The 72,089-nt window shown below is 34.5% G+C and overlaps 3 protein-coding genes and 1 pseudogene across 7 annotated transcripts in view; 1 reads left to right on the top strand and 3 right to left on the bottom strand.

Annotated features, from left to right (window-relative positions):
* The window catches only part of LOC132278883 (probable serine/threonine-protein kinase PBL17), a 7,589-nt gene extending 64 nt beyond the window's left edge, over positions 1-7,525 (bottom strand). Inside the window, exons 1-6 of the mRNA XM_059780784.1 lie at positions 7,118-7,525; positions 5,447-5,793; positions 3,724-3,859; positions 2,370-2,506; positions 1,732-1,855; positions 1-658 (exon numbers count right to left, since the gene is read on the bottom strand). The exon at positions 1-658 is cut by the window's left edge and continues 64 nt beyond it. Of these exons, the coding sequence (XP_059636767.1) occupies positions 117-658; positions 1,732-1,855; positions 2,370-2,506; positions 3,724-3,859; positions 5,447-5,793; positions 7,118-7,193 (1,362 nt within the window). The 5' untranslated portion in view covers positions 7,194-7,525 and the 3' untranslated portion in view covers positions 1-116. The remainder of the gene's footprint in view (positions 659-1,731; positions 1,856-2,369; positions 2,507-3,723; positions 3,860-5,446; positions 5,794-7,117) is intronic.
* An 8,732-nt stretch (positions 7,526-16,257) lies between these two features.
* LOC132278880 (prefoldin subunit 1) lies at positions 16,258-24,656 on the top strand. Of its 2 annotated transcripts, XM_059780779.1 has the most exons (7): positions 16,258-16,426; positions 16,624-16,677; positions 19,307-19,412; positions 19,603-19,609; positions 19,756-19,840; positions 20,512-20,651; positions 24,453-24,656. In XM_059780779.1, exons 1-6 carry the CDS (start codon positions 16,403-16,405, stop codon positions 20,623-20,625), a joined length of 390 nt encoding a protein of 129 aa, XP_059636762.1. In that variant the 5' UTR covers positions 16,258-16,402; the 3' UTR covers positions 20,626-20,651; positions 24,453-24,656. The 2 variants fall into 2 exon arrangements, with proteins under 2 accessions (XP_059636762.1, XP_059636761.1); XM_059780778.1 differs by lacking the exon at positions 24,453-24,656 and having other exon boundaries at positions 20,512-20,821.
* On the bottom strand, positions 21,391-29,704 carry LOC132278879 (lupeol synthase-like). Of its 4 annotated transcripts, none has more exons than XM_059780774.1 (19): positions 29,489-29,704; positions 28,960-29,164; positions 26,346-26,531; positions 25,706-25,795; positions 25,437-25,634; positions 25,208-25,292; positions 24,920-25,086; positions 24,649-24,837; positions 24,441-24,554; positions 23,999-24,118; positions 23,790-23,912; positions 23,585-23,683; positions 23,364-23,420; positions 23,188-23,234; positions 22,961-23,104; positions 22,677-22,854; positions 22,391-22,471; positions 22,054-22,137; positions 21,391-21,834 (listed from the first exon to the last, which is right to left on the bottom strand). In XM_059780774.1, the coding sequence occupies exons 2-19, from the start codon at positions 29,155-29,157 to the stop codon at positions 21,715-21,717; spliced, it is 2,280 nt and encodes a 759-aa protein (XP_059636757.1). In that variant the 5' UTR covers positions 29,158-29,164; positions 29,489-29,704; the 3' UTR covers positions 21,391-21,714. The 4 variants fall into 4 exon arrangements, with proteins under 4 accessions (XP_059636757.1, XP_059636756.1, XP_059636758.1 ...); XM_059780773.1 differs by having other exon boundaries at positions 29,498-29,704; XM_059780775.1 differs by having other exon boundaries at positions 21,391-21,822; positions 29,498-29,703.
* Positions 29,705-52,026: 22,322 nt separating this feature from the next.
* LOC132280471 (small nucleolar RNA R71) lies at positions 52,027-52,125 on the bottom strand (annotated as a pseudogene).
* Positions 52,126-72,089: the final 19,964 nt, after the last annotated feature.

Below are 72,089 nucleotides of genomic sequence, written 5' to 3'. Positions count from 1 at the left end.
AGAAAGAGTTCTCCCAAGGGGGAAAACAATTAGATATAACAAATATACTACTAATACAGAGAGTAGTTGACAGATCTCATACAAGTTCACTTTCCATTCACATTTGATGTCTGAGCTCAACTTGTAGTAGAAGCTGATCTCTCAATGGGCTCGATCGGAGAAGGGCTATAGAAATGGCACTCCTTTGGAAGCTCACTCTTGCTCCTTCGAGGAGCCTCACCTTCTCTTGCAGTGTCACTTGTAATCCGGCATCTCTTCTTCTCTGTTCGTGTTTCAGGTATGCCCTTGGGGACTTCGAAAAGGGTTACACTACCAGCTCCATTCCTAAGCATTACCTCTTCTCGGCTATCCTCGTGACTCGGAAGAGTCTCGAGTATTTCGACCACCTGGCTCATAACAGGCCTCCCTTTTGGATTTTGGCTGAGGCATTGGTATGCTAAATTAGCCACCTTTATGGCAGTTTTCGATGAGTACTGCCCTTCCATTCTAGGGTCTAAAATCCTCATAAGCTTCTTACTATGGTTCAGGAGTGGGCGAGCCCACTCGACCAAGTTATGCTCTCGGCTGGGCCTACTCTTGTCCATTGCTCTCCTTCCAACTAGCATCTCAAGTAACACCACCCCAAAACCATAAACATCACTTCTAGCAGTTAAATGCCCTGACCAGATAAAAAACAATGATAATAATTCAGTTGTCAACAATCACTAATTACAGTTATAATACTTATTACATATAAACAACTCAAACAATTGCCTGAAAATTAATATACAAGAAAAACTACATGTCATTGTTGTATGAGGATATTAGCAGTACAAAAACTACATGCCACTTTTGTATGACTTGATATTAGCAGTACAAAGGTTGTTATTCCTTCCATGATATTTCTTACGGTTGGGATGAAAAAACATATAGTTTGAACATTAAAACATTTTAACTTCAATCAGATATTAACAACTAGCTCAAGCTAAAGAGAATTTTGAGAAAGATACAATAATAGAGAGAATGGTACAGAGGGAAAGGGGACAGAAAAAATGGAATTCTGATGCTGTTATGCAAAGAAGATAGAGCAGAGAGGATAAAAATTCTAGCGTTCTCATTCCTCTTTGGAGATGACTTGGTTAGTTAAATAATAATAAAAAAACTATTCTCAACTTTTCACACAACCAAACAACAGGCTAACAGATTATTTTTCTTCATTAATATTAATATTATTATTATTATTATTTTATCATGAGAAGATATTTTTATAAAACCCACTACTTGTTGTGGTGGTTAAAACTCAGGCTGCCAAGCATGAAAACACTTGTTCAAATATGAGGGCAGCCACTTTGTACAAGGAGTGCCAAATGCTAGGTCTAAACCCACTCCACCCCTCTCAACACCCTCGATTAATAGATGGACATTATGTATGGCCCTTAATTGTTTTATTTTTTCAATTTTTTAATTTAATTTAATTATTATTATTTATAATTTTCAGTCCACACTCCTCAAGAGCCAACAATGATATAAGCCCCTGCATGCTAATTGAAAAACTCAAAAATGAAGTTACAAAAGCATATTGCATAAAACAGTCATTTGTGTTACAACTGTGAAAATAACACATTTATGAGTTTGAAACTATATATTGTTTCTTTCTTTACTAAGTAAAGGTAAGCAAAGAATGTAGCTATGTCAAGTACTGATATTTTCAATATCATTTAATCAATTTCAATTTACTACCACATGACGCACCAGTCATTACATACTCGGGAGCGGCATATCCATAAGTGCCCATAACTCGTGTTGATACATGGGTCTGGTCTCCCATAGGCCCATCCTTTGCAAGCCCAAAGTCAGAAAGCTTTGCATTAAATTCCTGCAGGTAATTACTCATACTCTCAGCATTACAACGAAACAAATTCCCAAGATATCATTCAATTCATGAAAGCTTCAACATCAATAACATTTTCAGAAAGAAGACATTCATTATCTGTTGGTAAAACATTTCCAATAGAAGGTACTACAGAGCCCGTCTTGTGTCAAGTAAGTATCTTCCATCTTCTCAAGACTGTTCTCTAAACAATTTTATGGTTCAAGGGTCTAGTAGTACAAGGAAACTAAGTAGCTATCGAAGGGAACAAAATCGGCATCTTTTTGCTCTGAAGGGGAAAAAACTTTTACCACATTCATAATTTTTTTTTTTTTGATAAGTGGGAAAAAACTTTTAGCACATTCATAATTTTTTTTTTTTTTGATAAGTGGGAAAAAACTTTTAGCACATTCATAATTAGCTCTCCAAATCTCATAGAATCTTAAAATTACTCCTTAAAAAGAAAAGAAAAAATGATGTACTAGAAAGGTCTAAAATATGACATTGGGAGACAACTAACCGCATCCAGCAAGATGTTTGATGTCTTGAAATCTCGATATATGATTGGTCTTTCAGCACCATGAAGAAAAGCTAGCCCTTTCGCAACATTCAAAGCAATCTTCATTCTTTTTGACCAAGTTAGTGTGACACACACTCCTACCAACACAGAGTATAAATAGGATGAATAGTATAAAAGAATTTATTTTATTTTACCAGATAAATTAGTCTGAGTGGCCTAAATTGTTTAGAAAAGTAAGCACTTCAGTATTTCCAGCATAAAAAATTATTTTTTTTTGCAAGTTTCTTTCTTTTCTTTCCTTTTTTGCTATTGAATGACGTATATAGGGGCAGCAAAAACTTTACTTGCAAAAAACACATTATCTTACTCTTTAATATAAAGAGTTATTTACTTGGTTCCTCTTGTCTCCAACAAAGTCATATCCCCAATAAACTTCATTCCAATGGGCTACCTTGGAACAAGTGTTACTCAGTTCATGTGATTTGGAGTTCAAAATTTTTTTGGTGGTCATATTCACTAAAAAAGAGTAATTCTTAAAATTATTTTAGGGAAAAGAGAGAGAGAGAGAGAGAGAGAGAGAGAGAGAGAAAAAGTTCTGTTAAAAAATTGGGTGGATGTTATTCCCACCATTTTTATCCAATAAAAGGGAAGCAGATTTAACAGCACGGTGTTGCACAGTTAGAACCATCCTCACACTATGTCCATTTCCCTTTTTTCTTTAGGGGGATATTTTTCAGAGAAAAAGAGGGCTTCAACTCAAAAAACTTAGCAGGCATAACGATGATGACTAACTAACAAATGTCAAGAGGGGGTCAAAATGAGGAAGATTAATTAAATTTCCACATTTCAAAATGTAGTACTTCTTTAATATATTTTTTTTGATAAGTAGTAGTACTTCTTTAATATTTCATGAATTGAACTATAAATGATGATAAAGTTTTAAGTTTCACAGGGATTGATTCTTATAAAATTGAATTTCCTTGGCAATCCATGTAGCTTAATTATTTCATTAAGTACTTCCTATTAAAAATATTTCCTAAGGTTTGCTGGAGTTGCTGTTCGGGAGCACTTCTACCCTTCTGTAGTGTTCTTCAAGGAAGTTGTGGGGTGGGAAGGGTGTATATCTTGTTGGATGCTGGCTTTTTTTGTATTTTCTCTTTTATAAACAGGTGCCTTTGTGTTTATGTTCTTTCCTAGCGTGAAAGATTATCATCATTTTTTTGTATTCCTCTCTACTTTAATCAACAAAATCAGTTCAATTCTTGATAAAAGTAAGATCTGCTTGGAGTTGCTTGACACTAAAAACCATTCTTTTATCAAGTCATGTAGCTTCAAAATAGTATTAGAAACTCACTGCGAAAGAGGTGCTTATCCAAGCTCCCAGAAGCCATATATTCATAAACCAACAGCCGATGATCATCCTCACAGCAGTACCCAATGAGCTTCACGAGATTGGGGTGATGGAGCTGCCCTAAATAATTTACTTCTGCCTGCAAACAAACAATGCAATAGTAAATACAAACAACAAAGTGCCCTCTTTTCTTATTTCTCCAAGTGCATAGAAAACAAGCTGAATTGGTACTGTATTTTTACAGCAATGTCCATGTAGCACAGCCAACTGACCACTTTATTTATTTATTCTTTTAGTTGGTAAATGAATTTTACTATATACCAAAAACTTGAGTATTATTTACACAACTTAAAACGGAGATCCAAGGGGGTCGTCTCAAGCAACATGCAAACAATAACAGCTAAATGAATTCCTTGTAGAAATTTGTACAAGCAAATACTCCAACTAACTACTACTGAAACAAAAATTGGTACTGACATGTATTAGTAAGTTCACAGCTGGATATTCCTTGCTCTAGATAGATCTCCATCGTAATTGTGTCTGCTATGACTTTCAAGCTAGATAACTTCATAGTGTTCTCTAGTATAACCTCAGTACCTGTTCTTTTATATTCTCTAATTCCTCCTTTTATATATGTCACAAACCATGCTTGTAATATACATACGTAGCATATGCTTAAATAATGTCTGCAAAGGTTAATTTCCTAATAAAACCCCAAGACTCTTTCTCATGGCATTTTATGCTATTCCATTCAACTTCATTCCCCATGACAACTTGTTTTTGTTAATGAAGCATAAAACTAGACTTCGATTCCTAGTAAGGTGGCTTTCTTCAAGTGGTTTTCTAGAATTGAAGTAGGGCTTGGATAGAAAAATCTTAACCATATCTACGATTAGGTTTAGACATGGGTTGAATTGACGACAAACTAAACCAACCTGAACTCAAATATTAACCTGACTTTTATATGTTAATAATTTAAATTTTAAATATATTATTTATATTTTATAAAACTTATAAAAACTTTTCTTTTCAATGTATTCTTTATTTTTTACTTTAAATCTTGCTTTATTGTATTAAATCCGTTGGAAAATAAATTTTATGAGAATTTGTTCACATTATTATTATTATCATTCTTTTTTGGTTAGCTCGTTCACAATTTTTTATATATTTCGTTCAGTTGTTTGGATTTTTTATGTGTAAGAGTAACCAAACCCGAGACTAACTGAAGTTAGTACAATTTTAAGCCTGATTTTTCTAACCCAAGCTCAATCTGAGTGTAAAATTTGACTGTTTTGGGCTTTGGTTGAAGGTTTTGAACCTTGGCTTAAGTCTAAGTTGATCCCACAACCAGTCCAACTTGCCCAAGTTGCAACCCCGTTTTTCAGGGAAAAACAGAGAACGGATAGTTGGATAGAGATAAGGTCACTTTAGAAACCCCAATAAACTCAATGGTGTTAGGAGATTGAACGTTCAAAGCAGTTTTATTAACTCTTAAGTAGCTGAATTGCCTTTATAAACCATCTTTTTCCAATCTAGTATGTGATCAAATATCATAAGGATTTATCATTACTCTACAATGCACCACCTAGATATTTCTACTACCTTGTGCATTAATAAATTCTCGATCCTAACAATCTTTCATGCCTATAGTTAGTGAAAATGTAAAATATCATTTAAGAAGATAATGAATAAACTGTAAGAAACACAGATACGTCGAGGCAAATACCAGCCATTCTCTGTCACCTTGGAACCCTTCGGGATTGAGCTCCTTAATGGCAACTCTTGTGGTCTTGTAACCTGGCCTCACACTCTCGTCTATAACTCCTTTATAGACCATCCCAAACCCACCGTCACCAAGAACTTGATCAGGCCGAAAGTGCTTTGTGGCCAGCGTCATTTCTTCATACGTAAAGATATCAACATTACTATATCCAGATTTTTGGCGGAGATCCCTCACATTTTTGGGGATCACCAAGATGCTGCTTGCACTTTTAATCCCATGTGACTCTGGTGTATCTAATTTTTCTGGGAATGTAGAATTTGCTTTTGTAGGAGATGTTGCAGCCGCATTGCCTATATGAACTCAAATTTTCAAAAATAATAGAGGTCAGTAATGAATTCTAATATCATTTAGCTAAAGTATCTTAAAAACACGGGTGCATTCAATTTGTTTTTTTGTTTGTAGCCTTCAAACTGAAATTCTTGTATATTTATCATCTGGTTTATTAGTTTAATCAATTGTGTTGGAATGTACGGATCTCAAAACTGATTATATACTAATTTTAAACTTATTAGTTAAAGGATTTAAATATAAGAAAGCGAAGAAATGTCGAAAAGAATGCAAAGGTAGCAAGGACGTAATTTCTAGAGAACAAATGTCAAAGGAAGGGAATTGAATTGGAGTTAAAAATGGTAACATAACTATAGAGGCATGGTGAACTAATGAAAAAGTAAAATTGAGTGGCTAACAAACTTGTTCAATGAAAATCTAAAAGAATGCATAATGCCAAATGAGAGGAGGAAAAGGACAATAGTACCAATTTACAATAATACAGGGGATAAACAAATATAAAATATTATAGTATTACTAGAGGAATTAATTATCAGTCATAACATGAAAGTTTGTACAAAAGATCAATAATACAAAAGAATGAAGAGACAGATAGTAATATAACTAGTAGAATTGAATCAGGGTGGACAAAACAGAAACATGCTGGTGACAGTTTATGCGATAAAACTATAACAAATAAGTTAAAAGGGAAATTCAATAAAAAGAATTATTAGGCCGACTATTTTATATGGAACAGAGTGTTGGTTTTTTAAAACATACGCAAGAACAATGCATTTATAATAAATTATTTTAAAAAGTTAAATATAATAAGTGAGATGACTTGTAATAGAAAATAATGAAAAAAGGTAATTCATGTGGCTGACTACTCATATGAAATTCTTAAAAACACTCTCTCCTAAAAAATCAGGGTAATTCATGGATTAAAATTTTTCAAAACTTTGTTTAACAATCTCAATTTATTTAGGCTTTATCATTTATAGAAAAGGCAATTGAATGGTGTATAATTATGAATTGATAGAAATTAATTCTTTTAAACAAAATTTCAAACAATGAAGATGCTTTTTTATTTAGCCATAATCTCCAACAAATTTTCCAATTGAACAACATTGTTAATTTATCTTAACTAGAGTTCCCAAATTTCCTTTATATATAAAGGCAATTGAGATAAACCATAACAATACCTATGTACTAGTATTTTGTCCGTCTAAGATTCAAAAATCATAAACACATTAAAGTAGGAGCCACATTCAGAATCCATCACCCATAAGTGTAAACATATAGCAAAACACACACACACCCACACACACAAAGAAACAGAAGAAATACCTGGCTTGTTGTCTACTGGTTTGTGGTAATGGAGTTTTTGTTCCTTTTCTTCTCCACAACTGAAACAAGTACCCATGAATCTGATTTCCGGACAAGATTTGCATTTCTATATCACCATCATTTCATTTTCTTTTTCCTTTTCTACAAAATCACACACCTTCCGAGTTCGCTCACACTTGGTGATGGGTCATTGCCAAATCGTTGTTTTCTGATCAATCGGTCTCGTAATCGATCTGGGTCGGTCAAAATCTCAAATGGGTAGTCGGAAATGAAGCGGATTTTCCCAGATTCCAATCTGAGTCGACAGAAAACTCGTTCTTTTAGACAAGTTTGTATTCCACTACGGTGAAAAGACATAGATAGAACGACACTGTAACAGCGAATGTTACCAACTTACAAAAAGTAGAGAGAGAGAGAGAGAGAGAGAGAGAGAGAGAGAGGAGGTTTCTTATTTTGTTTTGTCCTACATGGATTTTGTCATAGTTGGTTGGTAGGGGCGAACTTTCTGACCAAATTGCCATTCCGAATGTATTTTATTACTGAAATGCCATTATCCCATTTTCAACTCTGATCCACGCGGTGTTTTTTTGGGTTTCTTTCTTTTCTTTTCTTTTTTCTTGCTAAGTAATGTCCACACGTTTTGTTATCAACTTGATTTGACAAAATTGAAAATTTTTAGAGTTTGAATTTAAGTATTTAAAATTTTAAGATAGATTTGTCATTTAAAAAATAATTTATAATAATTTATAAATTTGAAAAGTGCTTTTAAAGAACTATGTAAGACAATTCTAAATATTAATTTTCAAAAAATTGAACTAAATAGAATTATAGAATGTTTGTATAATTTTTTATTTTTTGTTATTTATTTATTTATTTTTAGTAAAGAACCAAATAGGGCCTTGATTTCCTTTAAGAATAAACGTGTTTAGTTCAATAAAAAAATTTAAACGCTCTAATAAAAAATTTAATATATCAGCTAATGATTGCAGTTTGACATGCATGAGTTTTGAAGGGGAATATATGGTATACAAATATTGGTGGAAAAAAAGAAAAAGCCAATAATGTTATAGTGGGGTAGGGCAAACTGACCAACTTGCAGAACCATCCCAATTTAATTTGGTAGCTTATTTTTCCTTCAGTGTTGGTAAGAAAAATTTTCAGTTTTTTCAAAATTGAATAAAAGGTGTTTGATGGACTCTCCCGGCGGGTCTAGAAAATTATATGAGGGGAACGGTCTTAAACAACAACAATATGTGTTGGGATGTCATTAGAATTTTGGGTGGCGGTATGCTTAACAATTTTTTCAAAAACAGTAGGTATATTTTAAAAATTTTCATAAGATTTAAGTAATTTTGTAAATAGAAAAAATTCAATGGGACGGGTATGGGCTACCCCATTAAGCCCTTCATGGGCCGTGCACGGATGGAGCATGTTACATGTCCTCCGTGTGGGGAGGAATAGGAAACCATTTGTAATAATACGATTTTTCTATCATACTACTGGTTTGGTCAAGAGCCTTTGTCATTTGGGACTGCAGTTTCCAAGTGATTGTAACTAGTAACACATTTGTTGGTCATATAGGATCTCGAACTAAAATTTAACAATTGTAAACGATTTCATGTTTTAAGGATTAGAATCGGACCGAATCTTGAAAAAAATAAATCTATACCGAACAATATAATTTGGTCCAATTCAATTTACTCATTCAACCGATTTTTTGTGCACTCTGCCTGTTGTTAAATTTGTACAGGACTTGTAGAACATGTAAGTCACTCCCTGGGTTGCACTAAACGATGGAATGGGTCAATGGTCAGGGTCAACTAATCGAACACTCAACGACATAATGGGTCAATGGTTAGGGTCAACTAGTGGAACTAGGGAGGGGTTAGCCGATCATTCAATACGATAGGGACGTGGGCAGTCTAGCAATGGGCGCGAATCACCTGTTGTGACTTTCCCATGCTGTTTTTTAAAGTGAGCGGTAAGTGGCCTTAGTTTGGTTACATTTTACTTCACTTAACAGACATTAAGAGTGTGTTTGGCAGTTGCACCAAGTAACATTTCACCACCATTTATAAGTACCATCACAGAAGTCTAAAAATAATATCACATAGTCTAAAAAGTAACATCATCACCATTTAAATAGTGATATTACCCTATTACAAATGGTGATGTTACTTTTTAGATTATGTGATATTACTTTTAGACTTCTGTGATGTTACTTATAAATGGTGGTAAAATGTTACTTATAAATAGTGGTGCAATTGCTACTTAAATGTGGTGATGTTATTTTTCAGATTGTGTGATGTAAATGGCGGTGAAATGTTACTTATAAATAGTGATGTTATTTGAAATTAAAAATGATGATGTTTCTTTTTACAAATGGTGATGTTACTTTTTAAATTTTGTGACGTTAGTTATAAATGGTGGTGAAATGTTGTGGTGTAATTGGCCAAACACGACCTTAGTGTCTGTTAGCTGAAGAATGATGTGGGCAAATATAGATCACTTAAAAATTACAACAAAAAATCACATAGGAATTGCACAACAAGTGATTCACGCCCGTCTAGCAATAGTGATGACTGGCGAATCATGACCGAATTCCTTACCAAGAGATAGACGGGAGAAGGGTTCACATGAAAAGGGGAACTAGCCCAAGTGATGATGGAGAAAGCAGCAGACTCAGAATAGGAAAAAGGAGAGTCCGATGTCATTGACCTCAGGCTGCTTAGCAGGGCTTTTAAACCCAAGATGTGGTGATATGGAGTTAAGGCCGTAAATGGATTAAAGATAAGGCATGTTTGGAACATAATTGGATAAGTAGGGACGGTTCAAACCTTAAGTGAGTTAGGCGAACGCCTAAGGCCCAGCCAATAAAGGACCCTAAAATATTATAATTGCCTAATATATGATATATTGTAATTATTTTTTTATTAAACACTAATTTTAAAAAAATTATCTCCTAAAATAGCTTTTCTTTTTTTGTTTACTCTTTCCTTATCATCATTCACGCCTTTTCATTAAACTTTAACTAATAGAGAAATTATTTATCTCCTAAAATATCTCATTAATATTTTTTTTGTTTGTTTATCTTGTACACGTTTTCTTTTTTATACCTTTTTTTTTGTTTTTCTTACACCAGCACTATATATATTTAATATTTTTTCGGTAAGTTGTACCACAATAAATATTTAGTCGTTGTATGGGGAAGTAAATAAACTTCTCATAGTCTCTTTTCTAGATTTTATTTTATTTTTCTTATTCCTAATCCTCATGTTCATAGAAAACAAACACTTTAATTGAAATATTATATTATATTAAAAGATTAGATTATTTTCCAAATGCATGCATTGCTTACATAATATTATTGAAAATACTTGTAACTGTTGCGGTAGCAGAAAGAAGTTTTTTGAAATTAAAGTTGAAAAAATCATATCTAGGATTAACTATGTCATAAGAAAGATTAAATGGATTGGTTATATTATCTATTGAAAAATAAATTTTAACCACACTTGAATATAAGAATTTAATTAGTAAATTTGCATCTCAAAAAGCAAGAAGGATGATTCTTAATTAATTATTATTTAATAATTAATATATTACATATTATGATATGAAAATGCTACTTTTTATTTTTCACCTAAGGTCCCGAGTTACATCGAGCCGCCCCTGTCGATAAGAGTAATAATATATGATCCGATTCGATTGATAACCCGATGAATTATTTATACGTAAATTCATATCTCATTGCGTCATTAAAAGGATATTCGATCCATGACCCGAAAAATTAATATTTTTGTTTTGCAAAAAATAAAAAATCATATCAAGAGAGATTAACAAATAATTAAGGAAAAAAAAGATAGAAGCTAAAGGATAAAAATAGAATATAAACCAAAAAAAAGCATGTATTTGACTTTTATTAAAGAAAAATACAATAAAATCGTTTTACTAAGAAGAACAAAAAAATGATAACATTATTTAATAATATGTAAATGTTATACATTATAGGATTATATAATATATTTATACTATATTATATATTATATTATATTGAATCAGATTATTATGGATTTGGATTGACCATAATTTCTATTTGGTTTGTTTAGTTAATGAACTATTGAATTTGAACCAAGGGCGGATCCATAAATTGTCAATGGGGTGTGCTAAAATTAAACATAAATTTAATAACATAATTTATTAAGCAAATTTTTTTTATTAGGGCTTGTTTGGCTTGGGCCTTTATTTTAGTATTGTGACTTAACTGACTTAGGTTTTGTTTGGATGGGCTAATACTAATAATAATTTTTTTTTTTTTTTTCTTTTTTCTTTAGGTTGGGTTAAAATTACGCATAGTAATAATTTTATTTTATTTTATTATTATTTTTTTTTGGTGGGCTGGAGCCCAGCACTAGGTATGCCATTGATTTGAACTAGTAACGAAATATCATATTGAATATTTCAATTCATATTCTATTTATTAATTCGGATTCGGAATAGTAACAAATTAGTTTCAACCTGTATTCTATTTATTGATTCGAATTTGGATCAAAATACAATCATTGAAAGGTCTAATCTGAAATGCAAAATTTGGCTACAAGTAAGGATTTTTCCTCCTTTTCTACTGAATGCATTGGTGTCTTGAAGAAGAAAAAAAACACCAAATTACGAGTGTCAAGCCTTATTTATGGAATTTCATTCATCCATTTTCCCAGTCAATCAAAATTTACTGAAGAAAGGATTGTCAATGGAAAAAAAATAAAAAATAAAAAATAAAAATAAAAATAAAATTACCTAACATGTTATCACTTGAATATATTTTTTGATATAATATTGACATTTCATTTTTTTTTTCAGGTGTATTTTTTAATAATTCAAATTATAAAATTTCTCCTAAAAGAGTGAACTATAAAAAATAATTTTTGAAATAATGATAAAATTATGGAAAATGATAGAACACCCGAAAAATATTCCCGAAATAATCACCTAATCGTGAGGTGGTTTGGCCACGTCAGACTATTAAGAAAAAGAAAAATTCATATTTGAACACCCAGTTTTTTAGATATAAACTAAGATTCCATCCTTCAAAAAAGCTTCTAAATAATTTGGAGATCTTGTCAGTCTATCACTTTCACTTTCTCTAACTTTGTAGGTTTGGGATTCCATTTGATAGGCCACAAAGATTTATACAAAACATTATCAAAACTATATAATAAAATATTTTTTTTAAAAAAAAAAAAAAAAAAACTCTCAATTTCTTTGATTCTACCATCACCATGTCGGTTTCATGTTTTGCCCTAATTCTTGATTTCAAAAATTGTGAAAGAGAGGATCGATTGAATAGCTATTGGAAAAGAAAACTCGTTACAAAGCCTAGAGTCCTGGATCGATGTTATTGTGAAAATATGTTTTGTTATTTAACTTTTTAAATTTGTAAGAACTTATCTATTTACCCTATAAAAGTGTATTATATTTGTATTTTTTATATACACTTTTTTGTAATAATAATATATACTTTTCAAATAACTACTAGCACCTCTTCTAAAAGTCACAATTTATTATTTATATACAATTAAATTATTAAATTTATTTTAATAAATAAATGTGACTTTTCAAATAACTACTAACACCTATTCTAAAAGTCATCTTTCAACTGCACTTTGTATTTTTTATATACATTTTTTTGTAATAATAATATATACTTTTCAAATAACTGTTAACACCTCTTTTAAAAGTCACAGTTTATTATTTATATACAATTAAATCATTTAATTTATTTTAATAAATAAATGTGACTTTTCAAATAACTACTAACACCTCTTTTAAAAGTCACATTTTAACTACACTAACACTTCTTCTAAAAGTCACATTTTAACTGCAAACATTTTTTTATCACCCTATATCTCACTCCAGTCTATTTCTTTCTATCTCTCTTTAAAAAACATTTCTTCACAAAAAGTTTGTTAGAGGTTTCTTCTTCCACAAACAATTTCAACAGCTTTGAGAGGAGACTTGTCTTTTGGTTCATGTACATCAAATTGCAACTCAAAATCCTTTCAATTTTTTTATTTATTTATTTAAAAAAACGGTACGCTTTAATTTGATTTGAAGAACAACTTATATAGTTTATCTTTCTATCTAATCATATATATATTTATATTGTTTCATACATAATTAGTACACGAGGAGTAATTATATTTTATATGTTCTCCTAATAGTTCAGGTCTGGAATTCTTTTATTACGATGTGAAAGAAATATGCATGAATATTAAATTTATTTTTTTCAGGAAAATTACATGGATAAAATATATGAAATATTGTATTTTATATGCAATATACATGTATAAGTATATATAGATAACTGACACGTATAATCATTAATTGAAATGTTAGTTGGTTATTATAAAATTCTTTCACGAATGAATCATTATATATACAATACATAATTAGTAAATGAGGAGTTTTTATATTTTATATGTTAAAGTGTAGTCAATTTTGATTTTTATACCCTATAAAAGTGTTTTTGATTTATAATATTTATATACATTTTAAATGATAGTGGAAGACTTGGTAAATGTTCTTTTGTGAAAGTGACAATCTTTGAGCCTTTCAACTCTCCAACAGGCAGAAGTTTCTTACTCTTTATTACTTTAAAATGCTTTTACTGATATTTTATTGGACTGTTATTATTTATAATACTTTATTTGTACTATTTATATTCTGTTATAACTAAGTGTTTTGGTCTAACTACATCCTGATCATGTTTAAATATTAAAAAATTCCCATTCTCTGCGTATAAAACGTGTTTACTGTTCTTTGTTGCTTTTATGTCTAATTTTGTGTTCATTTCCTATTTAATTTTTTAAGAAATATTGTTCTTTAATATACGTTTGCCTAATTCTCTCCAAAGTATTTATGATTCTGTTATATACTTTGTTTATATTTGGAAGTCTGTTCCATGAAGATTTTTGGAAGTATTGAGAAATTGCAATGTAAAAAATAATAAAAAAAAATACTAAGAAATTAAGAAATTCTCTAGAGTTACATTTAGAATAAAACGGCATTTAGTTCAACCAGTTTAATATATACTTTATCTGTAATATGTGTATTACATATACATATATATGTGTATATATATATATTATTGGAAACCAATTTCTATTTATTTATATTGATTTTTTTTTTTAAAAAAAAAGGAAAAAAAAAGAATGGATATGATCTTCAATTGAAAAAAAATTATTTCATCCCAATACATCATATTCTTCAAATAAAAACTCCCGTTAATTTCACTTCCTTAATCATTTATAATACTGAAAGTCACAATTTTTTTTAGCATCATAAACTAAAACTCTTCTTAATTGTGAAATCTTTTTCTTTTTCACTCTTTTTCTTTAGCGTTAAGAAAAAATGTGATTGATTAAATTTAAAATTTTATCATGCATCAAGCAGTGTAAAAGTTATTTTCTAAATTCTTTCGTATGTAGAGAAGTTTTACAATCCTTGACTAAAAGTCAATCTCTATAAATAATAAATTATTAATATTAAATAATAAATTAATAAATAAATGTCTAAATAAAAAATTAAAAGTTGTGTTTATTCAACCGCATTGGAATAAAAAGCTCATAACATTCTTGTATATAAAGTTATTCAATTTTACTAAAATTGATATTATTAAACATCTTTTAAAGAAACCAGACGATGGTTGAAAGTTATAAATTTTATTTATAAATAAATCTCTCCCGCCAAATTTTAGCTATCTCTGAATTTTTGGTATGTATTAATTCCATGTATTGAAATCTATTCATATGAAAAAGTATGAATTTCAATTTATTTAGAGTGTTGGAAGAATTTATTGGATAAAAATGAAAGTGTCATGAAAGTGAGAGTGAAATACGTAAATGTTATACTCCTTTTCTGAATTTAGAAATTGGAGAGACACGCTTATAAGTGTTATATAGAGTGAAATAGGTAAGTGTTATAATCCTTTTCTGAATTTAGAAATGTTTACGGTGCTTAGAGAGACACACTTTTAACAGCAAACACTTGTAGAAAAATTAGATTGTTCATAATTATAGATTTTATTTATGAATATATCATAATACTTACTCTATATCATAATAATTATGTGTGAACAACTTTAAGGTCTCTATATAATATGCTATAATGTATATTATATTCTATTCAGTCGTACATAACAAAAAAATAAATAAAAAATCGATATAAGATGTGCAACATATAATTATTTAATTTTTATTGAATGTTTTTAAATCTATTTATAAAAAAATGTAATGTGTTATATGCAGTATTTATAAACATATTGTTATATTTTAATACATTATATGATTTGATATAATAAATCTCTTGTACAATTGATTCAATAGTCCTTTTCATTGCTTTGCAAAATAAAATTATATTCTTTAATTGTTTGACAATAAATAGCACAAGAATACTAGGGTTTGCATAAGGTTTTAAATAAAGAGACTTTGAAGATGATGAAAGTTTTATTTATCTTTGAGATTAATAGTTAAATAGTTATTTAGATAATGAATGATAACTAAAAGTTTTGAATTTATTTTGCTCTAAATTCATAAATATATAAACCAAATTAATTTAACACTTTTATCTATAAGTTACTTTAATTCCATTTTAGATTTTATTTCTCTATTTAATTTTCAAATTATTTTTACATATTATCTAAGCTATTTTACTATTTTAAAATATTGTTAAGTTCAATCACGTGCATCGCACGTGGTTCTATCTAGTATGTATATATATGTCAGATTTGTGTATTTAACCACCATATCTTCACATCATTGCCTTTCTCTATCCACGATCATTGAGCAAGCTTTTATTCTTTTATTTTTTCTTTCAGTTTATGCTAAAAATTATAGAAGAGGTTTATTCTCTAAGTCTTACCTTTTAAAGAGTCTGACGTGACCAAGTCACGTCATGGTTCGATAATTATTTCGGGGATAAGATTCGGATGCTGTATCACTACTCTAAAATTATTTCTACTCATTCTTCATATTTTTTATCTTACTTTTCTTATATTCTATTTTTAAGCGTTGAGTGATTTTTTTTTTTATGCGTGAGCTGGACTATACAAGCCCTAGCCTTAAAAAGAAGTCAAGCCCACCCCAAGTAACCAAACTATTGACAAACGAGACGGGCTTTTTTCCAGTCCAACCGAACATTTTTACCACTGATATTACATTCTCGCTCACGCATCAGAACTCAATTAGGGTTTCAAACTCTACGATTCGCTTTGAGAATTGAATACGAAGAGAAATGGCAGATGAAGCAAACAGAAATGTATGTAAAAATTATAAAGTCAAGGAGGGTTTGATCACCATAGTTTACTCTTTTTCACTCTTCCAATTTCAAAATTTTCGGATTTTATTATACATATGTATGTGTGTGTGTCTGTGTATATGTATAACATGGAGCTAGTTTGTAAATATTTGACTTAAGATCCTTTTTATTTGAATTGAATTGAATTGAATCTGCAGGCGTTTCTCGAACTTCAAGGTCGCATGATTGAGATTACTGCAAACTTGAAGCAGGTTAGGCTCTTTACATTTGTGTACGTGTGTGTCAATATACAGACATTAATATACATAAATTGGTGCTGATGCTGTATTCTTCTTGTTAATGATCCAGCGAAATATTTACACGAACTAATGAATTATTTGTGCCTTTCAAGCTCTTGTGGAAGTGGTCTCTTTTTGATTTCAGGCTAATACTACTTATAAGTTGTTCTTTGGAAAGGAAAATAAAAATTTAATAAATAATAAAGTGCTTGAAGTTAGATTATGATTCTTTGTTGCTGGACTTGAATAGGGTCATGTGCTACTTGACTAAAATTATATAAAATGCAGGGGTGGACCGAATTATTTTTGCTTTTTGGGCCAATTAATAGTATGAATCTTAAAACATTTTGAAGTGTAATATATATATATATATAAAATTCACAATATAAAATTTGGAAAGTAGATCTAATGAGACTAATTATATTAAAGTACTCCATAAGTCACTAAGAGCATAAAATGAGAAAATTAATAAGGATAGGGTTTATTTTTGGAATTTTGAACCTTCCTTCAAGAAGTGAACTTCCAAAAGTAAGACCTAAATGGACTCAAATTGATATTGTTTATAAATTTGAAGGGTCACATGTTAAATCTTTTTAGTACTTTAGACTCACCATTTAGAAGAGACAGATTTTCCAAAAAATTTGGGGGGGCATGGTCCCATGGCCTCCCCATAGTTCTGTTCCTGGTAAAAGGATAAGGCTTCTCAACTAGAATATTTATGAGGTTGTCATTGTGTTGATTTAGGTCTGGTTGCAAGTGGATTTAGTGCAGAAAATGAAGAAAACCATAAGAAAGTAGGAGGAGAAGAAGACAGGTATTATACCTAGAATCTTGTAGCAATTACATATGGGGTTAAGAGTTACAATTTTATAATCCCAAAAGCTTTTCAAATGCTTTTGAAAATTCCTTTGAACTAATTTCTATTGAATTGAAAGTATTGCATGATAATCCATAGAGGAAAAAGGATAAATCTTGTCAACTGGAACTTTTGAGGTTGTAAATGGTGCTGAATTAGGTTGAGGTGCAAGTGGATTTTGTGCAGAAATGAAGGAAAACCATAAGAAAGCAGGAGGAGGAGTAGAAGATGGGTATTATACCTGGATTCTCATAGGAGTTACATATGGGGTTAGAGTTACATTGCATAACCTCAGAAGGTTTTCAAAAGATGAAAAGATTATGAAAATTCTTTGAACCATCCATTGAATTGTAAATATTGCATGGTAATACATAGATTTCTAGGTAATCCCAACTCTAATAGAATGTGTGCTCCTTACGTAGAAACTAAAGAACTTGGACTACGATAATCTATATAAATTTTCTAAAGTCCATGAATAAAGACCCCATAAATGATAAACATAACCCAGAAAGATACCCTCTGGCTTGCAGCCCACGTTTCCTCACTGAAAAATGCTACGTATTACAATACTTTTTACTCCTAAAAGTTATTAAAATGTAATCAAAATTATACAACATGAAATTAACCTAAACAAAGGATTTTTTTTTTTTCCTATTTGAAACTCACCCACTTTGCCCCTGTGGAAACTTGAATCCTTGACGTTCTACTTTGTGAGGAAGTCTCACTAGGTTACAACCCTTGGTAAAAATTAGTCTCGACTAAAACTGTATCTTGATTACAAGAGGTCCCAACCAAAGAAGTCCTCAACTTGAAATTTAAGTAAGTTCTAATATTTTTGCCGTCCTTCAATTTGCTCATTCTTGAACTTTTATGGACTGTTTTATTGTTAGCTCTATGTTGGAATAACTCATATTGATAGAGTTTGGCTTGGGTTACATACATGTCTTGGCTACAGTCTAGGAATTATTTTTATTTTAACTTGTCATTCTTTTCCCCCGTGGTGATGGTTGGCTGCATAACGGCAGTTAACCCCTCCAAATTATGCTCAAGGCGATTCAATCACAGGTCTCCGTTGTGGCTGATAAGGGTTTTATCCTTAAGCTAGCTTGCACTTTCACACTGGTAATGTTTTAAAAAAAGAGATCTAGAGAGTGAGATGCTGTGTGTCTAAATGGACTGAAGAAACCTTTCATTCATTTCCTTGTGGTTATAGAGCCGCGGAGCTCAGTTTTTTCCATTCTTGGGATACTTTTGGTTTTCTGCGCCTTGGTGGCTGCAGTATTTCACAATTTTTTATTCTTTGCAGCAATAATTTTGAATGACGTGATCTTATATTTCTATGTGCACACACCTGATCATGAGATAGACGTTTAGATGGAAGTTATATCTAAAATATGTACTAGAAATTTTGGATGAGACAATCATTTCTCTGATGGAATACCAGTGTTACCGGCTGCTTTTGAGTGAAGATGTGCTATACTGTTATCTACCATTTTCTGGTTGTTAGCTGGGAAAAATTATATAATTCTTAGATAAGTGGGGTTCCATGACTTCATTGTCTTTGTAATTGATTCTGATTTGCAGCTTTGGAGTGACATTTATATTTTTCCCCTTGGTTTTGTATGTTAATTTTTATGTTGCTAATTTTATTTCTGGATTTGAAAGGATTTTACTTTAAGATATCTTTCTATTTTATTACACGAAGAAGGGGATTTTAAATAGTAACAGTGAATTACTTGCTTTCAGGTTCAGACCCAGATGCGAAACAAAGAAGGAGAAAAGAAACGTGCTTATTTAACCTTGGAGGAACTGCGGCAATTGTCTGATGATACAAATACATACAAATCTATAGGTATGGAATCAAAGTCAAATGCAGCTACTGCTTTTGTCTTCTGTACTGATGTGGCCTCAATTTCTTTGAGAATCACTGGAATCCCTATCATTCACTAAATTAGTGTCCACATGTTTCGTCTTTTCTTATAAAAGTACTACAGTTAATGACCATTTACTGATTTAACATCCATGTCTCTCTTGTTTTGTAGGGAGAACGTGAGTTTATGCACACCCAATTATATGAATATATGCAGGAGTGGACATGATATACTTTGATGACTTGTTTTCTTGTTTTTCTCCCCTTATTATTGCCTTAAGTTTTTATTTATTGCTGTATTTATTTTTTAATACATTGTGACCAGGTTTGTTTTAGAGCCCAAGTCAGTTTTAGTGGATGAACAGGAACAAAAGTTGAAGGATAGTGAAACTGCAATTGCCTCCTTGCAGGTTTTTTTCCTTTTCCTGCCTTCATCACACATGCAAATGGAAATTATTACATGTTGTCCCACCTGTGTGATATACATACATATATGTAGGAAGATTTATAATTTTGTTTTATCTTTTTGTTTCTGAGCTTGGAGATCAGCGTCACAACTAACAACACTTGTCAATTAGATCCATCAATTTGATTTAGTAGGTTGTCTTTTAAATATTCTTTTCATATGTAAGCATGCCTTATTTATTTTTTTTTGGGGAGGGGCAGGACTTTCGGTCTCATAGTTAATGTTACTTTTGGGGATTCCAATTTTGAAGCCTATGGAAGAACTCCATCATGAGTTATTTGCTACCACCTGGCACCTACTCTCAAAATGAATATCTCCGTTGAGGATTTCAACGTTTTGAGGGGTCATGCACTCAATGAATGTTTCCCCTTGAAATTTTATAACTATAAAGTTTAAAGATTAACATTGTTAATTTAGAAAAGTTTTCAAAATTTTATAGGGCATAGTTGTTATTTGAAAACAGTTTTCAAGAACTTCGAAAACAAAAAAATGAGATTTGAGCTAAATTTGTCACCTAACTGGCTTAAATTAGTAACCTGTTGTCAAATGTCAGTAAATTTAACTTTCTATACTGGGTATTTGGTAACATGAGGTTTGTTGTTGGGCATTGGACAGACCTCAAGGGAGTACTTGGAGAAGCAGCTGGTTGAAGTGGAGAACAACCTCAGGGAGCTGTTGCAACAAGATCCCGGTCTTGCTCGTCAGATTATGTCTATGACTGTAATGTAAAACTTGCGCAGCTGTGCTTCCTCAAAGTATGTGTTCTGTCTTCTCATTCTTCCTTTTTACATGTAAACCAGAAACAAGAAATCCGTCATTAATTTTGCTTGTACATTTGGTTTGCTTTGTCGGATTCCACTGTAATATTTGCTTTACAAATCCTGTGTTGAAATTTGTTACTCATGCAGGCAGTTACTCCTTGATAGGTTGATACTGTTAGGTTGCGTGAATGGAATAGAATAAGATTATGCAAGTGATGTTTTCGCCTAAGAATCAATTGATGCGAAATTTTCATTTGGAAGCTTGTTAGAAATATAATAGACATGTATGCCTATTACCTACTCTCTTAGGGAGTACAGAGAAGATAACAATGTGGGGGTAAATATATGACAAAGGAAAAGTTCTTTTTTCAAAAAAAAAAAAAAAAAAGAAATGTTTTTTTTTTTTTAATTATTATTTTATATTTTTTATCAAATGTGATTACCGTCCTGTCTCACATTTAGAGAAACATGGATTTAGTGTTTGTCCTAATTTTAAATTTCAAAACTAACCGTATAAAATATAAAAGGAGATGCATACTCTAATCAACATCACTTTTAGACATGAATACTTATTTTTTAATAATATATTTTTATTTAATGAAAACTTGATTGGTCCCCAAACATGGCGAACAATATGTTTTTGAGATTATGTATAATTTAGTCTCTCTCTCTCTCTCTCTCACACACACACACACACACACACACACACACAAAATTGGACTTGCGAGTAGGCTTTTCCTAGGGATATATTATACTTTGATTCAAATAATACATTACGTACATGTAGTTTTGGTTTCTATGCCCTCTCATACTTCAAACACTAATGGAGAGAAATGTTGAACAAGACACTGGGAAAAAGCTTATGAACTGTTTTACAAGTTGCTAACGGCATATATATTCAAGCACACACACACACACATATATAATATGTAACATAGTAGTGTCTGCAATCTGCATACATCACACAGATAACAGTTGCATATGGGTATAGCCCTCCTCTTTGAAGGTTTATTCTTTAAGTGGTTGTCCCTAGCCTTCGGCCTTGACATTTAGAGCTTCATGCGTATACGCGACGCCGATATTCACCAAGAGCCCATATAGGGAATATATTTCTGTAGGATGAGTAATTCAGAGTACAGTTCTTCATGAACACTCCAGTTATTTCCTGCAGCCAACACTGTTTGGATTAATATATACATGTCATGCTCCTCACTGCTCAAGTCTTGCGTGTAAAATGCATGCAAGAGAAAGTAGAAACATTCAACATTTTAATTTATTTTATAGACATTCATACTATATATATAGATATATTTCTTCTTTTTCTTTTTCTTGCCATAATAAGCTTTATGGTCATTTTAATTATAAAAAAAAAAAAATTGAAATTTGTAGTATATACCTGTTGAGGAAAATCCCCGTCTTCCATTTGTGAATTAATCAGTAGCCTCATTCCGCGATCTATGGGTGTTGGATCAATCTCAGCCTAATGTGATGAAATCATTTAGAATTAGGATGTTTTTTTTTGGTCATAACATAATGAATAAAAAGGTCTTGTTTGGCTATATTTTCTGGGAATAAACTGGTTTCTTACAGAGTTAAAAAGAATGGTGCAGTTTCTTAAAACACTTTTATATAGTTTTATGAAGTATTTTAAAGAACAGAACCTAACAGTGATAGTAAAGCTCTTTTTTCTATATTTCCTCTTATAATTATCAGATTAACTTTATCATACTAACCTGTCCAGCATCTATGAGGGATAATAGAGCCCATGCTGTCTGTACCAAAGTTGACCTGTTGCCTTCTAGATTTGTATACACCTATTTCAGATAACAATGATGTGTTTATATGGGGAAAAAAATTGAGACATTAAGATTTAATGCTACAATTTATCTCCTTTCTCAATCAAAATTGAGGGCAGCTTTTGCTATTCAGATTTGCAAAATCTGTCCCCTTTTCACCATTAATGATAAAGTCAGAAAACCAAAAAAAAAAAGGAAGAAGAAGGTGATGTTATGTTTATACCTTGTTTGAGCTTGAAAGATAACTCTCTCCCCATCCACCATCTGGTAGCTGCTTTGATAGCAAGAATTGACATGTCTTACGCAGCGTGGGACTGTTATGGTAGTTCTTCCCACAAGCTGCAAGCCCCTCCACTGCAAACCATGTACCATAAGTGTAGCAAATTCCCCAACAACCATACCTGTTAAAATGTTCAAAGTTCATCAACTGAATGTTGATTTTCTTTCCATCCTCAATGCTAATATCGTCCAACAACAAGAAATACATTTGTTTGATGAAAAACTTACCATGAACCATCTGGATTTTGTGTCTCTTCTATATATTGTATAGCTCTTGAAATGCAGCTTTCTATTTCCTTTGTTCGGTGTCCAGGGTGCAACTTTTTGAAGAGTGCCAAGCCCTGAATTGCTGATGCAGTGCATTCCACATACCTAAAATAACACAGCCATAATTGTCAAGTAGGAAAAGGAACTAGTAGTAGTGCGAAAAAAGTTTTGTGATTAAGAAATCATACTCTCTCTCAATGAGAACATCCTCAAAAAACTCTGTGGGGTTGAACTTCTGGAATAAGTACACAAAAAATTGTCAAACTTTACTCTGTATTGGATGCACAAAACACTATAGGATCTTGAAGTTAGCATCCCTTAGAAATTGATCCAAAGTGGCCATAGCTTATAAAAGAAGTTATACCTCTAACCAGCGAAACGCTCTTTGGGGTTCCCAAGCTGGAAAACCACCATTGCTACTCTGCATTTATTTTAAAATAGAAGAGAATCTTTAAGAACAGTGAACTATGCTACCAGAACTTGGAAAAAGGTACAGAAATCCAAAGTGTATCATCATGATTAGCAAGCAACACAACTTTTGGGGTTACATTTGTTTAAGCAAGAACCTATTAGGATAATCCTTACTTGCAGGGAAAGAATGACATTCACGGCGTCATATAAACACTCTGTTTGTATTTTTTCCCCAACGAGTTCTGGTGGCATTTGTGAGAAAAGAAGTGAAGCCTGCAAAAGAAAAGGCATTGCCAAAAACCAGAAACGTCGCTATAGCACAAACCTTGAAAATGTGCTACTCTCTATTTATTTGATTGATCTGGTATTTTGGAATCACCTTTAGCCCTTCTGCTGTGCAATCTGAGACTTGCCAGCCATGGTCTTGCATTGAGAATGTCCATGCCCCTTTAGAAATGTGTCGATACATTTTAGTGAAGTTGTCAGAAGGGTTGTCGCGAACCTGTAAAATACGTTGCCTTGATTATTTTGGTGTTTTGCTAGATTGGTTGGTGCAATATTAGGGTTTGTATGGCACTAAGATCAAACCTGTGACGCCTTTACAAAGTCGTGTGCTTTCCTAAGTGTAGGTCCATACTCTTCAGTAAGTTTACTTGAGATAATTGCTTGAACAGCAAAAGCTGTATCCCACATCTGACAGCCAAAGCTCTGCATGAAATCAATTTATTATTTACTACATTTCATCAGAAAAATTGACATTGGATTTGAATAAACTATGAAATTTATTTATTTATTTGATTGTTGTGCGTGTTGATGCCATTGGTATAACAAATACTTGGCTGAAGCCCTACAAAAATCATTCCTATTATAATAATGATGAAGTAATTACTAGCCCAAGATTTGTAATAAGTTCATGGATGCTTTGCAGCTTAGTTTTTCTTAATTATTTCCTTTAGATTTTAATAAGTTCATGCTTGTGTTTGTGTGTGTGATAGATTTCAAAATAACTTTTTTAGACTAGTTCTGTGACCTGCATTTTCAGGCCATCCTCTGCTAGCCAAAAATAATCAGGAATTCGGGCTAGATGGCGCTTGTATGCTTCTGAATTTGGATCTTCCACCCAGCAGGCAATTAGACATAACACCTGTGAGACAAGTGATTAGTTAACATTTCAACATTTCCTTGTGCAAACTTTACTTAGAAATATCATGCAGTTTAAATGCTATATATAAACTTGCCTTTTCTACACATCCAATGCAAAGGTATCTACTATTCTTGTCCTCATAATGTACATGTTCCATTGCAAGTTTCAGAGCCTTCTCTCTTAATTTAGAAAAAGGCCAACGCGTCAGAATAGGTTCAGCAAAATGTTGAAGAAATCCCCATAGCATATCTTGTACCAGAGGATGTGGGTAGTAGAGATCCTCCTAAAAGAAAATAGATGAACATATATACTTCAGTAACCTTCATGGATGCTTTAATTTTGGAAACAAAATTTCCATGACGAACCTTTGCACATGTGTTTCGAGCTTTATTCCAATTTATCTCATGGTAAGGTTCAGTATAGAGTTCTTGTCTTAGAGATTTGACTAATCCGGTGATCTTGCCAACAAACCTCTTTCCATATAAATACGACATAGGCATGTACACCAAGCGACAATAGCACAACATTTTGCCTGCATTGCACACAATGAAGGTACTGAATTTTGATGCATGCACTATGGTCTATGCTGACTTTTGAAACTCGCATACTTAAAGTAGATATGATATTTGTTATGAGACGAATTAGGTCAAAACCTGGATGAATGGGAGAGATTGTTGGTAGCAGCCAGAACTCTGGAGGCATAGGGTTGCAGCCTTCCCATTCATACACTCCAAGTACCTGCACCAGATGAGATATGCGAGCATTGATCATTAGATCAAGTATGGAATTGCTTTAGAAACAATGTATGGATTCATTGGATTAAACTTTTGGTGCATCCAAATTTTGTAGTGGTGCTCTAAACTGAGATCCAAATGGTCTCACCGTAAGCCAAAACTTTCCCCAAGATGGAATTCCCACTGCACCGCCATGGTCAAGGATCCATTTGCGTGCTCTAGCCATGGCCCTGTCCTCACCATCTTCTAGTCCTTCTCCAAGTAGCCTCAATGTAATGTAGCTAAGGGATGAACCAAATATGCTGCTGTGTCCCTCTATGTGTATGCCCCAACCTCCATCCTCGTTCTGCCCAAAAATCCAACAGAAAATTGTAGCTTAGTAGATCCATGAATCCTATTTGTGATATATATATATACCTGATGATTGTATAGGTAGCGAATGATCTCCTTCTGGTGTTCTGGTGATAGAATAGCATTTAGAGCTCCTGTGACATACAAAGCTATGACCTGCATATTGTAACATTTATAACAACTGTTGTCATTCTTTTGCATCATACCCAAAAATTTTTGTTTCCAATTTTATTTTCATGACCAATAAGTTTTGCAGTCTTACCTCCTATACATAGTAATTTAAAGTTAAATCCCAAGAGCACTAGTTGCTAACTCAGGTAATCTAAGAATTTCAAATTAATAACTGTTAGTATTTGATATTTAGTCAAAGCCCTTTTACAATATGTGATGATATGAACGATGAGTAATGATAGGGAGTTGTTGACTAATTTTATGTGAGTAGGGACAACTGAGTAGGGGTGATGTTATGATGAGGTCATAAATATTAATGACATCATGATACACACACATATATTGATTTGGCAATGGTTAGTGGGGGTTAGAGAGTTAGAGGTTAAAGGGGAAGGAAAATGATGCTAGTGAGTTTCGAACATGGGCCGAAGGCCCCCAAACAATACATGCCCACTCATATAAATCACTCGAAGTTTTTTTTAATTTTTAGACTCCAAATCATTTATGGATGATAGGTAGAATGAACATGATTTACCAGAGGAGGTAGAAAAAACAAAGGGCCAGCAGATTCAGCAGGCCAGTGGCCATCATGGGCCTGGATGGTTGAATAGTAGCTGATAGCCCTCTTCAGTGTAGTTGTCACAGCTTCCTCTGTTATAACCTCCGTTTCTCTCAATTTTATTGCTTCTGGAATGGGCCCACATGGGTTCTCCATTGTAAGCTGCAGGTTTTGCACATCTAATAGTGAAAAATATGGCAAAATCCCCCAAAAAAAAAAAAAAAAAATGAGGGGATAAAAAAATATACTAAAAATAAAAAGAATTCTGTAACATGCCATATTCTTTGTTATATTATGATCAATCTGTTTTACAAAAATAAATGAATTGTTCAATATTTGGAGTCAGAATAAGGGAAATGAGTAGTTATCAACGTATGATCTTAGGATTCAACTCAATTTTCTTATTTCAAATTTTCTTTTTAACTCAAATCCTTTTCATTTTCATTTCGTAAGGACAGGTATGGCCTATGAGGTTTTATCATTTCTCCAATGGTTGAATGAAATACAAGATGTTTTATACAAATCTTTCAGTTGAAAGGGTTTTTTATTTTTTATTTTTTTGTTTTTTTTTTATTTTTAAGTTTAAGGCATATTGAAAGGCTAGAGCTAAGATTGAATGTTGCTGTATGGACAAAAGGAGGAAAAAAGGGAAGGGTAAAAAAATAAAAAAGAAAAAAGAAAAATAAAATAAAAAGAAAAAGGTCATCAACAAAGAATGGTCACCATTCTTCATATCATTTTCACAACCACCAACATGAATTGAAAAGTGGGACACATTGATGTAAGTTGTTGAAAATGAGGCTCAACTACTAAATTTGGGACGTAACTAAGGTAAGGAACAATCCATAGGACTTGTGAGTAATTTTCTTCTTTGGCGCTAGTTATTATTATTATTATTATATATTTTTAAGTACAAAGTGACATAAAATATTATTGAAATCAACAGGAGCATTTGATTTAACAATATATTAGGTTGTGTTTCGAATGATTTATTATTATTATTATCTTATGAGGCTTTTACGCACAATTTTAATTTGTCCACATGTTTTTAATTAAGGGGACTAACACTATCCTGAATTTTAATGGAACAAAGATCAAGAATCTTTGCAATCAAGTTACTTGCAACTATATGCTATTTTCACATGAACCAAAAAAAAAAAAAAATTAGGTGATAATTTTTCATAAATTTTAAAAACTTTTTTTGTTTCAGAAATTCTAAAAATTGTTTGGAAATAATAATGCTGAAAGGACGTATTGTTTACAAATAAATGCAATGTTTTACTTAGGATTAGATGGAAATAGCAAGAAAATAAAAGAAATGAAAAATGAAAAGAAAATTAATTTATTTGGCTATGATGAAAATTTATTTAAAAAAATTATAGGAAAATATCATATTATAGTTTGAATACTGAAGTTACCCTTATTTTATAAAAATAAAAAAAAGAAAGAATTAGTAATAAATTATATTTAAAAAATAATAAAGTTTTCAATTAATTTAGACTACTATTATTCATATATGATAAAAACAACTAGAAATGGAAGTCAAGTTAATTAAAACTTTATTAATGATAGAAAATATTATTGTCTACAAATATAGATGAAGTTGTTGGGTAAGATAACATCAATGAAAGATAACATCAATGAAGTTGCTGGGTAAAATAAGAATATTAAATAAAAAGACGATAATTTCATGAAAAATAAATTTTTCCATGTGCAGGAAACGTTTCGGAGAAAATAAAAAATTACAAGAATCTTAATTTTTTAGAAATTTTCATTTTCTATTTAACCAAACTACAAAAAAATTTTAAAATTTTCTATTTTTTTTTTTTTTTCCAGTTAATTCTATCTACCCAAACAGGGCTTATGACTCCTGCAAGTGAAAGCTGAGTTGGGTCCCAGGCATGTCCCACTCTTCTTCTTCCTCTTTTTATTTTATTTTATTATTTTATTATTATTATGTGATAAATCAGACTTGTACGTCTTTTTCAATGTGCAAAAATACACTTCCAGTTGGTAAGCATTGAAATTTGCTTTGTACCCAATGGAAGGATCCAGAGACCGGAAGATGGCAAAAGGTGGAAACGTGAAAACCAATGACATACGTATAATACTTTCATTCTATATCTAATTTAATATACTCAAATTATTTAATATATATCATTGCGATGGACCTATTTTACGACATTTTCCATATTCTCATGTCATCTTTGATAGAACTGTCACTAACATATAAGTATAAATAGTAAAATATTAAATTCTCCAATTAAGTAATTAATTAGTCTAGAGACTTTAATTAGTAAACTTATTTTAAAATAAGTTATTATAATAATAATAATACAGTTAAAATGACAAATCTTGTGATACCTTAGGCAAAGGAAACAAACACCATACTTGTGGCATTCACACCCTTAACACCCATATATTTACGGGAACTGTTGATATATGCATATACATATGTACTTATGTAGGAATACTACTCGATCAAATATATAGCAAGCTCATATATATCTATATATATATATATACTACTCGATCAAATATATACCAAGCTCATGTATATATATATATATATATAGTAGCATATACGTACTTGCATTCTCATTAATAAATCAGCGCTTTGTTTGATTCGAAATCTGTTCTTGTTGAAGTCGTGACGAGCCCTCTCAACCTCCGCTCGTTGTTGAGGTGTTCCGGCTTCGGGATCGAATTCCCAGTACTGTCTTCCAACGTGGTTGTTGGTGGTGGTGAGCCATGCTCCATCACCTTCGGCAATCTTCAATTTCCACATCCTCAATCTGTAATAACAAACACACACACATATATATAGATTATTTTGTCAAATATATATATATATATATACATATACACTGTTGTGAACTAATTTAACAAGAAAAGAGAGAGAGATTTTGTTGGGCTAAAATGAAGTTTGTATTTAAGGAAAATCTAGATGATGAAAATAAGCTAGCCCATAATATATATTGTAGAAATATAATGACTTTTGAAGTGGTAAGAAGATATATATATATATATATATATATATATATATATATATATATATCTCATGTATTCAACTGCGAAACACATTTATGCTAAAGAAATTGGATAAGTGATGGAAGAACCTGACTTACACAGATCAAGCAAGAGAAGCCTCTCTCTCTCTCTTTCTCTTGATTTCCAGAGATTAAGCAAAACCAGTCTCTCTCTCTCTCTACCTTGAAGATTTGTGTGTGTGTCTATATATATGTGTGCGTGCGTTCTAGTTCTCACTGTTGAGAATTTTAAAGCTGGCACAAGATACAACACTCATAAGGTGCAATATTTGGGAGAGGAAGTCTACTCTTTATATAGAAACGTAGAGAGAGAGATGTTCTAAAAGAGTTTTTATGACTGCGCACTGGTTGGGCGTGTAAATTAATACTACTGAGCTGCTTCTAGAATAAATGACATAATTAATCCCGTGTAGTTGTGAATTGTATGTGTATTATTGTGTTATTCGATCCATGACATAATTTTTTTTGTATAATTACATCGATCTGATCTAGGCATAAACAATTTCTTATAGTAATTAATCAATGAATCAGTGCGTTAAAAATGAAACTGGAGAAAATTGAGTTTGTATTTTGAAGTTTCAGTTGATTTCAAATTTAATTTAATATACAATTTGATGTGCTTCGACTTTAAAGTCTTAGTGCTCGTGAATAAACTTTTAACTTTATTGTCACAGACTTAGGCTTGCGTGACGTAACCACTCGCCGAATGTGCATTCTAAAGGAGCTAGTTAGGCAGCTAACAAATTTTTGATTTAAACTTCCAACTAAGAACAATTTTTTTTTTTTGGTTCCCATGTTAATTTGGGTAAATTTTTTCTTAACATCCATTCTAGTTGTCACTTCGATTTTAGCAAAAAATTTTAATTTTTTTTTTAGCAATTGGTGATTTCTTGTTATCAAACATTGTTGACTTTAGAAATACAATAGTGATTAATTTGGTGTGTGACAAAAGTTAAATATTGCTTTGATAATGACGTTAACCTTTCTTGCTGCATGAATGTTGCAAAGCTGCACTCCATACCCATCGTAGAATGCTTTTATTAAGAAATATAGTGATTAATTGGTGATTTCTTGTTATCAAACAGTGTTGACTTTAGAAATATACAACTATGTGCAATAGTGACTAATTTGGTGTGTGACAAAAGTTAAATACTGCTTTGATAATGGGGTTAACCTTTCTTGCTACATGAATGTTGAAAAGCTGCAATCCATACCCATCGTAGAATGCTTTTATTAACTTCCAACTAACGTTTTGATTGCAAATGAGCTCATAAATGGATATCATAAAGCCTCTCATCCGTCATGTTGTGCACTCAAAATTGATTTGAAAAAGGCTTTTTGATTGGCAGTTTATTTTGAACACTCTTCACTTGTTTGGTTTCTCCAATCTATTTGTGCATTGGATTGAGCAAAGTATCTCTACCTCCTCTTACTCCATATCACTTAATGGAGAATTATTTGGATTCTTTAAGGATAAGAAAGGTATCAGACAAGGGATCCAATATCTTCGTTGTTGTTTGTTCTGGCAATGGAAGTCCTTTATTTGGCCCTTAGCAAGAATATTTCTCAGAATCCAGTCTTCAAATATCACTGGAGATGTAGTAAACTAGACATTACACATCTAGCATTTGCAAATGATATCCTCTTATTTTCATATGGAAACCTTGCATTTGTGTAGATATTGTTTGCAGCTTTGAATAGATTTCTGAGTGTTTATAGGCTCTCAATAAACTCAAGTTTTCTTTGCTGGGGTGGATGCACACACTAGGGCAAGTATCATCTCACTCCTTCAGTTTTGGAGAAGACTTCTCAAAATGAGGGGAATAGCAAGGGGTTTAATTAGGCATAAGGTTGGTTTAGGGGTTTGCACAAGCTTATGGTCGGATTATTGGCTTCCAAATGGACCTATCTTTGCTCAGGTAGGCCTTACTGAAATGGAAATTCTTTAACTGGATTATCAAGTCAAAGTTGATAACCTAATTTCCAATTCTCAATGGGCAATCCCATCATCCCTTCAACATATTCCATTCTTCCAATCCCAATCTTTTCTATCACAGCTCTATAGCATTGCAGCTCCTACATCAGTGCCAGACATGATACAGTGGTTGCCAAGTGCTCCAATGGACTACTCACACAGGCTTATTATGGAATATTACACCCCTCCATCACTGTTATTTGAATGGCATCATCTCATTTGGTTTAAGCACCATATTCCAAAACGTGGGCATATTACTTGGTTGGCACTCAAAAACAAACTCTATACATTGGATTCAAAACCTATGAGGTACAAACACAACACTAATGCCTGCTATCTTTGTCTAGCTAACTGGGGGTTACTGGACCACTTTTCTTTTAGGGGATATAGTTGTGTCATATAGGAGTTTATACAACATGCTGCAGGTTTTTACATTATGCCTAGTAGTTGGAGTGACCTCATTGATTGGTGTTCTAACTATTGGACTCAAGGTAATTTCATCACACACAAGTTGCTCCTATCGGCTGTAATTTACTTCATTTGGCAGGAAAGAAATGTAAGGGCCTTTAGGAACAGGTTTTCTCCTCCACACCTGTAATACCCCTAATTTTAAAAGGATAGTCTCGGTATTTATTTATATGTTTTAATTACACTTTTAATTGTTTAATTGATTATTTAACTAATTGCTTATGTGTTTAATTGAATTGAGTGTTACTTGATTAATTGACTATTTGTTAAGGTGTTATTTGTATTATTTGTTTATTATATTGTGTGCTTAAATGATGTGTTTGATTAATTGTAATTAATTGTAGATTAAATGTTTTATTTTATTTTATTTTATGGTTGTGGTTAGTAATAATGGACCAACCAATTAGGTACTATAGACTACTTGGATAGGAGGTTTAATGGGTATGGATAATTATCCATGGATAGTTGTATGTGTGTGTGTGTATATATATATATATACATATATAAAAGGAAAGTAATTTATTAATTACTTTTATGGTATCTTTAGTATTAACAATTAATCTGATGTGCATATTTTATATATTTATATAATAATGATATACATAGATTTTATACATATCATGTTTTAAGTTACCTTTTAATATTATGGTAATTTAAGTGTTATTAAATAATCTGTTAATAAATAATCTGATGTATATATTTTATTTATTTAATAAGGATATACATAGATTATATACGTAATATATTTTAAGTTACCTTTTCAATATTTTAATTTTTATTTTCTTTATTAAGTTGACTTAGATTGGGAAAAATAATAGGGTTATTATTTAGCCTATAAATATATAATTATAGGTTGTAAAAGGGGGTTAAAATATATCACGTAATATATTTTAGAGAGAGAGAGTTAGAAGGGAGGAAGATGAAGGAAGGAGGAGAAGAATCTTTAGAGAAGAAGATCAAGAAAGAAGAAGTTTAACTTTCGATCCGAAAGTTTAAAGCAAGTTCTTCTTCTATCTCTTTCCCTTTGATTCGTGTTTCTATACATGCCTAGGAAATTCCAAGATGCTTAAATATTAAAATTGAATAATTTTGCATGCTTGAATTGGTTTAGTACAGTGGGTTTTATGTGTTTACATATACATTCATGATTTAAATTTGATGTATGATTTGGTATTTAAGTTGGATCTATACATGTTAAATTATCTAAAATAAATTAATATGGACGTATGAGACTTAGATTGATGCCTTAGAACCCTTAACAATGAAGAACAGTCATACAATTGGATTTCTGGGTAAATTCGCGTAACAGTGCTCGAGCCTTGGAGGCAAAGCTCGAGCCTTGGATGTAAAACTCGAGCCTTAAAAGAAAAGCTCGAGCTATTGATGTAAAGCTTGAGCCATGGACCGAAAGCTTGAGCTATTGATATAAAGCTCGAACAATGGATAGAAAGCTCGAACTGTCAGGATAAAAGCTTGAGCTTTACATGAAATTTTTTCGTAAACAGCGTTAAATTGATCTTAGTTGATTTTGAAGGGTCCTGAACATTAAATAAGGACTACGTATGAGTTTAAATAATTTTAAATAGACTTGATCATAACGATGTATGTTATTTGAATGTTTTAAACAAATGAATGGATTTAATCTTTTAAACTGTTCTAGTAATTGAGTTTAAATATTCAGCATGAATTGAAATTGGAGAATGCTTACTTGACTGTAAATAAATATCAGCATGTTTAAGATCCAGTTTGTGTAGAATACATGATGTAGGAAGCTTAAAGAAATTTATAAGTTATTCTTATTTTGTGATAGCATGATATTCTATTATTATGTTAAATTTTTGGATTAGTTGATGTATTATTTTATTTGTTACATCGATTATTGGATTGTGTGGATGTAGTGCACCAATATGGTATAGTGGCACTCTAGGGACGGATTAACTTATCAGTTAAGTCCTACCTATTTTGTATAAGGGAATGGATTAACTAAAATGTTAAGTCTTCCTTATATTCAAGTCAGCTGAGCAAGTTAAATGACTTATAGAGGATTACTTGTAGAGGATTACTTTATACTGGATAGGATGGTTACTAGATTATATATATATAATTATGGTGCCATGATATGAGTTTGAGTTTCAGGATCAGTGGTTAGGGCGTGTATATTGCCAGTGATGTATAGTTAGATATAGTGTAGTTGTGTACCCTGGTAGGTTTAGGTACTCATGCCCATTATATGTGCGTTTTGCATGTTGCATACTATTCAGGTTGAGGCAACCTTATAGTCTAGTAAGGTTCCTTTAGTGTGTATTTATATATATATATGTACGGACTACTAGTTATTGTTGGATTGACTAGGATGTATACGTGTATCGGATCTTTGCTTGGATTGTAGTAGAGCAGAACTTATTTGTGGGCCTGACCCACCATTATTTTTCAGTTCAGGTGAAAAGGATTGTTCGTGCTGAGCAGTGATCAGTCTACTTCACTCTTCCGAGTCTACTTAGGAGATTCATTTATGTTTCATCTTTTAGATGTAAACAATCTTTATGGTTACTTATTTAGTTGTGATTTTCTAGGAGTCCACACAGTATGAATTCCCGAGTTATATTGGAGGATTAGTTATATTAGAAGAGTTTATTAATTAATGAAAATTTATTCTGAGGAATTATTGGATTATCATTTTAGTCTCTTTTCAGCATTTTATTTATTCTTATTGATCATATTTGTATTCTGTGTTTGATTATTTCCGATTTGTTTTTGATATCCTCGAGTATTTGGGCGTGGGCCTGGCCAACCCGCATTTGAAAATCTGGGGGTATCACAATTGGTATTAGAGAACTCCAGGTTCAAGTGTCCTTAGAAGTGTCTTTCATTATAGGACTTTCGCGTTGCGTCTCTTAAAACTTAGAGCCCATATTAGGATTCGTTGTACTCTATTTACGGTTCGTTAGGAGGAGCTGATGTCAATTATATTCCGTAGTTGCGGAATGGTTGACATTACGAAAATGATAGTGTTTAAGGTGAAAGCGATAAAGACCTAAAGGAGTAAAGGAGTATGTTATCGATTTTTTTGCCAGAAGACAGAATTTGAGATCGAAGGTTTAGCTCCGGGTTGACGTTACTTTAAAAGTATAAGCCAATGAAAGATTTAGGTGTATGTGATAGGTCACCACATATCGGGGCCAACACGACTTTAGTTAATCTCAAAAAGGAGATAAACGAGGAGTAGGAGCCCGAAGAGGATCCTAATGGAGGAGATTTCAGCGTATCCAAGAAAGAAGGTACTAAATCTTGAAAATGGATGATCGCACGAGGGTAATCTTATATGTTGGTAGTATAGCGAATGATATTAGTAGAATTGGGGTTGATCAATCTATAAAACTTTCTTATCATCTCTAAAAGAGATATATAAGAAGTACTCTTCAGGAGTTTAGGGATTTGATGGAGTTCTTATTAGAACGAAATGTATGATTTTGTATCACGTTCAGGAGAGTGTGGGGATTATGTTATGACATTCTAATTCGCTTTATAAAGCCAAGTTAGACTGTTTACATTCCGCGTATAGGGAGGGTGAGGGTTAAGCCCTTGGTATTTGCTTAAGCAAACATTTGTTGTTTTTAAGCTATGTTTAAAGGATATGTTTTGAGGTTAGATGATTACCTGCAAAACTATAAAAGGAAATTGTGAAATAATCTGGTAAGGTTGATTTCAAAGGAGACTTTCTTTTCTAGAAAGAACGATGTCCTAAGTAGGAGTATATTTTGTGCTATTGTGTTTGTCATACGTGTTTTATTTTCGTTGATTATTCTGGTTAATGGTATATAGTTTAGTTCGGAACATAAGTATGTGATCAGCTAATTATTGTTTTTAATAACATGGAGTAATAACGCTATTTACGCTAGATTTGTGAGTATGCGGTCGTAGGATTTGGTAGATACACATAAACCTAGCCAATCTATTTGACCTGAACATGCGTAATTATGGTATGCTATTTGGGATGGGATAGTTAAACTATCACTACGAGTTAAATAATTTAGAATGATTAGTTTAATATAGTTTACCCTAGGTATGGATTTGTATCATATTACAATGCCATGATAATGGTGGTTGTTAATATTTCGGTATGCGTGAGGTGGTGGTAAATAAAGATCACTGTAACGCCATGATGATTTATCAGAGGTGTCGGATTTGCTGAACATCTTCTTGGAAATTCTAGAAGTTGTTACCAAGTCGGAAGGAGGATTTAGTACTAGTTTAGGTACTGATTGGAATGACACCGAGTGAGGATAGTAGGCTGTATAAATCTTCATCAGTCTATTCTTAATCGAGAATTTATTCAATACAGTGTGTCATTAGGAGGAGTTGCCGGTGTTCCACATGGAGGAGGAAACCAAGTCTCTTCATTTACATAAATAATATGGAGTTTTTTTTTGTCACAATTTTGCAACAATTAGCTGTTACTAGGAAATTGATGACTTATTTGGAGGATGGAGATATTTCATATTCTTTTGAAGTTAGACAAAGATGTCGGATTGACATTAACTTGTCTTAAAGAAGCAGGGTGTGTCAAAGACAAGATTGTGAGACCAAATACCTATATCAAGAAGAGGTGCACGGTATGTATGGAAATGTCGTAGTTAGTTAAATTTTGTTGTGTTGACTTTCTTTATCGGTAAGTCTACCACAGATTAATAATGCATGGATTCAGTTGCAGAGTTCGCTTTTGAAAATGCTCCAATTTAAACAATGGGTACAGATGAAAGCTGGTGGTACCGGACTAATGGTACGTTCTACAGACAAATTGGATGGAGGATGCAAGGACTGAGTTTCACAACTCTTAGTTCTTTATTCATCCTGGTGGAAACATGATGCTTCACGGTATGAAGCATATGTTTGGAGGATAGGCAGAAAGAGGGACATAATGATTTTGTTTCCCAGTGTAATATTTATTAGATAGTTGAGATGGACCATCAGGGATCACCGGACCTTTTGCAGCCATTTCCTATACTGAAATGGAAATGAGAGAGTATTTTACGGATTTAGTTGAGGGATTGCTGATTTTACACACGGGTCAGGATTCTGGATGGGATATTGGTTGACTGATGAATTAGGTCAGCTTAATTCTTGTATACTTCGAACTGGTAGGACTTCAGTTCATACGAATAAAACGGATCACGAGATGGTTTAGGTGGATTACAGTTGTGATTCACACTTTGCATCAAGTTCCGTCTGTTGGAAGCGAAGATGGAAATGGATGCTCTTAACAAACGATAGAATATTTAAATCTTTCGATTAGTTGTTGAGTTATCAGATGAATTTATAGCATGTGCAATAATAACACTTGCTATTACGAAGGTAGTTGAGAAGGTCAATTTTGAATATCGGAGCTGACCCTGGAGATGGTGTAACCTTACTCAAATGGAGTTTAAAGTTGATCATCGGATATCATATGTAACGACCCAAAAAGATACGAAAATAATAATAATAAAATATATAAAATTTTGGCATGACCTCCGCAGAAAAAGTCCTTCTACAACTTGTTGAAATACATAAAAATGCAATGGCCTCACTGGGCCTTAAAACTAACCTATTCTATCCCAACGCACAATAAAATTATTATATTACATTCCCAAAATGATTACATTCATATAAAAAGTCCCGTTTCTCCATCTCATCCAAACAAGGAACGCACTTTTATTACATCAAGTTACAGTTCATAAATGTAGCTAAAATTTAAAAGTTCATAACTTACAACATTATACCAATTAAACTAAAATTTTACAAAATAGTTAAGATTACATTTACAAAATATTAGAGTTCTAATACAAAAGTTAGCAAAATAAAATAGGTCTCCAATCTCGTCTAAACTTATGGTGGATCGTCATCCGCCACTTCTTTTCTGTGTCCTGAAAAATGTTAAAAAATAATGGGGTGAGTATAAGCTCAGTAAGAAGTGTTTCAGACACACTTCTTATATCCCCGTGAATCCCACACAAAGAATAGATAAAAAGGGACGGGGTCACACCATGGGAAAATACATAATCTCAATCACAACAAACATAGTATAAATGACATTCAATCACAAATTTTCCACATGTACCATGAAGTGCAATGTCATGCCTATGCCACTCCCCGTTTCTGAAACAATTCCGTTTCAATAACCAAACCGTTAGTGTAATCCAACCCAAGACACCTCCAAGGCGTCACGAAAGGAAGGTTGGTTAACTATCCATGAACACAAGGCACCTCCAAGGCGTTGCATCCAGCCTAGTTAACTCAACTACATTCCCTTCTAGACTACACCAACATCATGGACCACTAGGTGCCTCCTAGGCGTCCGGTTTTCGCAACACTTTTAGAAAATATTTTCCTCAAAACAATTTTGTTTGTTTTTGAAACATTTTCCCCCCTTTCTCTTTCCCAATAAATGCATGAATGCTTCATGCTTCAATTTATCAACCCAATCATAAACTTTCACACATACTATATAAGGCATGGATTCAACTTCATGTAAGCATATTTAATCTCCATAAAACAACTTACAAGTGGTCACATATATTTCATGCTTATCATTTAAACAAATTTTACACAAACATATACCAATTGAGCATATAAGACATTAATTTAAGCTAGAAAATTCACAAAGATATAAGAATCATGCATTAGAATATACCTACCTCAAATTGTAGAAAAACCCTCAAAATAGGTCTCAAAACTCGAAATCCTAGGGGAGGCCAAAACTAAAATTGCTTGTACTCACACGCAGATCTCGCCATACTCTCTGTTTTACCGCAAACGGTTCCCAAAAACTCCAAGAAATGAGAGATTAATCAAGATTTGAAGCTTAAAATGAAAAAAAAAAAAAGAAAAATGAAAGGAAAATGAGGAAGAAATAGATTCAGCCGGGGAGAGAGAATGAGAGGCACAAAATGTGATCTCCTGACCACAAAAGAATTAGTGGGAAGTGGGTCCCACCACAAAAATTAAAATCCCACATTTTCTTTTTCTTTTTAATTATTTTGCCACCATACAATTATATATATATTCCAATTATATCATGGCCACAAAATTTAGCACTTAAACAATTTACTTAGGCACAAAATAATAATGCATGGTATGTAAATGACCCGAGACACAACTCCCGTACACAACAACTTTGGTAACGAGTCCCACTCGATATTGTCCAGTCCAGAAAACGAAAAAATGTAAAAAAGACAACCATTGCATTTCTAGGAGTCCTGAACTCAAAGAAATGCCCCAATCAATTCTCGGACACACCCGACACATCCTACGGTGTCCGGCACGCAAAATGAGAAAAAGATAAAAATGCCCTTGCAAAAACAGAAAATTCCAAAAAAAAAAATAGAAAATGGCGAAAATCAAAAATATCACATCATAAGAATCTTTAGCCATTTCCTATAACGAATATGGAAATAGCACTAAACAGGAGTGGACTGTCGGTGGGAATTTTCGACATTGATTTAGAATTTCAATTTTCTATATGGAATAAAAGTGGTGGATTGAGAAAGTTCGCTTGAGGACATTAATTGGAGTGATGTTCATTTTAGAGCTTTATAATAGTTCTATAGTACAATGATAGTGGTGTTATAACATGTGGATGTCCATTATAGTGGATGCAAAGTGCTATTTTGAAGGAGCTTTAAAAAGATTTTGGAGCAGCAGCTTTACTTCATATCTTTAGACGAAGGAATTGATAGAGAGATTAAATTAGACCATAAAATATATGTTTGAGGCGTATATCCTAGATTTTCATGGACAATTGGAAGCATTTACTTCGCTTTTCAGTTTTTGTCTGTGGTATTGTTGGCACAAGGACGTTGGAGTGACAACGTTTGAGGTTTTGTATATTACCTCTTGCATACCTCTCATTTGTTGGTTTGAAATTGAAGTAAGGGTTATACAATCAGACCTTGGCTTCATTTAAAAATATATCGGAGAGAAATACTCCCCTTTGTAATGGACTGCACGCGGTTTGGAGGTGGCAGTGAGATGTTGTAAATAGTCAAACTCGTATACTAGAGTTTTCTATCAGGGAGTAGTTTGCTCGTTCTGTTTTCCATATAGGTTGCAAGGCGATTTTTAGAGAAAGGTCAATTTTACTTATTACATTGACTTTTAGATGATTGTGTTTATAAATTGAGGCAGTCACCTCTGGATAAGCGTTACCAAATCATTAGCGCTGGGTGCATAGGAGTTTTGTGCGTATATTCTATGGAATTTGGAGGAATATAGATCATTATCTTATTAAATTGGGAGGATTACGTTGTTGTTCGATACAACCTATGAATTGTATGATTATTGTGTTTTTTAAATATAGGAACCATGTATACTACTTGATACATTGGAGTTAAGTGGAGCCATCATAGTGAGACTGCGTTTACTTGGGAACAGAATGATGTAATTCACTCACAGTTTCTAGAAATAATGGAAGAAAGTAGGGGCAAATTCTGAGGACGAAATTCCTTTTATTAGAGGAGAAGAATGTAATAACCCTAATTTTAAGAGGATAGTTTCGGTATCTATTTATTTGTTTTAATAACATTTTTAATTGTTTAATTGATTATTTGACTAATTGCTTATGCGTTTAATTAAATTAAGTGTTACTTGATTAATTGACTATTTGTCTAGGTGTTATTTGTATTATTTGTTTATTAGATTGTGTGTTTAAATGATGTGTTTGATTAATTGTAATTAATTATAGATTAAATATTTTATTTTATTTTATTTTATTTTATGGTTATGGTTAGTAGTAATAGGTCAACCAATTAGGTCTCACGAACTACTTGGATAGGAGGTTTAATGGGTATGGATAATTACTCATGGATAATTGTATATGTATATATATAGACATATATGTATGTACATATATAAAAAGAAAGTAATTTATTAATTACTTTTATGGTAACTTTAGTATTAATATTTAATCTGATTTTATATATTTATATAATAAGGATATACATAGATTTCATACGTATCATATTTTAAGTTACCTTTTAATATTATGGTAACTTAAGTGTTATTAAATAATCTGTTAATAAATAATCTGATATATATATTTTATTTATTTAATAAGGATATACATAGATTATATACGTAACATATTTTAAGTTACTTTTTCAATATTTTAATTTTTATTTTCTTTATTAAGTTAACTTGGATTGGGAAAAAGAATAGGGTTATTATTTAGCCTATAAATATATAACTATATGTTGTAAAAGGGGGTTAAAATATATGACTTAATATATTTTAGAGAGAGAGAGTTAGGGAAAGAAGGATGAAGATGAAGGAAGGAGGAGAAGAATCTTTAGAGAAGAAGATCAAGGAAGAAGAAGTTTAACTTTCGATCCGAAATTTTAAGGCAAGTTCTTCTTCTATCTCTTTCCCTTTGATTCGTAATTCTATACATGCCTAGGAAATTCCAAGAAAAGGAAAGAAGGAGGAGAAGACTCTTTAGAGAAGAAGATCAAGGAAGAAGAAGAGTTTAAGACAAGTTCTTCTTCTATCTCTTTCCCTTTGATTCGTGTTTCTATACATGCCTAGAAAATTTCAAGATACTTAAACATTAAAATTGAATAATTTTGTATGCTTGAATTGGTTTAGAACAGAGATTTTTATGTGTTTATATATATATATTCTTGATTTAAATGATTCTTGAATTTTGACGTATGATTTGGTGTTTAAGTTGGATCTGTACATGTTAAATTATCTAAAATAAATTAATATGGATGTATGGGACTTAAATTGATGCCTTAGAACCCTTAACAATGAAAAACAGACGTACAGTTGGATTTCTGGGCAGATTCGCGTAACAGTGCTCGATCCGCTGTTACAGTGCTCGAGCCTTGGAGGCAAAGCTCGAGCCATAGGTGGAAAACTGGAGCTTTGGATGCAAAGCTCGAGCTATTGATGTAAAGCTCGAGCCATGGACCAAAAACTAGAGCTATTAATATAAAGCTCGCGCAATGGATAGAAAGCTCAAGCTGTCAGGATAAACGCTCGAGCCTTACCTGGGAAATTTTCGTAAACAGCGTTAAATTGATCTTAGTTGATTTTAAAGGATCTTGAACATTAAATAAGGACTAGGTATGAGTTTAAATAATTTTAAATAGACTTGATCATAACGATGCATGTTATTTGAATGTTTTAAACAAATGAATGGATTTAATCTTTTAAATTGTTCTAGTAATTGAGTTTAAATATTCAGCATGAATTGAAATTGGAGAATGCTTACTTGACTGTAAATATATATAAGCATGTTTAAGATTCAGTTTGTGCAAGATACATGATGTAGGAAGCTTAAAGAAATTTATAAGTTATTCCTATTTTGTGATAACATGATATTATATTATTATGTTAATTTTTGGATTAGTTGATGTATTATTTTATTTGTTACATCGATTATTGGATTGTGTGGATATAGTGCACCAGTATAAGGGAATAGATTAACTAAAATGTTAAGTCCTCTTTATATTCAAGTCTGGTTAGCTAAACAAGTTGAATGACTTATAGAGGATTAGCTGTTGAGAATTACTTTATACTGGATAGGATGGTTAATGGATTATATATATATAATTATGGTGCCATGATATGAGTTTGAATCTCAGGATCAGTGGTTAGGGCGTGTATATCGCCAGGGATGTGTAACTAGATATAGTGTAGTTGCGTGCCCTGATAGGTTTAGGTACTCATGCCCACTATATGTGCGTTTTGCATGTTGCCTACTATTCAGGTTGAGTCAACCATATAGTCTAGTGAGGTTCCTTTAGTGTGTGTATATATATATATATATATATATATATGTATGGACTACTAGTTATTGTTAGATTGACTAGGATGTATACGTGTATCAGATCTCAGCTTAGACTATTATAATACCCCTATTTCTCAAAAAGATATTATTGGAATTTAATTATTGTTCTATGTGCATTTTAATTGGTTATTTGTTTTATGTGCATTTTATTTGATTATTTGGTTTATGTGCATTTAAATGTTTAATATCTGGCTATATGTTTAATTGTAATTGTTTATTTAGTTTAAATTCGTTGTTTAATTTAATTGGTGTTTAAGTGACGTGTTTTATTTAATGGCTTGTGTGACTTAGTTAGTTTATATTTTGTAGGTGTCATTTATAGTTTAGGGTTTAATTTTATATAATTAGGTTAGCCGTCTTATAATTAGGTTGGGAATTAAAATTAGGTTTTAAGTAAATGCCTATATATATTGAATGGTATACGTCGGCTAGGGTTGGAAAATAAACCCTATTCATGTAAGGGTTCTTGAGAGAGAACAGAGAGAGAACAGAGAGAGGCTTGAGTGAAACATATAGAGGCTCAAGAAATTATTGAAGGGAGTTACTAGTGGGTTGACCCAAAAAGTAATAGAGGAATGGAATAGTGATCAGAGGAGGATAATTACTTGGGGTTGCCAGAACTTAGAGACGACGTTGAAAGGTTTCAAACCGAAACCTAAAGGCAAGTTCTATTTCTATCTCCTTCCCTTAAACCTGTGTTTTGTGCATGCCTAGGTAGTCTCCAGGAACTTTAAGTTATTAAAAATCAACTATATATGAATGTTAAAACTTGAATTACAGTATGTTAATTGTATGTGTATATGTTTGAATTTTGTTTAAAGTTTATCACATAAGTTGTGATTTTAACTTGTTTAAATTATGCATAAGAGGTTTACATAATGTTTAGGGTTGTGCTGGACTTAAAACAGTAGTCTTAGGACCTTATTGGAGGAAGAGGTAGTCGCCGGAGCCGTGGAAGACGAACAATCACAGTTCGGTCGACTGGTTTAGTGCACACGTCGACCGGTTTGCATGAACCGGTCGACACCTTGGTAATTTGGTCAACCGGTTGGTTGAGACCGGTTGACACCTTGGGGAAAACTTCAACTGGTTATTAAACCAGTCGACATCTATGATGAATCAGTTGACATCTTTTAGATTCAGTGGATTTTTGCAAACTAGTTGACATCTAAGGATTTTACATCAACCGGTTTAGGCGAACCAGTCAACATCTAGAATTTTACATCAACCAGTTTAGGCGAACCAGTTAACATCTAGAATTTTACACCAACCGGTTTAGGCGAACAAGTCAACACTTGGGGTTTTACATCAACTGGTTCCTGGAATCGTCATATGGGTTGTTCAGTGTTGGATTTTCGCATGGGAGTTGGTATCTAGGGATGGTTGGGCCTGGTTAAATAATTTTAATGAATTTCTGGGATTCGACAATTAACTGGAATGCATAATATAAAATAGTATGCTAGGTTTGGGATAAAACTAACATAATGGTTAATTTATGGATATTATTTTAAACTATTTTAAATCAATCAACTGAATTGAAATAGTTTAATCATGCTGTGGATGTTTTACAGTCTATTTGAGAGGCATGTTAATTTCTTATTCTGTAATTAAATGCGTACTACTTAGAACTGTTTTATTGTTTAGATTAAATGCAATGATATTATTCACGATATTCTGGACTATTTGATATATCGTTTTATATTTGTACGTTATAGATTAGATTAATGTGCTCAATTTATATTTCTGATTAGCATTATGTCATGTCTCGGATTCGAGGAGTGTTACACTTACTTTGGGTTATAATTGCTAAGATATTAAACTTTAATCTGCAATTACATGGATTACGGTTTTGGAATTTAATTGCTGAAATATTAAACTTGATTCTACAATTACTTGGGTTATTGATTTGGACTTTAATTGTTGGACTATTAAAATATGTCTGTCAATTACATGGATATTGTGCTGGATTTTAATTGATGAACCATTAAATACTGGCGTTATCAATTATATGGAGATTGGGGATGTATTTGATGTTCAATTGAGTGTGCATCATTTATGGATCATTTGCATTATATGCACCGGTATGGGACGGTGGCATATTGGAGATAGATTAGATAAAAAAGCTAAGTCCTACTTCTTCATACATACGGAATGGATTAACTAAAAACAGTTAAATCCTACATGGATGCATGTCTTGTCAACTAAAACAGTTGAACGACATAACGGATGGTTGTTTTACTTTTCTGTATTTGGAAGGAAATAGATTGTGAATATAAAATCCTATTTATTTTTAGTCTGTGCAGTTGAACAAGCTGAACGACTAACTGGATTTCTTACGGATATTCAGTCTGTGCAGTTGAATAAGCTGAACAACTAACTAGTTTTCTTAGGGATGGATAGGAGAAAACTTTAAATATATATTATTATGGTACCGTGATATGAGCTTGAGTCTCCTGATCACGGTTAGGGTGCGTATATCGCCTTGGATGGATAACTAGACCTAATGACGTTCCCTGGTAGGTCTAGGTGTGCATGACTACGCTATGTGTGTTTTGTGTGTTACCTTCTACTCAGGTGTGATGACTATAGGTTAGTGAGCGTCCTATAGTATGTATCTATATCTATATGGACTATGTTAGCTATTGCCGAGCTATCTAGGATGTATCTGTGTATCGGGTTTATGTATAGATTGTAGTAGGATGGAACTTGCATGTGGGCTTGACCCACTCTTATTTTTCAGGTATTCGTCAGTACCAAGCTTAGAGCTTGATCGTGATGAAGCAGATACAGACACTCACTTTTCCGACTACATAGGAGTTCCTTTATTATTTTAGTTTTGGATTTTGGTTCTATATTTCATTTACAGTTGGGGATTATTAGGGATCCACTTGACGGATTCCCGAGTTGTACAGATTGGAAAGATTAAGTTATATTAATGTTTTTATTCTTTTGAGGATTTTTTCATATTAGAATTCTTTTCAGCTTATTATTTTATTTTAAATTCTTTTGTATTCTTGCTTGTTTACATATTAATTGTTTGGTATCCCTCGGATCTGTACTCGAATTTGATCACTCGTGGCTCTAGAATCGAGGGGTGTTGATGAATACTGAAAAGTGCGTATTTAAACCCCTTAAGCTTAGGCATTTTAGTACCTCTACCTATCTTACTTTACCATTTTAGATTGATTTCGTATTATTTCCATTTTCAGGCACTTATCCCAAAAATAAGCTAACTCAGCCAAATAAGAGCTTAATTGAAGCAATTTTAGGATTAATCAAAGGAAAGAGCAAAGTGGAGAAAGAAGGAAGCAAATGAAGCCAAAGGTGACAAGTAGCAAAGTTCGATCGATCCAACACTATCCTTCGATCGATCGAACACTTTTGTCCTTATTCAAATGATTGATCCTATCCATAGCTGTACCACCCACAAACCACTTTTGTCCTTTTCCCATAAATATCTCACATAAATATCTCAGATTTGTCTTTTTCCAAAAAGCTCAGCCAGATGGATCGATCCAGCCTAAGTTCAATCGATCTCACTTACTTTCGATCGATCGAACTTCCTCCAGTGCGAAAAAGTTAAAATTCCATCTCATTGAAAGTTATCCTTTATCCAATCATTAGGGAATATTGTGTGCACGACCCCAGCTCATTTTGGGTGTCATTTTGACCTACCTATATAAGGATAAGGATTTTTTTTCAAGAGAGCCAACATTACTTTCATATCATCTCTTGAAGAGGAAGCTTAGAGGAGGAGGACGCTGGAGACACCATTGGAGACTTTTCATCAACAAGAAGCAGATTTCAACCATGGAGTTAGCCCTTGAGGGTTGGAGCATCATCACCATGAGTGGCTAGACATCCTCTTGGGGCTAGAGTTAGCCCCAAGCATGCTTTCTATATCTTAATCTTGTGTATTATTGAGGGATTAGTGTTGTAATTGATGTTTTGACACTTTGATATATATAGGTCTTGTTTATTCAATGATTTATGTGGTTTAATGCTTCCAATTGGTCATTTCATTCTATCCATATGTCTATGTATGCTAGAATAGATGTTTATGTGCTTATCTCTAGATTTTGTGTTATTGATGCATGTCTATGTGTATTGATGCTATAAATTTAGAGATTGTTAAAACATTGTGCTTAAAAGAATGCTTTTGTGATTCTCTTGACGGTTCATGCTTATCTCTTGATGGATTGTGCCTCTCCCCTAGTTTATTTTCATGCTAGTAGTGTAGATGTAGTGTAGTTATAGTGTAGTGTTAAATGGGAGGACAATCTATGCTTGTTGTTTGATGATCCAAGCTTTTGAATACAATTAGCATATGTCTCTATCCTTGTGTTGTATTTGGATTGTGAGCTTAATAAAATGATTAATGACTTGTTTTGATTTATTGTACCTTTCACATGTTGTTTAGACAATATATGCTTCATAGCCTAGATATATTGTGCCTTTCACATGATATTTAGACAATACATGCTTAACTAGTCATCCTTACTTATTGAATCAACCAAATACACACACACCAATATTGCAACCCACTATTTGCCCTCATTAATCACTTGTCAATGATATAGAAATACATTGTTTGGTGGTGATCTCTAAACTCCAAGATCTCTTTCTCTCTCTCTCACTTACTCTTAATTGCACTCTTTTGCTATTACTTAGTTTAATTTAGTTGCTCTTTAATTAACCAACCAACCAATTGTTTGATCACTCGACCTACTAGCCCTAATTGTGATTCCAAGACATTGCTCGATCCTCATAGTCCCTTGGGACGATCCTTACTCACTCTTGCTACGTTAGTAGTAGTGTTGGTAGTGGTTTTTATAAATTTAAACTCGACCCAAAAAGGCTTTTCTTGAACCGCACATTCACTACACATCAATTTGGCGTACAAGGAACAACCCGCAGTCGTCAAATTTTGGCGCCGTTGCCGGGGACTTGTTGATTAGATTTGGCAACGTCGGATTTGTGGAATTGATTAGGATTAGTACTCTTTTGATCGTGTTTTTACTTTGTTTTTATTTTTATTTTTGGTTACTTATTGTGTTGTTCTTATTTAACAAGGTGTTTTGTTGGAGAAGAAGCAAGCAAATGAGCCATTCAGCATTTAATTCAAACAAGCAAAGAAAGGAAAAATGCTAAAAACTTAAAATTTTTTTGCTAAGCTAAGCTTTAAAATTTGGAATTGAAGTGCTAAAGGACCTTTGTGAGATTTTCTTTACTCAATCCCTTAGTTAAATCGTCGGCCCGCGTGGAGGCTTATTTTTTTTATTGTTTTGCATCATTGAGTTAAGGTATGGGAGTATGAATTTAATGTTTGTGGAAGAAGTCTAATTGCATTATTGTGAAGGCATAGTGTTTGTCATTCTTTGTATTTGTTGTGTTTTATATTGTGCATGCATAGGCGTCGTTCATTGAGACCAACTCTTGCCCTTCTTGATTTGCATCTTGAATTTATCGTTAGGAATGCTAGAGGAAGAGGAAGTTTAAATAGAGCCAATCTTTCAATGGATGACCATAATGATAATCATGTTGAGGACATTGGTCACATAGACCAACAAGATATCTTTCATCCCAATGTGCACAATGAGAACATACAAGTACCATTAGGCATGCCTAGGCCATTCATTCACCAACCACCACAACAACAAGGTCAAGTTCCATATGGAATGCTGTAATACCCCTAATTTTAAAAGGATAATTCTGGAATTTAATTATTGTATTTAATTGCATTTTTTTTTTATTTGGTGTCATTTTTTTTTAAAAAATTATTTGTTTGTTTGTTTTATTTAAATTACTTGTGGGTTATTTTATTTAATTGTGTTTTATTTTAATTAATTATTCTCTTTTATTTGTTATTGTTTTTAATTGGATTATTTTAAATTGCGTTTTAAATTGATTAATTGGTTTTTGTTTTCTTTAGTGACATAATTGTATTAATTGTTTTAAATAAAACTGTTTTATGTTAATTGGTTATTTAATTATGTTTTTTTTTTTTAAGTTTAGTTATTTACGTGCTTAGGTGAATTAACTGTTTAAGAATTTAGGGTTTTGGTTTTAGCCAACATAGGTTATAACTTAGGTTTTCTTGGGCCGACTAAAAGTTGCATTAGGGCTCTAATTATATAAGGATTAGGGTTGGAGTATTAAGCCTATAAATATAATCTTATGTGGGTTTAAGGGTTTTAGAAAATACAAAACTCTGTTCACGATACAGAGGGAGCAACAGAGAGCAAGAAAGAGAGATATGAGAGGAAGGCTAGGTTTGACCAAGAAGGAGGAAGGAGAGGTTGCTCATAAGTGAAACCAATAGCAACAGAGGTGGAACTACAGTCTAGGATATTAACGGAACATTCAGAGACAGAGGATTACAATTTCAAAATATGGAATTGCAGGCAAGTTTCTGTTCTTCTCTTTCCCGTTAATTCGTGTTCTGTGCATGCCTAGTTAGACTCCAGGGTTTTATTAGAGGCTAAAACGGATTGAAACAAACATAATTACATGTCTTCCATGCATATATGAATTTATTTGATCTCATTATATTAACGGTTCTTCATAATCATTGAAATTCTGTAAACTGTTCCTTCTATGTTTACAATTAAGCATTGTTCTAATTGAGCTTAGTATTATAATTGGATGCCTCGTAGTTAATCTAGGACTGAGTTTGAACTCTAAAACAAGTCCATAGAACAGTATTTAATTGCACAAAATTAATTGGAATTAAATTTGTAAAAAACTTGCTTAAAAATTTCTAGCAGAGGTTCTGTGTTCGTGGCTTTAAAAGTTAGATCTGTTACGTATTGGGATTGTATCTAAGAGATTTATGATGAACCTAAGACTGAGTTGGAGCTTAGAACAAGGATTAAAAAACATCACAGAGGGTTCTGTAAATCACCGGAATTGAAGCAGTTGAAGATAAAACGGACGAGGGCTGCTAAGAGGATGGAGAGAAGGCTCCAAACCTCTTAGAGCCGGCTCCCAAAGGGGAGAGCCGGCTCTAGGTGTCATGGAGCCGGCTCTAAGATCCTAGAGCCAGCTCTAGGTTGAAAAATAGAGCAGGCTCCCATTTTAAGAGCCTGCTCTAACTTGAAATGCACTGTACGTGGGTTTTTTTTTAAAAATTGTTGGGTTTTTGGGTTTTTACAATTAATTTAAATTGTTTAAATGATGTGTGGGACTGTATAAGACTGCAATTGTGATATAAAAATATAAATTCACAATTGGATTGAGGAATAGAGCAAGCAAAACCCAAGAGGAAATTTGTAACTTGCTCACTGTTATGTTAATTTAATTCACTGGAATTTGGCAAGAGTTTTATATATAATCTAATTATATATAATCATATATTTTTCTTACAGTGTTATAAGTATGGTGACTTTTTTTAACTATACTAGACTGTGTTTATTGGTACTTAAACTGTTATGAAATTTTATCAATTCATGGACAATGTCGGAGGATCTGCTCGGTTTATATTCTGAAGCTTAGCAAGATTGTTATATATGGTTTAACTATAAATATAAATCAATTTTCCATAGTATTATAAGTATAGGGAATTAACTAAAATTTCCTATACTTAGCTTGGATGTAATTGATACTTAAAATCCTATTAGCGGTATAAATTCCGGGACTGTGTTGGTGAATGTGATCGCTTAAATTTATTGTAGCAGTTTACATTATTGAATTTGGATTTTGGGCTCTATAATGAATGCCTAACATTTATGTACAGGCATTAAATTTATCTTGTGCATACTGTGGAGTGTGGTTGATGACTACTTAATATTGTTTTGTCAACTATGTTAACTGGAGGATTGTATGTACCGGTATGGGACGGTGACATACTAGGTATGGATTAGTTCAAACACTAAATCCTACCTAAATTGGAATGAGTGGGATTAACCATAAAAAGGTTAAGTCCTACTTATATGGATGTATATATATGAACCGGTATGGGACGGTGTCATATTGGGGATGTCTTAGCTCAAAATACTAAGACCTACCTAAATTGGACTAAGGAATGGATTAACCATAAAGGTTAAGTCCATCATCTATATGTGTCATATCAATTATGAATTGAAAGACTTATTATGGTTTCAGGATGGATTTATTATACAGATATCAAACCACTACACAGATGGATGATATTCTATATTAGGAGGAGTACGGACTTTATATATTTATTATATATGCCATGGTATGAGCCTGAGTCTCAGGACCATGGTTAGGGCGCGTATATCGCCTAGGATGGATAACTGGACATAGGTGTTGTTCCTTGGTAGGTCTAGGTACTCATGCCCACCTTAGGGTGCGTATTTGCATGTTACCTTCTACTCAGGCTGAGACAGACCTACTGGACTAGCGAGCGTCCTATAGTGTGTACTATATATACATATATGGACTACTCTAGATATTGTTGAGTCTTTCTAGGATGTATCTGCGTATCGGATTACTGTTTAGATTGTAGTAGATCAGGACTTGCATGTGGGCCTGACCCACTATATTATTTTTCAGGTGTTCGACAGTACCAGTCTTAGAGCTGGATCGTGTTGATGCAGATACAGACACTCACTCTTCCGGTTACATAGGATTTCCTTTCCATTTTAAATTTTGGTTTTTTAATTCTGTAAATTTGTTCAAGGATTTGGGATTAGGGGTCCAGTAGATGGATTCCCGAGTTGTACGGTTTTAAATCATATTAATTTATTTATTTCAAGTTTGAGGATTCTTATGTTAGATTTCTTTCAGCGTATTATTAATTTGTTCTTAATTCAGTTTTTTTTCTGCTTGTTTACATATTAATTGTTTGGTATCCCTTGGATCTGTGCTCGGACTTAATCACCTGTGACTCTAGAATCGAGGGGTATCACAAATGCCAAGGCCAATGTATGCTCCATAACCTCACGTCAACAATCAAGGAATTCAAAACCAAGGTGTTCATGCTGCACCTCAAGTAGCTAATCCACCTTTTGCTTTAAGAGATCACTATGTGCCTAATGAATACAATGCATCTACATGCATCCAATTGCCTCCATTTAGAGTACATCACTATGAAATTAAGTCACAAACCATTCAAATGCTTCCTAACTATCATGGACTTCCAAGTGAAGAACTTTACACGCATTTGGATGAGTTTCTTGAAGTATGTTCCACCGTAAAATATACGGACATGCCGGAATAGGTTTTAAGACTCAAACTTTTTCCATTCACCTTAAAAGACAAGGCAAAGTATTGGTTTAACAATCTTAGGCCTTTTTCAATCACTTCTTGGGCAGAAATGCAACAAGAGTTCTTGAAGAAGTACTATCCGGTTTCTAAAACCAATGCCATGAGGACCTCAATTTGAGAATTTTCACATGGGGATGGAGAAACGTTTCATGAGGCATGGGAACGCTTTAATGAATTGCTGAGGAAGTGTCCACATCATGACATGCCCAAATGGCAATTAGTTCAATACTTCTTTGAGAGCTTATCAGACAACTATAAGGGTATGGTTGATGTTTCCATGGGTGGCTCTTACATTGATAGGCATGAGGATGACGTGTGGCATCTCTATGAAAATATGAGTGAAAATTCTTTGCATAGAACACTATCATCCAAGAATAGTAGAAATTCACAAGGTAGGAAGAGTGTTGGCTTACATCAAGTCGAACATTCAAATGAAATAGCCGCCGAAATGAAGTCTTTGTCTCAAAGGTTTGATTAATTTTTGATTAACCAAAACTCGGCGAACCAAGTATCTTCCTTCCCTAACCATTCTCATTGTGCATCAAATGAAACATGTATGACTTGTTCTAGTGTTCTTCATTCTACTTCTCATTGTCCTCACGTACAAGTGCAAAGTGAACCTAATGAACAAGTCAATGAGGCTTTTGTGAACCAAGGGAACAATCCTTATGGTACTCATTATAATCCAAGTTGGAGGAATCATCCGAATTTCTCTTAGAAAAACCAAGGAGAGGGCTCAAACCCTTCCCAAGGCGGTTTTCAAGGGAAGTTCATTCCACCTCCACTTCAAAACTAAGGATCCCAAGGTTATAGACCTTATCAATCACAAGGGAATCAATTTGCTAATTCTCATTTTCCCAACCAATCATATTCCCAAGCTAATACTAAAAGTCCCGCCTTTGAAGAGAAAGTTTTGAATGCTTTAGGCACTTTAGAGGCTAACACTCAATTGCTTCATTCTCACTCCCAATCTATTGCAAAGCTAGAAACCCAAGTAGGGCAAATAGCAAGCACTCTTAATGCAAGAGAGAAGGGAAAGATGCCTGTAAATGCCCCACCTAAGCAACAATGTGTTGTGGAAACCTGTTCCTCGTCGGAAGGCCACGCCATTGAACATGTTAATGCGGTGACTACCTTACGGAGTGGTAGGATTGTAAACAATCGAGTTGGAGTGTCTAATGAAGAGAGTGAACCGGCGCAACCTCAAGTTGTCACCCGTCCCGTTTTACATCCTATTCCTCCTTCATTGCATACACATGACCTTGTAGATGAGAAAGTCTTAAAAAATATGTTTGAAAAAGAAGTTTTGAAAAAGGATGTCGAAAAGATTTTATTGAAAAATGATTTGAAAACTTCTTGTGTTGAAGAGAGTTCAAAAGAAAATTTTGAAAAAGTGTTTGAACCAAAGGTTTAATTTCTGGATGCCTTAAAAGGATCCATTTCAAAAGACAAGCAAAAGGCAAAAACTAATGAAATCATGGAAATGTTTAGGCAAGTGATAGTTAATCTCCCACTATTTGATGCAATCAAGCAAATTCCGACTTATGCCAAATTCTTGAAAGACTTGTGCACCCAAAAGCGGAAGAACAAGAGCCAAGCACCAAGAAAAGTGGTTCTGACCGAGCAAGTAAGCTCAATTTTGCAACATAACATTCTTCCAAAGTTTAAGGACCCCGGTTCACCCACTACATCATGCATTATTAGGGATTATATCATTAATTGGGCGCTTCTTGACTTAGGAGCAAGTGTTAATCTTCTTCTATACTCGGTTTATGTCAAATTGGGCTTAGGTGAATTGAAAACGACGTCGGTAGTTTTGCAACTTGCCGACCGATCCATTAAGAAGCCTAGGGGTATAATTGAGGATGTTTTGATATGAATTGACAAATTCTTCTTCCTGGTTGATTTTGTTGTCATAGACACGGAACCGGTTCTCAATCCTAAGAGCCAAATTCCCTTTATCCTTGGCTGTCCTTTCTTGGCAACCGCGAATGCCAACATCAATTGTAGGACGGGGATAATGAAGATTTCATTTGGCCACATGAAGGTGAAGTTGAATATCTTTAATCCCACACCCAATTCATTTGACAAATATGAAGGAGAAGTCAATGTTGTAGATGAATGTCATGATCTTCAATGCCAAGGAAATGAACTTTTGTGTAAAACCAAAACTTTCAAAGGATCATCTTCAACCTTGCATTCTAAAAGTCTTGTTTCAGACTCTTACTTTGAAAGGGCGTGGAAGCCCAAAGGTTGTAATTGCATAGATAAGGGACCAAAGACATCTTTTGAGCTTAGTCCAACAAGTTCTTCAAAGAACCATTTGTTGGGCGGAGTTCAAAGCATCCATCACCCCAACAAGGAGGGGATGCGTTATAAGATCTTTGATTAGGGTTAAAAGAGCCCAATGTCTTGCTAGAGACATTAAAGACTAGCAAAAGCTTTCGTAGGGTGTCAAAACCTTATTCCTCCCCCATTTCTATTTTTTATTTCATTTCTTGCGAAGTCTAGATACTTGTTTTTGGTTCATATGCATTTCAGGGAACTTTGGTAAGGATTGCATAAGCTTTCATGTCATTATTGAGCATTCGGCAAAGTTCGATCGATCTCAAACTTGAGTTCGATCGATCGAACTCTTCTCTGCATCTAACACTTAGAAAATTTTTCGACCTACAGAAACCTGCATCCAAATCACCTCTCTATCCCATCGTTCGAACCAACTCCAAGATCAATCAAGTGACCTTTGATCAATCCAACTTCCAAGTTCGATCGATCTCATGACTCAACACTTAGAAAAATTTTGAGCCTGCATCAACCTGCATATTTTAGCTCTATGTCGTTTCGTTCGAAACATTCCAAGATCGATCTGAAAGTTCTTCGATAGATCCAACTTTCCAGTTCGATCGATCTCATGTTCCAACACTTAGCCAAATTTTTGAACCAAAAACCTGCATATTTTTGCTCTCTGTCTGATCGATCGAACTCTTGTTTCGATCGATCACAAATCTTTATTTCATTATTTTAACTTTAGTTTGACTATTCAACTTTTCAAAAATCCAAAAATATTTTCATTTTTATTTTATTCTATTTTCTCTCTCATTTTATTTTGCTTTAATTTTCAACAAGTTTTCAAAAATTCAAAAATATTTTAATTTATTTAGTTTTTAATTAATTAAATTTAAATTTAAATTGAAAAAAAAAAAAATCCAAAAATACTATGAAAGGAGTTCATTAAAGTTCGATTGATCACAACTCATCTTCGATCGATCGAACTAGTCGGGAAATATTTTTAAAAACAAATCCAAGGGTCTTGAGATCGATAGTTTGGATCGATCCCACTCACCAAACCCTAGCCTCTTGTCCCTCTTCACTGTGAATCATCTTTCCTAGCTCCAGCAACTCCTCCAACGAGATCCAAGCATTTCGAATCTCAGTTCATCTCCATCTTCTTCATCTCAGATCTTCTCAGTTCATTCTCCATTCTCTCGCTCTCTTGAGGTAAGATCCGAGACATCCTTCCCTAGATTTGAACTCTCATGCATCAATACTTGTTTCAAATGTCGTAATCATGTTACTCTCATGTTGAATCTTCCATTCTTAAAGCTTTAGCATCCATGTTTATATATATGTGTGTGTGTGTATATGTGTGCATAGATTTTGAAGATTTTGTTAGATTTGGGCGTTTGGGCCACGTTTGGAGTGCATTTAGGCTTGATTTGTGTTGTTGGAGGGCCCACGAACTCATTCGTGTGGGCCCCATACTTCAAAAGTCACAGATCTGTGACTGTTAGGTTTCATCGTCGCACTGTTCGATCGATCGAACAAATTTTTAATCGATTGAAGATTTGCGATCGATCTAACTAATTTTCGATCGATCCAAATTTTGTGATTGATCCAACCCAACCTTCGATCGATCCAACTTTTGTGATCGATCTCATTTCTTTTTCTGATCGATCGAATTTCACAAATCTCATATACACACTTCATTCATCTTATCTTATATTCATGTTACCTTATATATGCCCAATGCCTGTGATATTCCATATTGGATGCGTTTCATACTCACATTGTTTAGCATGTTTCATATTCTGCCACTTGCTTTGAATCATGCGATATTTTGTTTTGTCTATCTTATTTGACGTACATGTTTCTATATTGTACTTTATATTCTTTATATGCTGGCACTAACTTTTGAATTTCTATTTGCAGACTATGGCTCGCGTTAAGACAGTAGCACGTAGACACCGTCACGGCTCCAACCGCAGACTTGACGACGGGGCCGGCCCATCTCATCCGGGATCCTAGCCCCGAGCATACACAGAGGAGAGTCCAACAGCGGACTCGAGAGACTATGCAGCCCTCTCATACAGAGGAGCCTTTACACCCTACTCCACCCCAGTCGCCAGCTCATCCAGCATTTATTCCATCACCATCTCCACTGCATAGAGGTGTTGAGCAGCCAGCTCAGCTGGCTTCACCTATTCAGCCAGCTCATCTATAGCGTGACAGACTCATGCCTCGATATGCACACAAGACTATCGAGCACGAGTCAGCATTCGACACCACATTCTTCTCCAGATCAGTGCTGACTCGATCTGCCTATCAGGATATCATTCAGCGACGCCTCTCAGCTATTCTTGCCTCAGTCATAAAGCCGATCTGCCCGTGACTGGTATGGTTGTTCTACCAGAACCTCTGACCGTCGCTGCGCACTACAGCCGAGCTCATCACCTCTATCGATGGCCATGAGATCACCATTACAGTGGATACACTGGCTCGTTCGACTCGCTGTCCACATCGGTGCCCGTTCGAGCTACAGGAGACATATCCGAGGTTCCACAGGCCTTCTTATGCCGATATGGCAATTTTTCTCACAGGTCACCATGTCGGTGGCAAGACCTTCGCCACCCGGACATTCTTGTTGGATGACCTGTAGTTTACAGATTCGGTGCTCTACCGAAACATATACATGGCGGGACACAAGATTCAGAGGCGGGGCGACTATCTAGCATCCCTGTACACCTTCTATACCGGCCACTGGGTGTCTATTCTTGCGCTTATCTAGAGCGTGATGAGGAAGCTCTAAGATGAGTACGTTAGAAAGGAGGCGCCCTAAAGGGCCAAGTCTCTTCCATTTATCCACCTCATCACCCAGATTCTCATTGACCAGCGCTATCCCATCCACCTGCAGGAGCACCCCGAGAGAGGTTCCTGTCACTTCCTTAAGAAGGACTGGGACAAGAGCTACAAAGCTATTATCACTCGCCTGCAGGTCCATGCCGTACTGGCGGCTGCAGAGCTGGAGTTAGAAGAGGAGGCGGCAGCACAGGCCCATGCAGAGGCACCGGCAGAGGCAGCAGCAGCACATCCCGCAGCGGACGACACACCAGCCGATCCAGCTGCCGAGCATTTAGACATCGACTTAGAGTGCCCTGTAGACGATGCAGAGTAGGACTCTCCAGCCAGGTCGCCCATTCATGAGCAGGAGCAAACTTCGGAGCTTTCTTCTGATTCATCTATGCCTGAGACTCTAGATATGACCCTCGGCTTTGGAGTACGTCTGCAAACGCTCGAGGATGCTGTTATTACCATCCTAGCTGACCTCACAGCCCATAGAGCTGATTTTGCTGCCTTCCGCACGGATGTTCGACTATGTTCAGAGTTTTATCCAGAGACATCCGCAGAGCCAGACCTGCCTGTCCTACCTCATCTTCCTGAGCTCCTAGTCCTTTCCATCTTATGATCCCTCTCTCCTTTTGATACTTTATTATTGTCACTGTATTATATTTATAGCCGGTCTGTCGGCTTTGATATTTTTGTTGTACCTGCACTTTCTCTATTTTATATATCTATTTTTGCTATGGATGTCATATGATTGTATTATCATATCTGTCTGTTTGACTCCATCAGGTGCATCACAGTGACTTCAGTGAGAGAGTGCTACACAATTTCCAAGACCACCCTTATACCTCTCTCATTTCGTTATCTGTTTATCCCATTTACACTTGCATTACCACTGTGCGCTGATTATCCTATTTTGTTATCTGATAAGTTTATCCAAGTGCCAATTTTCAGGACCACAGTTTATCCCAAATTTTGGGGGGGAAAATGCCACCCACTTCTGATACTTCAGTCCCGATCATTCTTGCTTAGTTGCACTGGTATACTCTTTCCTTTATTCTCTTTGCACATTGAGGACATTGTGCAATTTAAGTTTGGGGGAGAATGGTGCTCTACAGTGTTAGTTTTAAATTCAAATTTTTAGCATGACTTGTGTATTTGAGGGATATTTCTATGATTGGTCCATATCTAGCTATGATTTTGATCTTTTGAAGACTATATTGCTTAAAGTTTAAAAATTGCTTGACTTGAGAGGCTAATACTCCTTGTATGCCTTGTGGAAGCCATTTAGGAGTAAATTTTTCGAAAGATTGATATCTTGCTTGCATTTGTGGTCCACATCATCTTGATTTTGTAATTATTTTGAGATTCACTTTAGTCTTCTACACTAGTACCGGCGCACACTAGTATTCATTTGTGGGGTATATGGTTTGTTGATTATTGAATTAGTTATATCCCAATTGAGCTAGTAGTGCATTGAAAGCTTTCATTCTTGATAAAGGTGGATAACAATCCCTTTTCACTAAGTAGCCGGGATTCTAGCCTCATCAAGCACTGAACTTCCCGCGCTGAAAGGTGGAGGGCCTAAACTCTATGTTAATAATTGAACTTGCTTAAAAAAAAAAAAAAAAAAAAAAAAAAGTAATAAAAAGTGAGGACTTCTCCCAAATGGTGAGAAGTGGGAAATGATTAGATGATTGTTGTTTTGATTTGTAACCTAATTGATTTGAGTTTGTAAGTCCGTAGGGGTGTTTGAACACTTAGTGCCCTAAAGTCGTCTGGTTTGGGAGTCATTGACCTAATGCTCGACCTCATGAATCACTAGAAAGCTTTAAAGATCAACACATTGCACTATATACTTCCATCTTTGATCCTCAATAAAAAAAAAAATTTAAAAAAAAAAAATATAAAAAAAATTTGAATGAGTGAAAAGAATAAGCGCACCTATATGAATAAAGCTTTACTAAAAGGTCTACTTTTTGTCTTGATGATCAGTATTAGATTTGTGTGCTAGTTTGAGGGTAAAAATGTGATTAATTCTTTAGTTGGCTTATATAGTAACACATTTGATGCCGGTCTACTCAAAAGGATTCTAGAGTATCGGGTTTATGTATAGATTGTAGTAGGATGGAACTTGCATGTGGGCTTGACCCACTCTTATTTTTCAGGTATTTGTCAGTACCAAGCTTAGAGCTTGATCGTGATGAAGCAGATGCAGACACTCACTTTTTCGACTACATAGGAGTTCCTTTATTATTTTAGTTTTGGATTTTGGTTCTATATTTCATTTACAGTTGGGGATTATTAGGGATCCACTTGATGGATTCCCGAGTTGTACGGATTGGAAAGATTAAGTTATATTAATGTTTTTATTCTTTTGAGGATTTTTTCATAATAGAATTCTTTTCAGTTTATTATTTTATTTTAAATTCTTTTGTATTCTTGCTTGTTTACATATTAATTGTCTGGTATCCCTCGGATCTGTACTCGGATTTGATCACCCGTGGCTCTAGAATCGAGGGGTGTTGATGAACACTGAAAAGTGCGTATTTAAACCCTTTAAGCTTAGGCATTCTAGTACCTTTACCTATCTTACTTTACCATTTTAGATTGATTTCGTATTATTTCCATTTTCAGGCACTTATCCCGAAAATAAGCTAACTCAGCCAAATAAGAACTTAATTGAAGCAATTCTGGGATTAATCAAAGGAAAGAGCAAAGTGGAGAAAGAAGGAAGCAAATGAAGCCAAAGGTGGCAAGTAGCAAAGTTCGATCGATCCAACACCATCCTTTGATCGATCGAACACTTTTGTCCTTATTCAAATGATTGATCATATCCACAGCTGTACCACCCACTAACCACTTTTATCCTTTTCCCATAAATATCTCCCATAAATATCTCAGATTTGTCTTTTTCCAAAAAGCTTAGCCAGATGGATCGATCCAGCCTAAGTTCGATCGATCTCACTTACTGTCGATCGATCGAACTTCCTCCAGTGCGAAAAAGTTAAAATTCCATCTCATTGAAAGTTGTCATTTATCCAATCATTAGGGAATATTGTGTGCACGACCCCAGCTCATTTTGGGTGTCATTTTGACCTACCTATATATGGATAAGGATTGCTTTTTCAAGAGAGCCAATATTATTTTCATATCATCTCTTGGAGAGGAAGCTTAGAGGAGGAGGAGGCTAGAGACACCATTGGAGACTCTTCATCAACAAGGAGCAGATTTCAACCATGGAGTTAGCCCTTGAGGGTTGGAGCATCACCACCATAAGTGGCTAGACATCCTCTTGGGGCTAGAGTTAGCCCCAAGCATGTTTTCTATATCTTAATCTTGTGTATTATTGAGGGATTAGTGTTGTAATTGATGTTTTGACACTTTGATATATATAGATCTTGTTTATTCAATGATTTATGTGGTTTAATGCTTCCAATTGATCACTTTATTCTATTCATATGTCTATGTATGCTAGAATTGATGTTCATGTTCTTGTCTCTAGATTTTGTGTTATTGATGCATGTCCATGTGTATTGATGCCATAGATTTAAAGATTGTCAAAACATTGTGCTTAAAAGAATGCTTTTGTGATTCTCTTGATGGTTCATACTTATCTCTTGATGGATTGTGCCTCTCCCCTAGTTTATTTTCATGCTAGTAGTGTAGATGTAGTGTAATTGTAGTGTAATGTTAAATGGGAGGACAATCTATGCTTGTTGTTTGATGATCCAAGTTTTTGAATGTAATTAGCATATGTCTTTAATCTTGTGTTGTATTTGGATTGTGAGCCTAATGAAAGGATTAATGACATGGTTTGATTTATTGTGCCTTTCACATATTATTTAGACAATATATGCTTCATTGCTTAGATATATTGTGCCTTTCACATGATGTTTAGACAATACAGTCATCCTTGCTTGTTAAATCAACCAAATACACACACACCAATATTGCAACACCCTAATTGCCCTTATCAATCACTTGTCAATAATATAGAAATGCATTGCTTGGTGGTGATATCTAAATCCCGAGACTCTTCTCTTTCTTACTTACTCTTAATTGCATTCTTTTGCTATTGCTTAGTCTAATTTAGTTGCTCTTTAATCAACCAACCAACCAATTGTTTAATACTAGCCCTAATTGTGATTCCAAGACATTGCTTGATCCTCACAGTCCCTTGGGACGATCCCTACTCACTCTTGCTACATTAGTAGTAGTGTTGGTAGTGGTTTTTATAAATTTAAACTTGACCCAAAAAGGCTTTTCTTGAACCGCACATTCACTACACATCAATTTGGCATACAACGAATGGCCCGCAGTCGTCAGGTATCACAACTGTAGTAGAGTCGAACTTGTTTGTGAGCCTGACCCACCATTAATTTTCAGGTGTTCTTCAGGTGTAGATGATTGTTCGTGCTAATCAGGGATCATTCTATTTCACTCTTCCGAGTCTACTTAGGAGATTCATTTATGTTTCATCTTTTAGATGTAAACAGTCATTATGGTTACTTATTCAGTTGTGATTTTCTAGGGGTCCACACACTATGAATTCTCGAGTTATATTGGAGGATTAGTTGTATTAGAAGAGTTTATTAATTTTTGGAAATTTATTCTGAGGAATTATTGGATTATCATTTTGGTTTCTTTTCAACATTTTATTTATTCTTCTTGATCATATTTGTATTCTGTGTTCGATTATTTCTGATTTGTTTTTTATATCCTCGGGTATTCAGGTATGGACCTGGCGAACCCGCATTTAAAAATCCGGGGGTATCACAAAACCTTCTCATTAGATCAATCAAGAGTTGTGTTAGAGTAAGGCTTATTTCACTAAAGATAAGCACAGGCGCAGATTTAAGGAAAATTGGATCGATGATGGACCTGTAGAAGCTCTTCCTACAGGGCTGTGCTTTTGCTCATCGACAGTCTTAATTCTTTCTTTGAGGTTTTATATTTGATTGCAGAGGCCTTCCTAAGGCCGTGTTTTTGCTCATGGACAGTCTTGGTTCCTTCTTTGAGGTTTTATATTTGCTTGTTTAAGTTTACCAAGTTGGCTTGGTTTGTTGTGATGGTCTTTTAAGACCTTATAACATCTGGTTGTAGCCTCGGGTTGTGTCCATCTTCATGGATTTTGTACATATATTTTCATATTTTATACAAGCTTACTCATTCAACTAAAAAAAAAAAAAAAAAATCATGATTCATGGGATGTTTCAAAGCTTTCGCAGAGAAACATCCATTTTAAAGGTTTTTTTTATGGTATGTTTGGTTTAGCTTTTTAATAATGATTTTCTATAATTTAAAAACTTAAAAAAAAAAAAAATTATACAATAATCTATTTGGTTGACAATTTCTTAAATTTATATTATGAAAACTCAGTTAAAAAAGTTCTCATTTCGTAGATCTATCTTTGTAGTTATTTGAAAATAGTTTTTCTTCTTTTCCAAGGGCCTGTTTGAAACAACTTTTGTTTCTTATTTATTTATTTATTCTTTTATTGCGGATGGTATGTTATAGTGAAATAAAACGTTTCATAACTTGTGTTCCAATTTCAAGGGTACCATGTTTGTTTATGAATAAGTGGTCAAAACCAAAAACACCAAATTGGCGTATCCCAATGTTTTCTCAGCAATAATATTGTAGCAATGAAATCGTTCCAAAAAAAAAAAAAAAAAACTCTAAATGAACTTTTTAACTAGCCATTTTATTTTTCAAGCTTGTAACACTTTTTATTTATTTTTATTTTTTATTATTAAACTTGTTTTTATGTTTTTGCTTTAAAAAATCTTGCAACAAATTCTATGTCACCAAACCTGTCATCAAATATGTTTCCAATCACTATTGAACATGGTTCAAAACAAAAATGTCATTTTTGTAATTCGAATGAAACAAAAACGCAAAATGAAAATGATTGTCAAACCGACCCTAATAAGTTTTAGGGTTAATTTTAATGATATAAATAAAACTGGAGGGTAGTGAGATGGGAAGTCCCAATAGGAAAAATCATAACAAGAATTTAAGTTTAACAAAAATAGCTTCACAAAATATACATATTCATGTGAATATATAAACAAAATACAGATACATTTGATCAAAACAATTAATAAAACCGTTCGAAGCAAAATCACTCTAAACCATTCAAAATATAAAGAACCCTACACATAAATCATTTTTCTTTGATCATTTTCTCTAACTCTCGTCCTTTGTGTATGAAGATGCAAGAAATTTTCTCTCTCTAAATTGACAGAGTTTCATTACATTTCAAATATTTCGATCCCCTCTTTCCTTCATTTTTCACCTATTTATAGATTGTTAACAATGTTCTAAAAGATCCTTAACTAACTTCCTCAATTGGGCTCATCATCGAGGCTTTTGTATCCATGGATCCATTCGTCTTTCAGGCCTTCAGCTTCATTCTTCGGCATTGGGCTTGCCTTACGACAGCTTGATTTGGGCCCAGGCCATTTGCCTAGTCCATTCTTCATCATGTGGGTTAGATCCGGCCCATGCCGCCTTTGGCATCCTCATTTACCCCCATAATCACTCCCTTATTAATTAAGGTGTGATTATCAATAGACCTAATGATGACTTGACGGCTAATGATGATTCGACGGCTCGAGACGATCACGTGGGGCATCGAGCGGTCGGCCTCAGAATTAATGTCTTTAAAATTTGAATCTTCTTAACTCCCTGACATCTCGGTTAGCGGGACCACTTCCCCTTTATATACCACTCCCTCATATCCACATCTTGTCTTGTCATACCCCTCACAAATCACTGTCGATCGATTTCAGTTTGTTCTCTCAAGGCAACTGAGATTTTTCTAGTCAAGCCAAATATTCTCCGGCGAATCCAGTGTAAGGTTCTTCTCTCTCAATTCTTTTGCAACATCCGTTGCTGATCTTCATCTTTTTAAGGTTAGTTCTGTTTCTTTTTCTTCTTAAAGTATATGTACATTTTTCCCAAGGATCATAATCATCAGCATCATGCCTATAGATTTGGATATTCTGCGTATGAAGCTCCATCTCCCTTCCGATATTCACCTCAGAGAATGTCCTAAAGATGTTAATGTCAGAACTGGTGCCAGTTTTCTTCCCGGCGAAGCCTTATTTTCCCTTCATCATCTCAACATTATTAGATTCCCTCTTCACCCTTTCTTCTGCTATGTGTTCAATAGGTTGAAACTTTCTCCTTTTCAAGTTAACTCCAATTTTTTTAGGGTTCTGTCCATTCTGTTGCTTCTAAATCGTGACAGAGGCCTAGATCTTGACTTGGTTGATCTTCTCCTTTGTTACAAGGTCAGTAAAATCAGGCTGGAGGATGCATATTACCATCTTTACCCTCTTAAAAAGAAATCCATCTGTACAGACAAGCTTAATTCCGAAAAGGACTATCCTATCCCTATCCCGAAGGTGGTAGGGATAGGATAATCCATCTGTTGGTGTTCGGGGTACTTGGTTTGCTCCGGCTGCCAAGGACTATCCTATCCCTACCACCTTCGGTGAATGCTTCGTGTCTTTGTATAAGAAATTCAAAACTCATAAGACAGACTGCCCTTGTGAAACTTGCATTCCTCGATTTTGTTCGTTTCTTTGCAATTCTTTAGGTATCCTGCAGGATAACGAACTTAGTTATAACATTTGCAGGGATATGACCAATTACCTGAAGGACTACGTTCTGAACGACATCCCTTTCTGTTCGGAACTCCTCACATCCTAAAATTTAAGTGATATATCTCTCCTCGGCACCACAATGAGCCAGTTTCGGATTCCATCCTTCAGCAGGAGGAAGGATCCTCCCAGGGTCAATGTTGCTTCCTCGACTTCTTCTTCTCCAGCTTTGGCATCTTCATCTGCCACCACATCCTGCACTACCTCGAACGTGGTGACTGTTCGCCCGATCGTCACCGCTCTACCTGTCAACCAAAACTCCGCCCCTCAAGCTCGAAATACCACTGCCCCCATTGCATCCATTCAGGATAAAGAACGGGGAAAAAGGCCTCAGCCTGAGAGCGAATGCAGCCCTGACGACATTCCTCTAACAAGGAGGATTCGGATCTCCGGGCCAGGTTTGCCTTTCCCTCTTCCGGTTAGGCCAACTGCTCCTTCCGAGTTTGGCACTGCAACCGGCTCCTCCTCTGGTGAGGCTCCATGGACCCCCAAATTGGTCCGATCTGACGGCTCGGTAGTGAAGACGAGCGAAACTATGTTCAGGGAAGGCCCAACAGCCATGGCCTATTACAAGAACATGTGGTAGCCTAAAGACATTGAGGTCACCAAATCTCTGTCTCAGAATGAGGTCTTCAGCTGCTTTCCCCTTGCAGCCATGGAGGTAATTCCTTACCCTTCTACTTATTGCATTTGAAATGCCTTTATATTATAATTCCTCTAGACATACGTTCGGCTTAATTAGTACTCATGTATTGTTTTACAAACTCTCTTTGGCATGATGGCTGTAACACCCCCACATTTTCCACGCATAAGTTGATCAGGCTTATACACGAAAAACGAGGGATATCAAAAACAATTGGCAATATACAAGCATGGAATACAAAATGATGGAATTAAAAGAATTTAGACAGGAAAGAAACATTAAATAATACAACCTCCATACATCCTTTATTTAATACCGTACTTCATTACAACTTGGAAATCCTATGTCAAGGATCCCTAAATATAACCCTGAGAGTTCAACGTCAAAAGTAAATAAAAAAACTGAAACTGAAGTATTACATAAAACTTCTACCCTGCACTGGAACGTAAGAGTAGATGAGTTCGGATGATGGTCCCACACTGCTAACCTCAGCCTTGAAACGGATACTGACCGTATCCTGAAATAACAACAATGGTGGGTCAACCCCACGAGCAAGTCCTCTCTACTATGACCCAAATCAGAGAATCAAATAAATTAATCATTATGAATCGGATGAGTACTATATCTGTATACATCCTATGGGAACTATCCGATGTATAACATGACCTCAACCAGAATAGACGGTGATCACTTAGACTCACACTAGGTGGTTAAGTGTCGCCTTTCCCTACCCGGGAAATCAGCTATTATACATGGTGCACGGTACTGACAACACAGACTATAACGAACTACGCAGTGATAACACCTCGCAAAGTACTGATGAATATACTGAGCATATAAATTAGGCAACACATGCCAACAATATTAATAAATATACCGAGTATGTCAATTAGGCAACACATGCCAATAATATTAAACCACATACCCCGACAGCCACACATCTGTCTATCGCAACGAATGCATGAGGTATAAATGAGTCTAAACTTATTAGTCAGCTCACATGGTTCTATATGGCAACACATCCATATAATATAAATGCGACATAATAAACAGTCCATTTATTCCCTGAAATGCACACAGCATAATAATCATGGTTTATATACGATTAACAGTATAAACATCCCATAAGATATCATGGATAATTTATCTGACTACAACCATGGCCTTATTTAATTTATCAGTAATGGTTGATACCATTTAATAAGATAATAACACTATTTATTTTTAACAATGTCGTTAAATAAATCACATTAGTATCTGTACTGTGAACGAGCCAATAAATGCTTAGAAAAGATTAATCGGTCATAAGAATAAGTAACGGGTATAAAAATAATAATTTCGTGGCCCGTTAAACCCGTAATTACCAACACAGTACCTAAAAATCCAAGTTTAAGGTTCTGGAATTTACAAAACAGGCCCTAGGGGTATTCTGGTAATTTCCAACAGCTGTAGGGACCCCACACGCGCCCTCACGCGCCTCCCAGAGCCTCCCCACGCGCAGCCCAACCTTCCCCACTCTCCCACGCGCCTCCACGCGCGTCTGGCATCAGCCACGCGCTCCCACGCGCGTCTGGAGAGTCCCACGCGCGTGCACGCGCTGCCACGCGCTGCCACGCGCGCACTAAGGGTGCCTTGCTGACGCGGCGTCCTCCGGTTGGTTGGCTGCATCAGCTTTCCTGCATGCGCGCCACACCGGATCAATCCACCTGCATCTCCTCCATCCAACGTTCCCTGATCCGGGTGTACCGCGGTATCATGGACCGCGATGCACCGGATCAATCAGACTCCACTAATGGCCAGGATGCGCGCGTACACCCTCCTATGGTGCGCCGCGTTGCACCGGATCACTCCGGTCGTCTCCCCCACTGCCGGCGACCGGAAAACTCGCCGGAAGGTCGCCGGAAATTGCAGAAAATGCCCGAAAAAATCTAGAAAATTCTAGAAAAATCCCTAAAGTCTTATTTAATTATTTTTAGCCATTATTAATTTCATAGGACATTAAATAAATATATACCATCCTATATAATTAAAATTCCATTAATTTAATAAAATAAAATTAATAATTTATCAACCTCCTAACCTTGGCTCTATGCATAAAAATAAGCTAAACAATTAATTTATTAATTCAAAGGGGAAAAGTAGATAATAACTTGCCTTTTTGGATTTAAAATAAATCCGCCGGTCTGCGCGTAGTCGGGTAAAATTGCCTACACCGGTCCAAGCTTCTTTCTCTTTCTCTTTTCCTTTCACTCTTATAAAATAGCTCTCTAGAATTTATACTTTGCTTCTAACTCCCTTTATTTTCTTCTAAGGCAAGCTAGTTAATTTATATACAAAATATATAATATAAATATTACAAATATCTTATTTATAATAACTTCTCACCCATTTCTCATACTCCTACCTATATGGCTTTAAGACAATGCTATCTTTAATCAAGATATTTGATCCACCATTCTACCATAGTAAATGAAATTCTATCCTAGTATTTAATTTTTCATCATTACCTTGATTTAATACTAATATTATTATTACTAATATTATTATTAATAAAACTTTTATAATTATTATTATTATATTATTAATAATAATAATATTATTATTATTATTATTAAACTAATATAATTATTATTATTACAAAATAATACATTATATCATCATAATACTATATAACACAAATATAATACTTTACTTAACTAATAATGATTAATATAAGCATAACCAACAAATAAAATTATTAATAATAATACATGCATATTTACATGAACAAATTTACTATTTTAACATACACAATTAATTTACATGCACAATTAAATGAACCTAATATAATAATGTAGTATGCACAAATAAATAAAATTAATTAACCTAACACAAAATTAATTTAAATACATTCTTTAAAATTTCGGGGTATTACAATGGCCATGCAAAAGCATGTTGAGGCCGCCAACGCCAAAGCGCGTAAGTTCGCTAGCAGCCTTGAAACATCCACAAAGGAGAATAACATCATTAGCACCAAGAACGCTAAATTAATGGTGCAGTTGGACAAGGTTGAGAAGGAAAGGGATGGTCTGAAAAAGGAAACAGACTCCCTTCAAGATGAAAGAAACGCCCTTCAGATCGAGAAGAGCGTCGGGCAGACCGAACGCGAAGCGCTCAAGGCCGAAAGAGACAATCTTAGGCGCCTACTTCATGATGAACAAGCCGAGCGTATGGCCTTTGAAAAGAGGGCTCTGGATAAGCGTAATGCCTTGCTCGGTGTCATCGACAGGGTTAATGGAGGGATGATGGCTATGCCCAGTCGTTTCTCCAGCATTGGGGCTCTCAGGTATGCCGAAGGATACCGAGAAGGTTTCAACGATCGCCTTCCAGCTGAGGGTCAGACAATCTCAGGCACAGGCCCGGATGATGTTGACAGAGAGCTGGGAATTGATCCTCCAGGAGTCTATGCTGATCCAGACGCCACTCCTGCCAAACACATTTTTGAAGAATGTGATGGGATTGCCTCATCTGGAGTTATCCCTGTTCCTCCTCCCGCTCAGCCTTTAAACATACCTCATCTCTCTACTGTGGTTCCCCTTGTGACTACCATTGAAAGTAGAACTCAGCAGAATGAAATGGTGATTTAGCTTGACTCCCCCCCTCACAGGGATGCCGTGACCAATGATGGAGAGGGGCATGCTAACCGTCCTGGGGAGGCTGCCGAGGGTGAGCAGGTGAACGAGGAAACAGACAGAACTTGATTGTACCCATCTTATGTATCTCTTTGTAATCTTTCAACTTTTAATGAATGAAAGGATAATTTTTTATTACATCTGATCTGAATTTCTGCATCACTTGGTAGTACTTAATAATAAATTTTTTTTTTAACACAAGTGTGTGGCTTTCGGCTAATAACACTAACCACTTGTCTTTTTCATTACTTTTAGTAAGTGCCTGGCGCTCGGCTTGAACGCCATTTGCCACTTGGCTTCTCATTATTTCTTAGCAAGTGTTTGGCGTTTGGCTCATGGTGCCAGTTGCCACTTACTTTACTTAAGTGCCTGGCGCTTGGCTCGAACGCCACTTGCCACTTGGCTTTTTCATTATTTTTTAGCAAGTGTTTGACGTTCGGCTTGTGGTGCCAGTTGCCACTTACTTTGCTTAAGTGCCGGGCGCTCGGCTAAAATGCCACTTGCCACTTGGCTTTTTCATTATTTTTTTTAGCAAGTGTTTGGTGTTCGGCTCATGGTGCCAATTGCCACTTACTTTGCTTAAGTGCCTGGCGCTCAGCTAGAATGCCACTTGTCACTTGGCTTTGCTCATACTCTGTCACCTTGTTCGAAAAAGACGATACTTTTTTATAAATCTTTCAAAATTTTTCTCTCTTGCAAGTATACAATTGAAGGTAGACATTGGTTAAACTGAAACTCAATTTTTATTGATAATACCTTTTAAAGAAGTGGCATTCCAAGGCTTGTTTACCAGCCTTCCAGCCATGGTCTCTAAGACATATGCCCCCTTTCTGATACAACTCTATACAGACCTTCCTATGGTGACACAATTTTCTTAATAATACCAACTTTTCTTTTCAGAACCAAATCACTAGGTGCAAAACCCCTATGCCTCACCTTTCTGTTGTGACTGTTCATGAGCGTTTGTTGATATGATGCGAGCCTTATTACTGTAGCATTCCTCTTCTTTTCAAGCAAGTTGAGGTTGAATTTCAGCATATGATCATTCTGCTCCTGATTCCACGCTAAACTCCGAATGGTAGGAACTTGGTGTTCTACCGGTATTACTACTTCAATACCATACGCCATGGCGAATGGGCTTTCTCCGATTGGTCGCCTTGGAGTCGTTCTATACGCCCACAGGACGTTCGGGAGTTCATCCAACTATTTCCCTTTCTCTTCTTCAAGCTTCTTCTTTATACAAGCAAAGATCGTTCTATTTGTGATTTCAGTCTGACCATTCACCTGTGGGTGGCTGACCGCCGCTAACTTTTGATTAATTCCATATTCGTCCAGCAACACCCTCACCTTCTTGCTATCAAGGTTAGTCCCATTATCCATGACGATTGACCTCGGCACACCGAATCGACAAATGATATTGTTCTAGATGAAACATCTCACATGGGTCTGAGTCACACTAGGATACGGTTCTGCCTCCATCCACTTGGTAAAGTAGTCTGTTGCAAGCAGAACGTATTTATTTTGCGATCTGGTAGTCGGTAACAGGCCAACCACATCTATCCCCCATTGCGCGAAAGGCCATGGTTTGGCCATTACGTGCAAATCTTCTGGTGGTTGGTGGATCAGTGGTCCGAACCTTTGACACTTATCGCACCTTCGCGAAAATTCCTCTGCGTCTCGTGCCATGTTCGGCCAAAAGTAACCCTGTGTCATCGCCTTGTGTGCTAGAGACCTTCCCCTTGAATGATTGCCACAAACCCCTTCATGGATAGTCCGCAGTATCTGCTGAGCTTCTGCAGGGGTTACACATTTTAAGTATGGTCCTAATTAAGATCTCCTGTAAAGTTAGTTGTGCATTATGGCATACTTTGCGGCATTCGTTCTGATCCTTCTTGCTTCATCCCTCTGTTCGGGCAAAACACCATCCCGTATATACGTAATAATTGGATCTATCCAGCTCGGTTCATATGGTATAACATTCACCTGCCAGGGATCCGAACTTGACGGTTCCTCAAGGATAGATGGCTGGCATAGCACCCCGATTGGAATTACCCTTGCCAATGTTTCACTTGAACTTGACGCACTACAAGCCAATTGATCGGCATCTTCATTATGCTTCCTCGGCAATTGAATGAACCTGATCTGATCGAAGCTTCTAATTTCTTACATAACGGCAGAACGGAATGCCTCCATTGTCTCATCCTTTGTACTATACTCCCTAGTCACTTACTGAATTATTAACTACGAATCACTGAAGGCAACTAAACTTTTGACCTTTAGCTCCTTGGCCAACCTTAAGCCAGCCAGCAGCGCTTTATACTCTACTTCATTGTTAGTTGCACTGAACTCAAGCCTGATCGCTTGGCTCAACGTAGTGCCTTCTGGTGTTTATAACTTGATCCCGATTCCTGCCCCCATCTGATTTGAGGAGCCATCAACAAAAAGCTTCCATGAGGATTCGTCAAGGTATTCATCTGGCTCATCTACATCACATTCCAGTAAGAAATTAGCTATAGCTTACCCTTTAATAGCCGTTCGGGGTTCATAAGTTATCTCAAAAGAACTAAGCTCTATTGCCCACTTCGTCATTCATTTGAACAAATCGGGCTTATGCAGGATCACCCTTATAGGAAATGTAGTCAGGATGATTATAGGATGAGACTTGAAGTAATGCCTGAGCTTCCTTTTTGCGTTTACCAAGGATAAGATTACTCGTTCGACCTTCGAATACCTTCTTTCTGGCTCGGTCAAGGTTTTGCTTACATAGAAAACCGGGAATTACTTACCCTCGGCACATCGTATCGGCACACCACTGGTTGCAATGTTAGAAACTCCAAGGTACAGGAAAAGCTTTTCGCCTGACACTGGGGCATTCAAGATTGGTGGGTTCCGCATATATTCTTTCAGCTTGATTAGCGCTTGCCTTTGCTCATTCCTCCAGGACTGTTTTCCATGACCCTTGATTGTATCGAAGAAGGGTTTGCATCGGTCGGATAACTTAAAAATGAATCGACTCAGTGCCGCTATGCGTCCGGTGAGAGGTTGGACCTCTTTGATAGT

The sequence above is a fragment of the Cornus florida genome, unplaced genomic scaffold, assembly GCF_030987335.1.
Source record: "Cornus florida cultivar Cherokee Brave unplaced genomic scaffold, ASM3098733v1 CherokeeBrave_3.0.0_Hap2_Chr10, whole genome shotgun sequence".
Classification (NCBI taxonomy): Eukaryota; Viridiplantae; Streptophyta; class Magnoliopsida; order Cornales; family Cornaceae; genus Cornus; species Cornus florida.
This window is presented reverse-complemented; position numbering and strand designations above follow the sequence as displayed.

Coding starts and splice junctions, on each gene's coding strand:
- LOC132278880 (XM_059780779.1), top strand. CDS start 16,403: ATGGCAGATGAAGCAAACAGAAAT. Junction 16,427..16,623: donor CAGATGAAGCAAACAGAAAT/GTATGTAAAAAT, acceptor TTGAATCTGCAG/GCGTTTCTCGAACTTCAAGG. Junction 19,841..20,511: donor CTGCAATTGCCTCCTTGCAG/GTTTTTTTCCTT, acceptor GGCATTGGACAG/ACCTCAAGGGAGTACTTGGA.
- LOC132278879 (XM_059780774.1), bottom strand. CDS start 29,157: ATGTGGAAATTGAAGATTGCCGAAGGTGATGGAGCATGGCTCACCACC. Junction 24,555..24,648: donor GCATTGGATGTGTAGAAAAG/GCAAGTTTATAT, acceptor CTTGTCTCACAG/GTGTTATGTCTAATTGCCTG. Junction 22,472..22,676: donor ATCTTTCAAGCTCAAACAAG/GTATAAACATAA, acceptor TATCTGAAATAG/GTGTATACAAATCTAGAAGG.